Source organism: Petaurus breviceps, unplaced genomic scaffold (assembly GCF_028583685.1).
Source record: "Petaurus breviceps papuanus isolate PSGF00001 unplaced genomic scaffold, PetGlider_PUasm1.0 551, whole genome shotgun sequence".
Taxonomy (NCBI): domain Eukaryota; kingdom Metazoa; phylum Chordata; class Mammalia; order Diprotodontia; family Petauridae; genus Petaurus; species Petaurus breviceps.
The window spans coordinates 628,201-698,688 of NW_027186372.1; the positions used below are offsets into that span (position 1 = coordinate 628,201).

At 39.8% G+C, this 70,488-nt stretch overlaps 1 protein-coding gene across 1 annotated transcript; it reads right to left on the minus strand.

Moving 5' to 3' along the window:
* Positions 1–35,026: 35,026 nt before the first annotated feature.
* SPINK1 (serine peptidase inhibitor Kazal type 1) lies at positions 35,027–50,281 on the minus strand. Its single transcript, XM_069102255.1, has 4 exons — positions 50,136–50,281; positions 42,300–42,331; positions 39,641–39,744; positions 35,027–35,224 (listed from the first exon to the last, which is right to left on the minus strand). The coding sequence occupies exons 1-4, from the start codon at positions 50,188–50,190 to the stop codon at positions 35,179–35,181; spliced, it is 237 nt and encodes a 78-aa protein (XP_068958356.1). The 5' UTR covers positions 50,191–50,281; the 3' UTR covers positions 35,027–35,178.
* Between the last annotated feature and the right edge of the window lie 20,207 nt (positions 50,282–70,488).

Genomic DNA, 70,488 nt, shown 5'->3' on the forward strand with positions numbered 1-70,488 from the left:
AAGGGAAACACACTCTCTAAATCATCATTAAGCATAGTAAGAGCCAGTGTTAAAATAAATGATTGACTCTCACTGGGGAAATGACTTTGTATACCCTAGATAGTAGTATTCTGATAGAATGTCCAGTGTCCAAATGGATTGATTCATTTAATGTTTGGACAACTCCATTGCATGGTGGGTAAGGGGCCATGCCATGACTTTGGTTTTCCATGGGTTCTGGAACATGGACTCACAGCTACCAGAAGCTAGAGGCCATTTAATCTCCTTCCCAGGTAAAAAGGGTACCAATGTTGTGCCTATGCCCATCCAGGCCCCATGCTCATCTCCTCTTCTGGGGCTGGTCACAGATGGGTATCCTTTTCCTACTCTTTCTTATCTCCCAATGACATTCCTTTCCTCTACATTCCAAAGCCTCCTGTGTCTGGGGTGGTGAAGCATGGAATTACTTGAGTTCACCCTTACCTTTGTTATCTTCAAGTGAGATAATCAATAGCTTCTTTCTTTCTTTTTCTTCCATTGGTAATTTTATTCAAATTTTAAGCTTCAGTATACAATTCAAATTCCTTTTTGTTTTTTAAAGCTCTCCACATTCTGATTCCTGACTTTCTTTACAGAAAGATTACACATCACTTTCCTTCATGCCAACGCCCTACATTCCCACCCCAACTGGCTTACTTTTGATGCTTACAAATGAAATTCCATTTCCAACCTCTGTGTCTTTGAAAAGGTTGACAGTCTATGTTTGAAATGACTTCTTTTTCATCTTTGCCTCTTAGAACCCTTCTAGTCACAGCTCAAGTGTCACTCTTTAACACATTTTTTTCATGATTTTCCCAGTTTTTACATTTCCCTTGGGGAATGTGGGGTGTTAAGGGATGACTACCACCTCTGGTGTGATGGCTTGCCAAGCCCTTTTCAAGACTTCTCATCCACCTTTGGTGTCCAACTGGTCACCCAACTCTCACCTGTGTCTCCAAGAAGTTGTAGCATGTGCAGTGGTTGCACACCAATAAAAACATCTTGGCAATGGGAATAAGGTAGAGATGGAGGTTAATGGCTACAAATTTCTTTAAGGCCATTTCTCCAGTTCCCATCAATGCCATTAGTTGTCAGGACAGGAGAGATACTATTTGTTCTGGGAAGCATTGGTTGACTAGGCATATAATTTGTCATGAGGATGTTTTACAGGTAAAAGTTTTCAGAGAAAAAAGGTACTGAGAAGGGAGCCATGTGCCTTGCTTAAGGTTTTTTCTTCCATTTTACCTGTTGTATTATGGAAGGTACCACACTGCTGTAATATCCCCAATAAGTGGTCATCTAGACCTTGCTTGAAATCCTTTAGTGAAAGGGAAAACTCTACCTTCTTTTTTCCCCACTAGACAGTCAACTAACATTTATTAAACACTAAACGCATACCAGCTGACATGCTAAATGCTCGCAACACAAAGAAAGGCAAACGACAATCACTGCTCTCCAGGAGGTCACAATGTAATGAGGGAGACCACATGAAAACAAGGATGTTCCAGAAAAATATACAGGACAATGTGCACAATTTATAAAATACACACACACAAGAATTTTAAAAGCTATGAAGCACATAAGAGACAGCACAGCATAGCCTTTAAAGAGCAGACCTTTGAGTTAGTAAGACCTAGGTTTGAATCCCTCTTCTGACACATAATACTTTGTGACACTGGGCAAGTACTTAACCTTTAAGTGTCTTCTTTCACTCTTTAAAACCACAGGCACAGAGGATCTGCTTATTTGTTCCACAGTGGGGGATGGGAAACCTACAATCTCAAGGCCACATGTGTCTTTCTAGGTCCTTGGGAGTAGCCTTTTCTTTTAAACATATGATTTTGCAACTTTGAATTCCAGATTCTTTCCCTTCTTCCCTCATCACTCACCCTTACTGGGAAGATAAGCAATTCAATATGAGTTGTATATGTGTAGTTGCACAAAACATTTCCATAGAGGACATATTGTGAAAGACTGACTGTATTTCCCTCCATCCTATCCTGCCCCCCCATTTGTTCTTTTCTCTACTTTGACCCTGTCCCTTTTCAAAAGTGGATGCTTCTAACTACCCTGCCCCCCACTTGCCTTCCCCTCCATCATCCCCCCTCTCATCCCCTTCCTTCCTTCTCTGCTGTAGGGTAAGATACCCAATTTAGTGTGTATGTCATTTACTCCCTAAGCCAGATTCAATGAGAGTAAGGATGACTCATTCCCTTTTGCCTTCCTGTTCTTCCCCTCCATTGTAACAGTTATCCTTTGCCTCTTCTATAGGAGATAATTTACCTCATTCTGTCTCTCCCCATCTCCTCTCATTATATTACTCTCACCTCTCAATTTCACCTTTTAAATATCATCCCTTCCTATTCAATTGATCTTGTGCCCTCTGTCTATGTATACTTGTACACATATATAGACATACTCACATATGTATTCATATGCACATATACCCTCCTACAGACATATATATATATATATATATGTACATTTATGTTCCCTTGAACTATCCTCATACTCAGAAAAGTTTCATAAGTCGCAATTATAATTTGTCCTTTATCTTCTCATGCATTTCTTGCTTCTTTATTTGAATGTCAAATTTTCTATGCAACTTGGTTTTTTTCATCAATAATGCTTGAAAGTCCTCTATTTCATTGAATGACCATATTTTCCTCTGAAACATTATACTCAGTTTTGCTGGGTACATGACTATTGGTTTTAATCCTAGCTCCATTGACCACCAGAATATCATATTCCAAGCCCTTCAGTCCCTTAATGTAGAAGCTGCTAGATCCTGTGTTATCCTGATTGTATTTCCAGAATATTCAAATAGTTTCTTCTTGGCTGCTTGTAATATTTTTCTCCTTGGTCTGGGAACTCTGGAATTTGTCTATAATATTCTTAGGAGTTTTCTTTGGAGGATCTTTTTCAAGAGGTGATTGGTGAATTTTTTTTCAATTTCTATTTTGCCTTCTGGTTCTAAAAAATCGGGGCAGTTTTCCTTGAGAATTTCTTGAAGGGTGATTTCTAGAATCTTTTTTTTTATCATGGGTTTCAGGTAGTCCAATAATTTTTAAATGATTTCTCCTGGATCTATTTTCTAGGTCAGTGTTTTTTTCAATGAGATATTTCACATTGCCTTTTATTTTTACATTTGTTTGTATCTATTTATAGTATCTTGATTCTCACAAAGTCATTAGCTTCCATTTGCTCCAATGTAATTCTGAAGGAATTATTCTCTGCAGTGAGCTTTTGAGATTCTTTTTCCATCTGGAAAATTTGGCTTTTTAAAGCATTCTTCTCCACATTGGCTTTTTGGGCCGCTTTTGCTATTTGAGTTAATCTATTTTTTAAGGTATTATTTTCTTCAGTCAGGTTGTTGACTCTCTTTTCATTTCTCTTCTCAATTTTTCCTCCACTTCTCTTACTTGATTTCAAAAATCATTCTTGAGCTCCTCCATGGCCTGTAACCAATTCATATTTTCTTGGAAGCTTTGGTGCAGGAGTTCTGACTTTGTTGTCTTCCTGCCATTCCAAACTGTGATCCGTTTTGTCACCTAAAAAGGAATCTAAAGTTAGATTTCTGTGCTTGCTTTTCTTCCTTTGCCTGCTCATGTTCCCACCCAACTACTTGACTTTTGAGCTCTTTGCCGCAGTAGAATTCTGCTTCCAGAGGGCAGAGTTTTGTCCCAAATTGCTGGGGTTTTCACAAATGTTAGAGATATTAGGAGGGTGTTGTCTCTGCAGCCCCCACAAAATCTGACTTACTGGTTACACACCTCAGGAACACCACCCAAGACCATGATCCCGATGCAGGCAGGTTAAAGAAAGAGCAATTACCTTCTGAATGTTAACTTGGCCCCCCTACAATCTGCTGACCAGGAGCCCTGAAGCAGCCATGTGGAGGCAGCTACAGGGATGCCGGGCCTCCGCCACTTCTAGCTGTGGGGGCAGTGACCGGACCTGCTCCTCCATCCTCCCCAGTTCCAAGAGAGTTCTGCACTGACCTCTGACTTTTTCTTTGGCCTTTATGGGTTGATGATTCTGGAAATCTGCACCTCTGCTGGTTATCCACTCTCCTAAAGTCTGCTGCAGCTGCTGGTTGGGGCCACCCTTGTGCTAAAACCATGGGTTTACATGGGGCTGAACTCGTCTCCCAGTGTGCTGTGATGAACCCTTCCTGTCTGCCTTCTGGTCTGCTTACAGCAAGCTATTAGTTTCTCTCTGTCACTTTGTGGATTCTGTAGATCTAAAGTTTGTTTAGAGTCATATTTTTTACGTATTTGAGGTGGTTACGGGGGGAGCTCATGGAGTTTTCCTGCTTCTATGCTGTCATCTTGGCTCCACCCTATTTTTTAGGATGTCATTTTCTTCAGTATTTTTTGGGTCTCTTTTAGCAGGCTGTTGACTTGCTTTTCATTGTTTTCTTGCATAATTCTCATTTCTCTTCCCAATTTTTCCTCTACTTCTCTTACATGATTTTCAAAATCCTTCTTGAGCTCCTCCATGGCCTGAAACCAATTCATATTTTTTCTTGGAAGCTTTTGATGTAGTTTTGCCTTTGTTGACTTCCTCTGATTCCATGTTTTGGTCTTTTTTTCCCAAAAAATTGATTCTATGGTCTGATTGTGTTTCCTCTGCTTGCTCATCTTGACAGCCAATTACTTGCCTTTGAGCTCCTTGCCATGGTAGAACTCTGCTTCCAGAGTGGAGAGAGCTTTGTCCCAAACTGCTGGGGTATTCACAAATGTTGTCAGAGGTCTGAAGGGGGTGCCCTCTCTACAGACACCACAAGATCTGGAACACTGGTGTTTCTTACCCCAGGACCACCACTCAAGCCAGCAACCCAGATCCAAGAAGGTCAAAGCAAGAGCCATTATCCTGTGAATGGTCGCTTGGTCCCCCTATGATCTACAGGCCAGGAACTCCAGAGGCAGCCAAGTGACAGCAGCTGTGCCTCTAACACCTCTCACCATGGGGACAGGGGCTGGGCCATGCTCTTCTGTCACCTAGTTCTGATAGAGTTCCCCATTGACCTTTTGCTTTCTCTTTGGCATTTATGCTTTGAGAAGACTGGAAACTGGCATAGGTGCCAGTGATTCACTCTCCTGAAGTCTGCTCTGGCTGGTCTAGGCTACTGGTTGGGGCCACCCTGGGTCTGGGCCTGAGTGACTCACATGGGACTGTGTTCAGCTCCCAGCTTGGTGCAAGACCCTTCCTGTTGGCCTGCTGGGCTGCCTTCAGTGGGAGATTTGTTTCTCTCTGTTACTTTTGTGGGTTCTGTAGCTCTAAAATTTGTTGAGAGTCATATTTTTCAGGTATTGGAGATAGTTGGTGCAGGAGATCATATAATTTCCTGCTTCTACCCCACCATCTTGGCTCTGCCCCCTAATTAATTAAGTCTTGAGGATTGTTTCAATACCTTTTAAAGAAAAACCATGCTAGCCTACATGGGTTTGATATTGTTATGAAATATTGGCACATATACTAAGTCTAACTAGGAGTTTACTGCTTGGCCAGGAGGGTAAGTATTCAGTATTTGTGCAGTATCAGGCCAATTTGGGACTGCAAAACTCTGAGAGCTTGCAGATCCTCAGCATGAGCTATTCCTGCAATACTAAAATAATGTAATATTCAATAACCTGCTGAAAGTAGCATCGGACTGGGCCAAGGTTTCCCTCCAAAATTGCCAAAATCCAGCCTTATCATCAATTCTTAAGTGAGATAATAGGCTGGAAAATTAACCTGCAATAAAAGAATCCCATTGTAAAAAACTGTTATGATGACAGGAATAGGCCACACAGCCCAATAGAAGAGAATGATCCTAAAATATTTACAAAGTCTCAAGGAAAACACAGTTGGGCCACAAATTCAACTGTAATTCCTGGACCAAATGAAACAAAGAATTTTTTAAGTCTTTAAAACATTTTTAAATAGATGAAATAGATGCTAGAAGAAAAAAAAAAGAAAAACAATGGAGATATAGAAGGAAGAAATAGAAAGAGAATTGCAAGAGGTACAAAACCTTGCCCAAGGAAGAAGCACCTTGGAATTTAGTGTGGATCAAATACAAGCCAATGACTAGATCATATAGCAAGACATAGAGACAAAGTCAAAAGTCTGAAAAAATGGAAAAAAAAATGGAAGTTATCTCACAGCAGAAACAACTGCCCTCAAAAACAGATTGAAAGAGATAATTTAAAACATGGTGGAGTCCCTGAAAGGTATAACAACCACAACAAAAATGAGTCTAGTCATCATATTTCAAGAAATCTTAAAAGAAAGATGCTCATATCTCTTAGGAACAGAAGGCAAAGTGAAAATAGGAATTCTATTGGTCTCCTTCTGAAAGAAACCCCCAAATGAAAACTCCCAGAAATATTATAGCCAAAATCCAGAGTTTTTAGGTCACACAAAAGATGCTGAAGCTGAAAGAAAGAAAGAAAGAATTTAAGTACCAAGGAGCCATAGTCAGAATCACCTGTGACTTAGCAGCCACCACCATGAAGAAGTGGAGCTTAGAACACAATATTCTAGAATGTAAAGGATATAAGCCTATAGTCAAGAATAACTTAACCAGCAAAACTAAGTATAATTTTACAGAGGAAAAAAAATGAATCTTTAATGAAGTAGAAGAATACCAAACTTTCCCTGGTGAAAAGACCAGAACTATATAGAAGCTTTGAAGTTCCAACATATAAATTAAGAGAAATGTGAAAAAGGTAAACACAACTGAACACAAATGTGATAAAGGACTAAACAAGAATTAACTGCTTACACTCTAATACGGGAAGATGAGTCACATGTCTCATCTGAACCCTATCATCAACATGGGTCATAGAGGGCATCTACTTAGACATAAAGCTAGGGAGTAATTTTGTTATGACTTGATTATCTTAGAATAAGAATAGAAAGGGAGGGGGAAAGGAATACACTGGGTGGGGGAGGCAAAGGAAGATTTAGAGGAAATTATCTTAATCAGGTTGTGAAAGTAGAAATCTATACAAACAAGATGGGAGTGAGGGGAGCAGCTGATGCTTGAAACTCACTCTCATCTGAACTGTTCAAAGGAGAGAATACACACACAAAGAGATTTGGTTAAAAGAAATACTTTTCACAAGGACCTATATGTATAAAATATTTATTGCAGCTCTTTTCTTGTGGTAAAGAATTAGAAATTGAGGGGATGCCCATCAATTGGGGAACGGCTGAACAAATTGTGGTATGTGATTATAATGGAATACTATGGTAATATAAGAAATGATGAGCAGGATGCTCTCAGAAAAACCTGGAAAGACTTACATGAGCTGATGCAAAGTGAAATGTACTATGTACAAAATAAAAGCAATATTGTAAATGATCAGTTATGAATGACTTAGCTATGCTCAGCAATACCACTATCCAAGACAACTCTCAACGACTTATGATAAAAATTGCTATTTATTCACAGAAAAGGAACTTATGGAGTCTGAATACAGATCAATATATACTTTTTTCTAATTTTATATTTCTTGTTTTTAAATTTTTGGTCTATTCTTTCATTAAACAGTATGACTAATATAGAAATATGTTTTGTTTGACTACATGTGTACAATTTATATTGAATTTCTTGCCTTCTTAATAGGGGTGGGAGGGAGGGAAGAAGAGAGAGAATTTGGAACCCAAAGTTTTAAAAACAAATGATAAAAATTGTTTTTATGTATAACTGAGGAAAAATAAAATACTAAGTAAATTTAAATAAAATAAGTTCTTTTCACTCAATAGGGAAATAGGAGGGATAGTTGTGAGAGGGGGAAGGGGAATTAGAGGGAGGGCAGGTAAAAAGAGGGATTTGTAGTAAGTAAAAGAAAAACCAAGGATTTATGTATATGTGTGTGTATATATATATAGTTCTTTCTGAGATGGCCAGGAATGGGAATCTGAGGCGTTCCCATAAATGGAAGAACAAGTTATGGTATATGAATGTGATGGATTATTATTGGGCTACAAGAACTGATGAAGAGAATGGTTTCAGAAAAACCTTCAAGAACTTTTATGAATCAGTGTAGAATAAAGTGACCAGAATCAATAAAACGATTTATACAGTGGAAATAGTATTATAAAGATAAACAACTTTGAGTGATTTAGGACCTTTAATCAGGGTAATGACCAATCATGATTCCAGAGGACTATTGATGAACTATGCTACCCCCTTCTTGATAGACAGATGAAAGCCTCAGAGTACACAAGGAGACATATACATATATCCATATTTATATCCACAGAGACCCAAATATAGTAGAGATTTAATAAATATTTATTGAATAAAAAACAAAAACAACTTAGGGGTTGGTGTGGTTTTCTGGAAAGAGCATTGGACTATTAGTCAGGAGACTTGGTTTTGCATTCCAGATCTACTCCGTGCACATTGTTGGATACATGTCTTGATCCCTCCCAAACGTGTTTTTTTTCCATTTTGACATATAGGTCATTGCCCCATCTGTCTTCTAAAGATCCTTTCAACTTGGACAGTCTGTTGTTCTAAGATTCCTTCATGTCATTGCAATATGCAAATCTATGATGGTCACAGGTTTTTTACAATATGAAGGTGTGACTTGTCTAAGGTCACCCAGGGCCTCAGTGGCCGAACTATGGATCAAATCCAGGCTTCTTAATTCCCCACCAGAGTTTTTCTACTTGCCCCATCCTTCCATTTATTCAGTGTATTCATATGAACTTTTGTCTTTTTGTCGTGGCTGATGTAGACATCTGTTTTGCTTGATTGTATATGTTTTGTAACCGATTTGTTTTTATTTTTCAATAGGGATGGGAGGCAGATTTATGCTGATTGAAAATAAATGAAATTTAATTTTAAGAAGTAGTTATGGTGGTGGCAATAACAGTAATGGATACAGAGAACTTTATATTTTATGAGGTGCTTTTTGTATATAATCTCATAAAAAACACTATGTACTAGTTTTTTTAAAATTATGCTCTTATTACGATGGAGAAACTGAAACTAAGAGAATGATGTACCCAAGGTCTTCCTGACTCCAAGTCTATCTATCTATCTACTATGCTATCTATTCCCTACACCACAAAATTCTGTCAGAACCAAGATAAAAAACCCAAGTCTTCCTGACCCAACCACTATTCTATGCAAGATTCCTTGGGAATGGAAAGGAAGGATGGGTGCAAGAGACACTGAAAAAGCGGAACAGACAGAATTCTACTGGTTGACCAAATCCTCTCAGCTCTAACCCCAGGTTATTTTTTATTTACTGTCCTTGTCACCTTTTGCCCTGCTATTATTATTTTAAAAAACTTCTTGACTGGTCTTTCAGTCTCCATCCTCCCCTAGATTGAATAATTCCCAATCCATTGTAGTGGCAGCTAATGAAATAATCTTTCTGAGGCCCCTTAATTTCCCCTTTCAGAAACCTTCAATGGTTCCATATTTCTATGGTAAAATAGCAACTCAGGCTGATATTTAAGGTGCTCCACATTTACATTCCAAACTCTCTTTTTGGCTTTATTTCACATTCCACCCCTTTCACTCTACATTCCAGCCAAACAATACTCTCTAATCTCACTGTTCCTCAAGCTTAACATTTCCTCTCTTGCCTCTTTGCATTCAAACCAGTCATTCCACATTCTTAGAGGAAACTCCCCCTTCAACTTCTGCCTCTGAAAGTGCTATTTATTAGTACTTTCTCCTTAAAATCTCCTTATATTTATTTAAGTACATCTGCCCACCCCTTTCATTTGAGATCCTTAAAGGCAGTGGATTCCTTATTTTTGTCTTTGTGTCTAGCATGGGGCTTTGAATATAATAAGCTTCTTAATAAAAATTTGCTGAAATAAAAAAAATACAATAATATAATAGCTTGTGTTGTTTTCTGGAAATGACAGTGGATTCTGAGTTAGAAGACCTGGTTTTGCATTCCAAATCTACTAAGCGTATGTTGTTGGGCAAATTTCTTGACCCCTCCTAATTCAATTTCCTTCTTTGTGACCTGAAGAGGTTGCCACATCTTTCTTCAAAGGATCTTTTCAACTCTGAAAGTCTGTGATCAAGACCCCCTCATGCTTCAGTAATCCACAAATCGATGATGCTCACACTTTTTCTGTACTGGGGTGTTGTGACTTGTCTAAGGTCATACAGAGGGTGAGTGACTCAAATCTAGGCTTCTTAACTCCCAGACCAGGATCCTTCCACCTATCTCATCCTTCTAGTTTCATCTGGTTAAAGGAAAGAAATGCTTCCAGAACTCTAGGGACAACTTGGCATCAATAGTTTCTGGACTTCTGTGGGATCAAATTAGGATCACAGGAGGAGTAATATCCAGGGGAGATATCAAACCTTTAACACTTTTGGGTCAGCTGGGTGGTGCACTGAATAGAGCACCAACCCTGGAGTCAGGAGGACCTGAATTCAAATACAACCTTAACACTTAACTCTTACTAGCCATGTGACCTTGGGCAAGTCACTTAACCCCAATTGCCCTGCCCTCCCCCTCCAAAAAGCAAAAAACAAAACAAAACATAACTCTCTCTTCTGCTGCTGATGGCTAATGCCATAGGAGGGAGTATAAAACATGGCAAAGTTACTCCCCAGATCAATTCATACAATTTTCACCTCTCCAACATTCCAGCCTATATCTCTGCTTCACAAATGGAAGATAGAAACACTCACAGGCCCCACTGGGCACTCCTATTGACACCTGATTGCTGAGGCCTGGATGTGACTCAGGCAGTGTAATAGAGTCTTTCATCCTGAGTCTGGAAATCTGGCTTTGAATCCCTGCTCTGCTACTTACAATCTGTGTAACCAGGAGTGACCAATTAGGAGAGCAGATTTAGGGTGGAATCTTAGAGAACATTAAACTCATTTTCCTCATTTACAGATGAGAAACTGAAAATTGGAGTGGTTAAATAGAAAAATAACAAAGAAAATAGTCAAACCAGAAAGCAAACCTATTATTTGGTCCCAAATCTCTATCACCCTTTCCAATATGCCACACTGCCTCCCAACATACCGTGTGAAGCATGTTATACTGGGGATTCCTTTAATGAATGAGTTTGAGCAGATGGCTGTGAGGTACCTTCCAGTTTTTTAGTTCTGTGAGTAAGTCACATTCATTCTGGGTCTCAGTTTCCTCATCTGTAAAATGCAGGGGTTGTATTAGACCACTGATAAAGTCCTTTGTAACTCTAGGTTTATGACTTAAATACTATTATCTGTTTGACCCTAAGAGAGTCAATTGATCTCTCTGGGGCCCAATTTCCTCATCTGTAAAATGAAGGGGTATATGGATGATTTATGAAGTGTCTGCTATGATCCCCCTGAAAAGGCTGCTGAGCACCTAAGTCACTAAAAAGGACATTGACACACTCTAAGGCTCCTGTTCCCTTCAAAGAAAAATGAATCATTTTTCTAAGTACTTTAGTCTAAAATTCTTTATCTAATATGCATGAGAAATCCCTTCTTTAACTATGGATTCTGAAATAATGTCCCCGATCAACATTTTTTTTTCATTATTCTTATTGAAAAATTGATGGGAATCTAGGTGGCACTGTGGATAACACTGGACTTGGGGTCAGGAAGAGTCATCTTCTTAAGGCCTCATTTCTCATGCTTATAGAAAACTGAGCCAAATTAATAAAATGAGAACCATTCCCCAATTCATAAATGATCAGAAGATATGAAGCAGCCTCTGGGGGCTGCCCATTAATATGCTGGGCTTACACTGGAGCAGGTAATGGTTCTTTGAACTGGAGTCTCTCAATTCACCTGGCTATGCTTAGGCATGTGGGAGGTTCTGGTCTTGGCGTTTGCTTTTTTCCCACCACATTGGGCTCAGGATATCCTGCTTGTTTCCTGAGGTAGGACTTGGTGTTGGCTTGTTGGGACACTTACCATTCTGTACTGTTCTCCCTTTTCACCTTAGTGAGACAGATCTTTATTGCTGATCCTTCAAGTTGTATCATGATGGCTCTCCTGGTCTGCACTCTATCCTTTACCTGGGAGGGCCCCCCTTCCACTGTAACTAGGACCTCTGGTACTTTCTCTTTTCCTTGGACCAGTGATCAGGGCCACTGCTCCCTTATGACCAAACCTCAGTAATCCTCTCCATGCTGTAACTGTGACCACATACTTCATATGGGCAATAGAGCTGCAATCAGTACCAGCTGTATGCAGTGCCAGGAAAGGGTCTCCTGTTATCTCTTTCAGTCCAGTTTTCCTGTTGCTTTACCATCTCTGGGCTGAGACTTCTTGAAGATGCTGCTGCAGTCACTGTTGCTGCCACCAAGTATCTGGCTCCCCATAGGCTTGCACCCCACTGTCACAAACTTCTGCTGACCTCCCATGTTTCCTCAGGCCTGAAAAATGACTCACCCTGCCCTTTTGTTTCCTTTGCCACTCCCAAATCTAATTCGTGGCATTATTTTAAAGTTGTTTGGAGAGATGTTGAGAGAGTTCAGCTGGGTTGCCTCTGATTCCCCATCTTTCAGGCTGACTGCTTCTCAAATCTCTATCTTACCTTGAAACCATGTGCTGTATTTAGTGGGTGAGATAATTGAAGGTTCACAGCCAATGCTTCTTAATTTTACATGTATTGTATTCCAATTCCGCTGGTAATTTTTCTTGTTCTTGTTGGGTAATCTGCTTTGATTTGCATTTATTACCCCTCAGTAGATCATTCTGTCACCTGGAAGCTTGAGATAGTTTTTCTTCATCCCTGTAATGTTGGATTTTAGTAATGATATATTTAGGAATATTACATTTTTCATTTTTCCTGTTGGGAGTGTTTCACAAATAACACATAGGAGGCACTGGAGTTTTGGACTCTAGCCTCTAACACATTCTCTCTTGATCTAGTCGGACAGGAAGGACATGAAGATAGCTTCAGAGGGCTTCATAATCTTACTTTAGACTAGTCTATTCTTTTCAAAAGCGAGTTGCTGATAATGGGAGCTGGGAGCACTAGCTCCTCCAGCATTCCCTACCAACCCTTCTCGCAGCAGCGGACAAGAAGGGGGGGGGGCAACTACCCCTTACATCTTGATGGGCTCAATAGAGATGGGCACTGCTATCACAGTCCCATAAATCCCCTCAAGCTTCAATGGGGGCCACTTGAGGCACACACAGCATTATACTGTCCTATTCCCATATGGCTTCCTGTGGTTTCCTTTCTCACTGACTGGTGCCCACTTGCTTTATAGGGTAACAGACAAAGAAGGGGTCTTACTAACATTAAGCTTACAGGTTAACTTTAGTAATATTGTCATTCTGTGCAAGTGTAGTGATTATTACTTATGTCACCCTGATATCTCACTGTGCAATCTCAGTAGAACTGTCTATCATGATTCTAGGAAGCACTATCTAGGATCCTTGGGTCTATTATATAGTTATTATCCAACACCTGGAAACTAGACATTGCCATGGCCATGGATCCTGAGAAAGTAAATTCTAAAAAGGAAAACAAAATCCTCCTTACTTACTCTCCACCTCTCCAGGATCCTGGCCTTTACAATACAAACAGGTTACACCTTGGCCCTTACAATCTACACAGATGACTGTTTTGGGGGTCCTCAAGCCAAGAAAATAAAGCATAACAATCACAATCCATAAAAACATAACAATGTAAACTGCAACAATACACGTGCTACAATAACAACAACATGGCTACACCAATACAGACGTTGTGTTGGGCATCACTTATACAGGAATAGAATATTACCAGAACGGTCACATGGCCTCAAGCAGACACAAAAATAACTTGCCCTTTTCCCCAACAAGTATGGGCACAAGACGTAAAAGACAACATAACATTCAGCATATAACATATCACTCAGTATGTAGCATGGCACAAGGTATATAACATTGCATTCAGTGTGTGACATAGCGCAGTATATATAACATAGCAAACCCTGTCTTGTGCATTGGTCAGGGACCAAAATCTTTGGGAAGTGAGCAGCCAGCTCTTCCTCACTTCAGGAAGTGAGGAAGTCCATAGTACTGCTCATACACCAGGGGTCCTGGGCCAGGGTCTTCCCTAACACAGTACATCCCCAGGGACAGCAGAGAACATAACACACTCCACCCCTAGGTCACAGTGCATCCCTGGGCCACAATAGATTACAATTTCCTCAATCAAAGCAGAGGGTCCAAGTCCTCTTCCTGAAAGTCATCTTAGGGGTGTGTCAGTCTTTCCATGCTGCTGTTGGAGGCTCTTACCTGGCAGTCTCAGGTGCAGATATTCCCTAGTGAGCCAAAGAGTTCAAGTCCTAACACTGCTCCTGCTACATTACTTATGTAATAAAAGTTATCCTTTTTAGAGTTTAGTTTCTCAGGATCCATGGCCATGGCAATGTCTGCTATAAGGTCTGGGGGGAAGCTTGGCAACAAAGCTAACAGGGTGGGTCCCCAGGGGTTATGACACTTCCCCCATCCAATCATAAACAACTCCATACCTGGGTCCCAACCAATCCAGGGGGACATAGCAAGAAAGCATGCTCAGTGCTCCTGCATTGCCGCAAAATTTTCATCTTAACCTGTGGCTGGGTCCGGAGCAGAGCAGCTTCTCCTCCTCCTCTTACAGGTCTGGGGTAGGACAGCTCCCTGCTCTTGCCAGTGTTTCAGACAGATCCAGCTCCCTGCTCCTGCTGCATGTCTCACCTCACATGGGAAGGGGCTGCTCCATTCCAAGCTCTCCCTGCTCCTGCCTGGGTCCAGGCAAAGCAGGCTCCAGGGTGCCCTTTTGCTGTCTCTGACCTGTACCACCCCAAATCCAGGGAAGTTTGTCCTCCCCCAGCCTCATTCAGGGAAAGGCCACTCCATTCTGGTCTATAGGTACAGCACACTTTGAGGGTCTCCACTCTTCTGTCACAGTACAGAGATGGGCTACTCTCTGGGCTCTCCATAGCAGAGCCTTCCTCACAAAGCCCTGGATCTGGCCATTGCCTTGGCTGAGAGAAGTTCAAAAGAAACTTCTCCTCTGGCCCCTTCTTTATCACTGCAGGAGCTTTAACCCTTTCCTGCACTCTTGGCTTCTCCTATAGTGCAAGGAAATTCAAAAGAAACTTTTCCCATGTACCTTTCCCTTCACTACAACCCATCCAAAGTTTCCTCCAGCTCATCAGATAACTCTGCCTCTTGAATGGAGGGAATAACAAACACTTGAGCCTCTCGAACTCTTAAATTTCTCAGGCTTTCTCACCTGGCTCTTTTTCCTCCCATTCCTGGTATAAATCAATCTGAACCTCCCCTGACTGGGCTTCCACTGACCACAGCTTGTCAGTATTTTTTTTTTCACAATAATTAACTTTAGCCAAACTACAACACAAGAAATTGAATTGCCAAGGGAGGGGGGATGATAAGGAAATACAGAGGGAGGTGGTGGTCAAAAAGAAAACTATTAAGGGGGGAGGAAAGGAGAAGGGAGGAAAACATGAGCATTAACAGGGATGGGAATAGGATGGAGGAAAAGAAACAGATACCAATCATAACTGTAAATGTGAATGGAATGAACTCTCCCATAAAATGGAGATGGATAGCAGTATGGATTAGAAATCATAATCCTACAATATGCTGTTTAAAAGAAACACATCTGAAACAGAGGGATACACACCGAGTAAAGGTAAAAGGCTGGAGTAAAATATATCATGCCTCAGCTAAAGTAAAAAAAAAAAAGCAGGGGAGCAATCCTTATCTCAGATCAAGCAAAAGCAAAAATTGACCTAATTAAAAGAGATAAGGAAGGAAAGTATATCCTGTTAAAAGGCACCATCGAAAATGAAGCAATATCATTACTTAACATATATGCACCAAGTGATATAGTATCCAAATTCCTAGAGAAGGTAAAGGAATTAGAGGAAGAAATAGATAGCAAAACTATACTAGTGGGAGACCTTAATCTCCCCCTCTCTGAACTTGATAAATCTAACCTCAAAATAAACAAGAAAGAAGTTAAGGAGGTGAATAGGATTTTAGAGAGGATAGGTATGATAGATCTCTGGAGAAAACTGAATGGGGATAAAAAGGAATATACTTTCTCCTCAGCGGTTCATGGCACATACTCAAAAATTTACCACATTCTAGGGCATAAAACCTTCATAATTCTATGTAGTAAGGCAGAAATATTAAATACATTCTTTTCAAATCAAGATGTAATAAAAATTATATGCAATAAAGGGCCATGGAAAGACAGGCTAAATACTAATTGGAAATTAAGCAATTTAATCCTAAAGAATGAGTGGGTCAGGGGAGGCCAGGTAGCACAGTGACTAAGAGCACCAGCTGCAGTGTTGGGATGACCTGGGGATTGACTCTGGGCTCAGACACTTAGCACCACACCCAGAAATAACTGACCATGTAACCTTGAGCAAGTTGCTTAACCCCAATTGCTTATAAAAAAAATTAAAAAAAAAGAATTAGTGGGTCAAACAAAAAATTATAGAAACAACAAATAATTTCATTCAAGAGAATGATAATAATGAGACAACATACCAAAATTTGTGGGATGCATTAAAGGAAGTTCTTAGGGGAAGTTTTATATCCCTGAGTGCATACATGATTATATTAGAGAAAAGGGAGGTCAATGATTGGGCATGCAATTGAAAAACCTAGAAAAAGAACAAATTCAAAACCCCCAATTAAATACTAAATTAGAAATATTGAAACCAAAGAAGAGATTAATAAAATTGAAATTAAGAAAACTATTGAATTAATAAATAAAACTAAGAGCTGGTTTTATGAAAAAAAAAAACAACAAAATTTATAGACCCTTAGTCAATATGATAAAAAAAGGGAAGAAAACCAAATTATGAGTATCAAAACTGAAAAGGGCAAATCTATCTCCAATGAAGAGGAAATTAAAACAATAATTAGGAATTATTTTTCCCAATTGTATGCACATAAATTTGACAATCTTAGGGAAATGGATGACTATTTACAAAAATACAAGTTACCCAGATTAACTGAGAGGAGGTAAATTACTTAAATAACCCCATCTCAGAAAAAGAAATTGAACTAGCCATCAGTCAACTCCCTAGGAAAAAATCTCCAGGACCAGATGGATTTACTAGTGAATTCTATCAAACATTTAAAGAACAATTGATTCCAATACTCTACAAACTATTTGGGAAAATTAGAGAAGAAGGAGTCCTACCGAATTCTTTTTATGACAAATATGGTACTGACACCTAAATTAGGAAGAGATAAAATACAGAAAGAAAATTATAGACCAATCTCCCTCATGAATATAGATGCAAAAATTCTAAATAAAATACCAGCAAAAAGACTACAACAACTTATTTCTAGAATACACTTTGATAAGGTAGGATTTATTCCAGGAATGCAAGGATGGTTTAATATTAGGAAAACCATCAGTATAATTGATGATCTCAACAATAAAACTAGCAGAAAACACATGATCATCTCAATAGATGCAGAAAAGGCTTTTGACAAAATACACCATCCATTCCTCTTAAAAACATTAGAAAGTATAGGAATAAATGGAGCCTTCCTTAAATAATAGGTACCATCTATTTAAAGCCATCAGCAAGTATTATATGTAATGGGGAGAAGCTAGAAGCATTTCCCATAAGAACAAGGGTGAAAGAATGGTGTCCACTATCACCCCTCTTATTCAATCTGGTACTAGAAATGTTAGCAGTAGCAATTAGAGAAGAAAAAAGAAATCAAAGGAATCAAATTAGGCAAAGAAGAGACCAAACTATCACTCTTTGCAGATGATATGATGATGTACTGAGAGAATCCTAGAGAATCAAGTAAAAACCTACTTGAGACAATAAATAAATTTGGGAAAATTGCAGGATATAAAATAAACCCACATAAATCTTCGGCATTCCAGCATATTTCCAATCAAATTCAGAAGCAAGAGATAGAAAGGGAAATCCCATTTATAGTTACTCTAGACTTTATAAAATATTTGGGAATCTACCTGCCAAAAAAAAAAAACCAGGACCTATATGACCACAACTACAAAACACTTTTCACACAAATGAAGTCAGATCTAACTAATTGGAAAAATATCAATTGCTCATGGCTTGGTCGAGCTAATGTAATAAAAATGACAATTTTACCTAAATTAAATTATATATTTGGTGTCATACCCATTGATTTATCAAAATACTACTTTATAGAGCTAGAAAAAATAGTAACAAAATTCATTTGGAAGAGTAAATTGTCCAGAATACCAAGGAAATTAATGAAAATAAATGCTAGGGAAGGAGGACTAGCTATACCAGATTTCAATCTGTATTATAAAGCAGCAGTCACCAAAACTGGTTGGTACTGGCTGAGGAATAGAGGAGTGGATCAATGGAATAGATTAGGCACACAAGATAAAGAAGTCAATGACTACAGTAATCTATTATTTGATAAACCCCAAGACCCCAGTTTTTGGGATAAGAACTCACTATTTGACAAAACTACTGGGAAAACTGGAATATAGTATGGCAGAAACTGGGCATAGACCATTATCTAACACCATATACCAAAATCAAATCTAAATGGGTGCATTATCAAGGCATAAAGGTTGATACTGTAAGCAGTCTCAGAAAACAAGGAATAGTTTACCTGTCAGATTTGTGGAGAGGGAAAAACTTTATGACTAAACAAGAATTAGAGAACATTATCAAATGTAAAATGGATAATTATGACTACATGAAATTGAAAATCTTCTGTACAAACAAAGCCAATGTAACTGAGATTAAGAGTGAGGTGAGAAATTGGGAAAGAATCTTTACAACCTATGTCTCTGATAAAGGACTCATTTATAAAATATACAGAGAATTGAGTCAAATTTCTAAGAATGCAAGTCATTCCCCAATTGATAAAAGGGCAAAGTATATGAACAAGCAATTTTCAGAGGAAGAAATTAAAGATATCTCTAAGCACATGAAGAAATGCTCTAAATCACTACTGATTAGAGAAATGAAAATCAAAACAACTCTGAGGTACCACATCTCACCAGTCAGATTGGCTAAGATGACAAAACAGGAAAATGACAAATGCTGGAGAGGATGTGGGCAAATTGGAACACTAATGCATTGCTGGTGGAGTTGTGAACTGATCCAGCCTTTCTGGAGAGCAAACTGGAATTATGCCCAACGGGCTATAAATAATTTCATATCCTTTGACCCAGCAATACCACTCCTAGGGTTGTATTCCAAAGAGATCCTAGAAGTAGGAGGAAGACCCATATGTAAAAAAAAAAATGTTTATAGTAGCTCTTTTTGTGGTGGCAAAGATTGGAATTTAAGGGGGTGCCTGTCAATTGGGGAATGACTGAATAAGTTGTGGTATATGAATGTTATGGAATACTATTGTGCTATAAGAAACGAGGAGCAGATGGTCTTCATATTTACCTGGAGAGGCTTATACAAACTTATGCTGAGTGAGAAGAGTAGAACCAGGAAGAATTTGTATACAACTACAGACCCATTGTATGTGTGATGACCAACTTTGATAGACTGGATTCTTCTCAGAAATGAAGTGATATAAGTCAATCCCAAAAGACTCATGATGGAGAGAAATGTGTGCATCCAGAGAAAGAACTTGAAAGAACTGAGTTTATATCCAGATGGAAGCAAAATACCTGATCTTTTTCCTTTTCTTTTTTGGTTTTATGTCCTCTTTACCATTTTTCATTCCATCTGATACAATCTATCTTTTTAACCTGACTAATGTATAATATGAAAGTATTTACAGATCCTGTACTTGACTATATGCCGCCATGGGGAGAACAAAATGTGAAACTCAAGGAATTGTGGAATTGAATACCGTAAACTAAAAGCAAACAAATTAAATTAAAAAATTAAAAAAAAAAGAAATTGAATTTCCTGCTCTATACACCCACTCCCCAAGGTCATCTTTTTCTCCCTTGCTGCTGCTCTGGCCCGGTGGAATAGGGAGGGGGAAAGAGGGCTTATCTCTGCAGGGCCCTGCTCTGGGCATCAGGGAAATCACTCCCATTGCTGCTTGGGCTGCTGGTCCTCAGTTTATGGCTGCCTGCTCCATCATTACTGCTTCTGCCACTGGGTCAAGATGTCTCTGGGCTGGTCTGGGATAATGCTGTGTCTACCAATGAACACTCCTACATCTCTGGGGCTAAGTCTATCTGGGTCTCCCACAGAATTTCTACATCTCCTGCAACTTTCCTATCTCCCTTCTCAAGGATACCTACAATTTTCAGTGAAACTTTCTCAAAGGCTCTAGGTATAGGGGGCCCATCCTCCCACTCCTGGGAAGGGATCAATACTCCATCCATCCTGGGGAGGGCTCCATAGAACCATAGCTATGTAATGTAATGCCAAAAGAAGGCAACTTCCCAGGTTCAAAATACCAGCATAGGTGCTCTCTATTTTATTTAGTGACAAACCAAGAACAGAGAAGATCAAAACATGACATCATTCCAAATACAGCATTTACTAAGTGTGATTAAATAATCTCCAAGTACTACCCCACCCCAGGATCTTCCAATCATTCAATCAATTACAAAGTCTCTGTTCTAAATACTTCTCCACCCCTAGGCTATACCTTAATTAAGTCCACTACAAAGCCCCTCTTCTCAAATGGAGATTAGTTTCCAAACATAAGGTCAAAAGTTCCCCACCCCTGGATCACAATTGAATCTACCCCAGAGTTACATCAAGTTTAAACACAGCACTTAATACCCAAATGGCGGTCTTTTCTTCATCTTGACGCCAGGCAAGTTCTCAGCAATCTTAGTTCCTGGGGAGACAAGGCTTAGCAAGGCCATAAGATACATTGCCAGTCCCTTCATGAATTCATCCTCTGTCTGTAGAACAGTCCTAGAACCCCTGAACACATTAGCAAAGCCCTCTCCCAGGATTTCTGTAAACATCCAACAAGAAAATCCTTCTTCAGGGCTTCCGAACCAACAGAAAGGTTCCCAGACCCCTGCAACAACAGTACTGTCCCTCACCAGTGGACAGTATTCACTCTCTGTCTGCAGGACAGTCGCAGGCCTTCTTAGCGAACAGCCAGGTTCCAGGACTTCTTCAACAAAAGGACAGTCTTTCACCAGTGGACAAATCTGGCAAAATAACATCAAAACAGACAGACAAAGTACCAGCAAAACAGCCATGTCTCCTCAGTCCTTGGCAGCTCAGGGGGCAGGTCTCAAAAGTCCAGGGCAATTCAAAGCGGCCACCAGCAATTCTCTTAGTCTCTCTCTCTCCACGAGGTGCTGCTTCCAAAAAAATCTTCCGCCTCTCTCTAGTGTCTCTCCAAATCTACATCACCAGCTCCTCCCAATTCAGGACTTTCTTTTCACATCAACAAGCCCATCCCACAGGTGGGATTAACAAACTCTGGGTTTTAACACAATCAATTTGAAAACCAAGCCAATACAGGGGAATCTTTAATTGCCATTACTATCACAAGCTACCATAACTACTAAAAATAACACAATAATCCAAGTCCCACTAAACCCCATCCTTTCCTTGCCTTTAGTCTGTGCAAATTCCATCCTTATTGCCAATTGTTTCACAAATAACACATGGGAGACACTGGAGATTTTGGATTCCAGCCTCTAATAGGTTCACTCTTGATCTGGGCAGAAAGGAAGGACATGAAGACAGCTTTGGAGGGGTTAATAATCTTACTTAGTCAATTCTTCTCCCAAGGGTGTTGCTGATAATGGAAGCACTAACTCCTACAGCATTGCCTAACAACCCTTCTCACAAGAGCCAATAAGAAGGGGGGGGCGGGTCAACTACTCCTTACATTTCAATGGGGTCAACTGAGACAGGCACAGCTTGTACACCCCCTAAATCCCTCAAGCTTCAATTGGGGCCAGTTGAGGTACACACAGCATTACATTTTCATATTCCCTTAGGGATTATCCTATGCATTCCCATGGTTTCCCCACTCAATGACCATGGCCAATTGCTTTATAGGGCAACAGACCAAGAAGGCATCTTGCCAACATTAAGCTCACAGGTTAACTTTAGCAATATTGTCATTATGTGCAAGTGTAGTAAATATTACTTATGTCACCCTGATATCTCACTGTGCAGTCTCAGTAGGACTGTCTATCACTATGATTCTAGGAATTACTATCTAGGATTCTTGGGTCTATTCTGGGAGTTATTATCTAATACCTGGAAACTATACATTGCCATGGCCATGGATCCTGAGAAACTAAACTCCAAAAAGGATAAAAAAATCATCGTTACTTATATAGGGTCATGTGGAATCTTTTTCCTTGTATATCATAGCTTCTTTTTGCTAGGCCAAGGATGTTTTCTTGGATAATTTCAATTATTTAATTTTTCTAAAATTTCTGAGGGGTCAGAAATTCTGAGAGTGCTTCATTAAGACCCATCACTTATTTCTCTGTTTTCTACTTCTTGGGATAATTCTGTGACTTTTAGCACTTGTATCTTTTTCTAGTAAATCTGTTCTTACTAGAATTTTATTCACTTCTGTAGCAAGATTATTATTGGTTAGTTCTATAGTCTCAGGTTTTTCTATTCTTGTCTCTATTTTCTTCTTGATTTCTTCCCTATCTTTTCATTTTAGCTTGATTTCCTCCTGTGATTTTTTTTGGCTTTCCTCAGTCTCATTTCGTTTTTAAATTTCTCTTGCTTGTATTAATTCTTACTTAATTTCCTTGAAGAATTGGTTATATATTCGAGGACATCTCTTGGTAGTTTTTGTATGTTTTTCCATCTGTGTTTTTTTTTCCTCTGGTATTCTACCTGGCTTAGGCATGCAATTTTAAAATATAATATTGAAGGGGGATTCTGATAGTGACATGAAACAGTATAGAAGAGAGCCCTGCTCTGCAAATATAGGGTCAAATGGTCATAGATCTAGGAATGGAAGGAACCTTAGAGACCATGTGGTTCAAATCCTCCTGTTTCACAGATGAGAAAGCTGAGACCTATGAACATTAAATGACATCATCAGGTCAAACAGGTAGAGTCAAAGATGGTATACAGTTGAAAGATCAGTGGGGAAGGGTGTAGTACAATGTTGGCAGAGAGAAGTACAGTTAGAAAACTGTTGGAGGTATGATTATTTTTTCTTCAAAATATCATCACTTTAATTCCATTTATGCCTTCAAATTTCTCAACATTCATCAAAAAACCCCACTGAAATGGTTTGAATGAGTCAAGCAGCCAATACATTTAGCTTAACCCACTTTAGTACTACCTATGGAAGTTAGATAATCTACATGGATAAAGATGACAGGGTATTCTCTCTCCAAACTTCTTCTACACCTATGACATACATATTGTCTCCAGGTATTTTCAAATTATCTCCATAGCATATAGTTTAGAAAAATGTTTTTCATTTTTTTTCTTTGATGAATGAGAGATGCAGAGTTCTGCAACACTGATTGCATCAGTGTTGGGAACTACCTAGCTGATTTGCACTGGGATAGAAATTCCTTTCTTGATGCAGATTGACAAGTATCAATAATTATGAGTCTGTGAGAATTAGAAGCATTTGTATATAAAATAAAGCATTGTATTGGGAGATACTTATTCATTTTTTTCTCTCTAATTCTTTGTTTATTTCCATAAACGTTATTTTTAGTTGTATTAATATAATTCTCAAGTATGCCTCACATGATGGAATCTCAAATATTTTATGCATTCTGTATAAATTTTTTCTTTTTTTCTTCATTTTTTATTTTTTTAGTTTACATCATTCATTTCCACAAGATTCTGAGTTATGAATTTTCTCCCCATTTTTCCCGTATCCACCATCCAAAACAGGGATCCGATTGAATATCACCTCCCCCAATCTGCCCTCTCCCATATCTTTCCCCATACTCCCTCCAACTTTCCAGTAGGGCAAGGTAGGTCTCTATACCCCAGCGCCTGTATATCTTATTTCCCAGTTATATGTAAAATAACAATGATAATAATATATATTTTAAATATTTGATTTGAAAACTTTGAGTTCCAGATTCTTTCCCTTCCTCCCTCATCATCCACCCTTACTGGGAAAATAAGCAATTCAATATAGGTTGTACATGTGTAGCTATGCAAAATATTCCCATAGTGGATGTATTGTGACTATATTTCCCTCCCTCCTATACCACCTCCCACTTGTTCTATTCTCCAGTTTGATGCTGTCCCTTTTCAAAAGTGGGTGCTTCCACTTCCCTCTCCCCCAGCCTGCCCTCCCTTCCATCAACCCCCTCTCCTCCCCTGCCCCCCCTACTCTCCTGTAGGGTGAGATACCCTATTTAGTGTGTATTTCATTCCCTCCCTGAGCCAAATTCAATGAGAATAAGGTTGACCCATTCCCTTTGGCCTTCTTATTCTTCCTCTCCATTGTAACCATTTTCCCTTGCCTCTTCTATATGAAATGATATGCCCCATTCTGTCTCTCCCCATCTCCTCTCCTTATATTCCTCTCACCTCTTAATTTCACCTTTTAAACATCATCCCTTATTGTTAAATTGGTCATGTGACCTATATCTATGTATACTTGTAAACATATATACACAGATTCACATATGTATTCATACACATGTATACCCTCTGATATAGACATATATATATATATACACATTCCCTTAAACTCTTTTCATACTGAGAAAAGTTTCATCAGTTACAATTATCATTTTTCCATTTAGGAATGTTAATAGTTCAACTTTGATGAGGTCCTTATGATTTCTTTTCCCTGTTTACCTTCTCATGCTTCTTGTATCTGAATGTCAAATTTTCTATTCAACTCTGCTTGAAAGTCCTCTATTCCATGAAATGACCATATTGTCCTCTGAAACATGATCCTTTGTTTTACTGGGTAGGTGATTTTTGGTTTTAATCCCAGCTCCTTTGATCTCTGGAATATCATATTCCAAGCCCTTCCATCCCTCAGTGTAGAAGCTGCCAGATCCTAAATTAGCGTGATTGTGTTTCCACAATATTCAAATAGTTACTTCCTGTCTGATTGTAATATTCTATCCTTGATCTGGGAATTCTGGAAGGTGGATATAATATTCCTAGGAGTTTTTGGGGGGATATTTTTCAGGAGGTGATATGTACATTCTTTCAACCACTATCGTGCCAACTGGTTCTAAAACATGAGGGAAGTTTTCCTTCACAATTTCTTGCAGGATGATTTCTAGGTTCTTTTTTTGATCATGGCTTTCAGGTAGTCCAATAATTTTTAAATTATCTCTCCTGTATCTATTTTCCAGGTCAGTGACTTTTCCAATGAGATATTTCACATTGCCTTCTATTCTTTATTTGTTTAGATCTCTTTAACAGCATCTTGATTTCTCATAAAGTCATTAGCTTCCATTTGCTCCAATCTAATTCTGAAGCAATGATTCTCCTCATTGAGCTTTTGAGATTCTTTTTCCATTTGGCAAATTTGACTTTTTAAGGCATTCTTCTCCTCATTGCCTTTTTGAGCCTCTTTTGCCATTTGAATTTGTCTATTTTTAAGGTGTATTTTCCTCAGTCAGGCTGTTAACTCTCATTTTGTAATTTTCTTGTATCATTCTCATTTCTCCTCCCAATTTTTCCTCCACTTCTCATATCTGCTTCTTAAGGTCCTCTATGGCCTGTAACCTGCTTGTATTTTCCTTTGAAGATTTTGGCACAGGTGTTCTGACTTCACTGTCTTCCTCCTGTTCCATGCTTTGATCCTTTTTGTCCCCATAATAGGAGTCTTATGTTGCATTCTTCTGTTTGCTTTGTTTCCTTTGCCTGGTCATGTTGCCACTCAATTCCTTGACCTTTGGGCTTTTTGCCACAGTAGAACTCTGCTGCCAGAAAGGGGAGCTTTGTACCAAACATGGGGGTTTTCTCAGGTGCCGGAGGTATTAGTTCAGTGCTCTGTGTGAAGCCTCCACATGCTCTGGCAAGCTGGTCACATACACCAGAACCTCCACCCTAGACTACAATCCAGATCCAAGCAGGTTAAAGCAAGAGCGCTTAGCCCTCAGAGTGTTTTCTTGGTCCCCCTACACTCTGCAGGACAACTGCTGAAGGTGACAAGTGGTAGAAGCTGTTCCCCAGCCCTCAGTGGCTTTTTGCCCTGGGGGCAAAAAGCCAATGCTTTCCCAACTACTGGCCCCAAAGTCCACATTGCACTGATCTCTTGCTTTGTTCTTAGCATCTATGTGTTGATAATTCTGAACCGCCACAGCTGCTGGTGATTTGAAGTCCGTCCAGCCTGTGGTTGGTGAGGCCTCTCCTGGGGCTAAAACCTGTCATTTATATGGGGTTGGACTAGGCTCCCAGAATGCTGTGCTGGACGATTCCTGCTAGCCTGAAGGGTTGTCTCAATGGGAGGTTAGCTTCTCTGCGTCATTTTTTTCATTCTGTAGCTCCAAAGTTTATTCAGAGTCCCCTTTTATATGGATTGGAGGTGGTGAGAGGCAGAGCCACACGGAGTTCCTGTTTCTACTCCACCATCTTGACTCTGCCCACCCCTTTCCTCTTCTATATGAGATAATTTGCCCCTTCTGTCTCTCCCCATCTCCTCTCATTATATACCTCTTCATCTGTTAATTTCACCTTTTAAGTTTCATCCCTTCCTATTCAATCCTGTGCCCTCTGTCTATGTATACCTGTACACATATATACACATACTAAAATATGTATTCATAAGCCCATATACCCTCCTATATATATATATACATATATATATATAAATATATATCATCTATCTATCTCTGTCTCTCTATTGATTGATCTATAAATCTGTCTATCTACCTATCTATCTAGCTACATTTCTATTCTCTTCAACTATTCTCATACTGAAAAAAGTTTCACAAGTTACAATTATCATTTTTCCATGTAGAAATGTAAATAGTTCAACTTTGATAAGTTCCTTATGGTTTCTTTTCCCTGTTTACCTTCTCATCCTTCTCTTGCTTCTTGTATATGAATGTCAAATTTTCTATTCAACTCTGGTTTTCTCATCAAGAATGCTTGAAAGTCCTCTATTTCATTGAATTACCACATTTTCCCCTGAAACATGATACTCAGTTTTTGTTCGATAGATGATTCTTGCTTTTAATCCCAGCTCCTTTGACCTCTGGAATATCATATTCCTAGCCCTGCAATCCCTCAGTGTAGAAGCTGCCAGATCCTGAGTTACCCTAACTATGCTTCCACAGTATTCAAATTGTTTCTTCCTGGCTGCTTGTAACATTTTCTCCTTAATCTAGAGACTCTGGAACCTGGCTATAATATTCCTAGGAGTTTTCTTTTTGGCATCTTTTTAAGGGGGTGATATGTCGATTCTTTCAACCTCCATTTTGCCCCCTGGTTCTATAACATCAGGGCAATTTTCCTTGAGAATTTCTTGAAGGACAATTTCTAGGTTCTTTTTTTGATCATGGCTTTCCGGTAGTCCAGTAATTTTTAAATGATCTCTCCTGGATCTCTTTTCCAGGTCAGTTGTTTTTCCAATGAAATATTTCACATTGCCTTCTCTTTTTCATTTGTTTGGATCTGTTTAATAGTATCTTGATTTCTCATAAAGTCATTAGCTTCTGTTTACTCCAATCTAATTCTGAAGGAATGATTCTCTTCAGTGAGCTTTTGTGATTCTTTTCTATTATGCAAATTCATCTTTTTAAGGAATTCTTTATTCATTTTTTAGGATTAATTAAATGCCTCAATTTGAAGGTATGACGGTATGACACAGTGGCAGTTATAATGGGGTCATTCTAGGAACAAATACTTCCAGCTGAACTAATACCTTGCATTATCCCACCCAGAGACAGCATTCTTTTCTATGGTGATATATTTCCTTATATCGTCTTCATGTTAGCAGCATCTAGCCTACCCAGAAACCTTTGCTTAAACTAAGCAGTTCTAGGGTTCTGCTTTCATAGGGCACACTACAAATTGTAACTTCAAAGGTGAACACTGATCCTTTTACTTTAATCTTTTCTGATTGGATGTGAATGGCACTCCCACTAGCTTCTATTCCAAATGGTCTCCTCATGCCCCCTACATGAGTCCCTTCTGTCTCTGTATCAGGAAATGATCTTGCATCATTTTTCACTGAATCAGTTGAGATCCTTTGCAAATAACTTCCTTATTCTCTTTCCCAGTTCCACATTTCAAATAACCTCAACATCCTGGTTTAATCTTTTTTTCTTTTACTGCAGTCTTAGAGGATACAGTGTGCTTCTGCTTGCTAATGCCAATTCTTTTTGGCAACTCATCTACCTGAGTTTAAATCCAGCCTTAGATACTTACCAACTGTGTAATGCTGGGAAAGTCACCTATCCTATGTTTGTCTTAATCCTCTATAGAAGGAAATGGCAAACTACTCAAGTATCTTTGCCAAGAAAACCCCTTGGATAATATTGGTGGCTATGGTCCATGGAGTCATGAAGAGTTTCACATGACTTAATGACTGAACAACAGCAAATGCTCCAGGCACTGCTCTAAGCTCTAGACATGCAGAGAGAAGCAAAAATTGTGCTTCCCTCAAGAAGTTTATATTCTAATGAAGTTTGTAAAATAACTGGTTCTATGCAAGATACATACAGAGTAGATGGAAGGTAATACAAGGGAAGGCATGAATTGCCAGAGGGAGGGGAATGACCTGGAAAGGCTTCCTGAAAAGCTAGGACTCAATTTGAGTTGTAAAGGGAGCTAGAGATATCAAGAGTCAATAGTGGGGAGATAGAATATCCTGGTCATGGGATGGCACAGTATAAATTTGGGAGAGAGAGTGTCATGTTTGAGGAGGGGTAAGTGTAGCTGGATTGTAGAACATATTACAGGGAGTAAGACATAAGAAGACTAAAAGGTAGGAAGGGGCCCTGTTTTTACTGTTCAGTCATTTTCAGTTGTCATCCCTTTGGGGTTTTCTTGGCAAAAATACTGTAGTGCTTTGCTATTTTCTTCTTCATTTCATTTTACAAATGAGGAAACAGAGGCAAAAATGGTGAAATGAGTTGCCCAGGGCCACACAGCTCATAAGTGTCTAAGGCCCAATTTAAACTCAGGAAGATGTCTTTCTAACTCCAGGCCATGTGCTCTATCCACTGCATCACCTAGCTGCCCCTAGGAATGACCTGGGTAGGAAGAGTTTTAAATATGAATAAGAAGAATTTAAATTTGATCTTGAGGATAGATAGGAAAGTATCAAAACTCACTTAGCTCTGTTTGTGCTCTTGAGCCCATCCCCTCCTTTCTTTTCTAAGAGTTTAATATTTTCCTCATTCTTTTTCTCTCCCTAATTTTCAGCCACTATCCACTAACTTCCCTCTTTCTTACAGATATGTTCAGATCTTCTCTATCCTTAAAAAACAAAACAAAAACAAACAAACAAAAAAAAAAAAACCTCCTTCACTTAACCTTACCAACCCATTCTCTAACTTTCTTCCTTTCCATAGTTAAATTCCTAAGGTGGGGGTAGGAAACATGGACTATTTATACTCATTACTTCCATTTTCTTATGATCCATTCACTTTTTAATCTCTTGCTATCTGGCTTCTATCTCTATCACTTAACTGAAGTTGCTCTCTCCAAGGTGATCCATGGTCTCTTTCTTGCTGATTCTCATATCATTTTATCAATTTAATGAACATTTATTACAACCTATTATATGCTAGGTATTGAGCTGGGGGGAAAAAGATAAAAAGATACTCCCTGCCCTCTCTATGTATCTTATGTTTATGGACACATCTTCCCATTAGAAAGGAAGTTCCTTGTGGGCAGGGACTGTTTTTTTTTTCCTTTTCCTCCTATCCCTGGCCCTTACGATATTGCCTAACACAGAGTAAGTACTTAATAATTGCTTTTTGATTTATTTATATGCATAAGTAGTAGTCATTTGCATAGAGATGATAATCAAACTCATGAGAATTAATGTGAAAGCCATAACCAAAAAAAGAACCTGGATGTCATTGTTCATGAAATTATTAAGGAAAACTGCCCTTATATTCTAGAACCAGAGGGTAAAATAGAAATTGAAGGAATCCATAGGGTCATCTCCTGAAAAAGATTTCAAAAGGGTAACTCTCAGGAATATTGTAGTCAAATTTCAGAGTTCCCAGGTCAAGGAGAAAATATTGCAAGCATCCAGAAGAAACAATTCAAGTATTGTGGAAACACAATGAGGATAGCACAAGATTAAAAAGCTTCCACATTAACAGACCAGAGGTCTTGTAATATGGTATTCTGGAAGACAAAGAAGCTAGAATTAAAACCAAGAATCACCTATCCAGCAAAACTGAGTATAATCCTTCAGGGGAAAAAATGTCTATTCAATGAAATAGAGGACTTTCAAATATTATCAATGAAAACACCAGAGCTGAATAGAACATATAACTTTCAAATACAAGACTAAAGAGAAGCATGAAAAAAGTAAACAGGAAAGAGAAATCCTAAAGGACTTATCAACATTGAACTGTTTACATTCCTCCATGGAAATATCATATTTTAAACTCATGAGACCTTTCTCAGTATTAGAGTAGTTGGAGGAAATCAGACATATATACATACACACATACATATACATATATACAATATACACATGCATACACACAGAACATATATACATACACACATATGTGTGTATATATGGACAGAGGGCACAGGGCGAGTTGAATACGAAAGGATGATACTGAAAAAATAAAATTCAGGGGTGACAGAGCAATGTACTGGAAAAAGGAGAAAGGAAGAGGTAGAATAGAGTAAATTATCCCACATAAATGAGGCAAGAAAAACATTTTAAATGGAGGAGAAGAGGGGGGAGGTGATAATAAATTGAGTGAACCTTACTCTCATCAAATTTGACTCAAGGAGGGAATAACATACAAACTCAATTGTGTATGAAAATCTAAGCCTACAAGAGAGTAGCGGAGAAGGGGATAAGAGGGGATAATGATAGAAGGGAGTGTAAATGGGAGGAGGGGTTATCAGAAGCAAACATTTTTGAGGAGGGACAAGGTCAAAGGAGAGAACAGAACAAATGTGGGCTGGGATGGAATGAAGGGAAATATAGCAAGACTTTTTACAATTTTATTTATTTGTTTTTGGTTTCCAACATTCATTTCCACAAGACTTTGAGTTCCACATTTTCTCCCCATGTCTCCTCTCCACACCCTTCTATCATAGCCTTCCCCTTATTCCCTTACCCCTTATTTTTGGGTATGGCAAGATAGATTTCTCTGTCCCATTGCCTGTATATGTTATTTCCCAGTTGCATGTAAAAAGAATTTTTACCATTTTTTTTAAAACATTGAGTAACAAATTCTCTACCTTCTTCCCTCCCCACCCACCCTGATTGAGAAGGCAAACAATAAAGAGGTTATACATGTGTAGTTATGCAAAACACTTCCATGAAAGTCATGTTGTGAAAGACTAACAATATATCCCTCCATCCTATCCTGCCCCTCACTTACTCTATTTTCTCCTTTGACCTTGTCCCTTTTCAAAAGCCTTTTTCTCTGATTGCCCCCTCCCACAATCTTCCCTCCCTTATATCATCCCACCTCCCTTATCTCCTTCTCCCTTTACTTTCCTGTAGGGTAAGAAACCTAACTGAGTGTGTATGGTATTCTCTCCTTAAACCAATTCTGAGGAGAGGAAGGTTCACTCATTCCCTCTCACCTCTTCCCTCTTCCCCTCCATTATGAAACCTTTTTCTTGCCTATTTTATGCAAGATAATTTACCCCATTCTATCTCTTCCTTTCTCCTTCTTCCAATATATTCCTCTCTCACCCCTTAATTTTATTTTTAAGATATCATCCCTTCATCCTGTGCCATCTAGCTATCAACTTATGTTGATCTATTTCCTCCAACTACCCTAATACTGAGAAAGGTCTCATGAGTTAGAAATGTCATTTTTCCATGTAGAAATGTGGAGAGTTCAACTTTAATAAGTTCCTTATGATTTCTCTTTCCTGTTTACCTTTTCATGATTCTTTTGAGTCTTGTATTTGAAAGTAAAATTTTATATTCAGCTCTGGTCTTTTCATCAAGAATGCTTGAAAGTTGGGGTGGCTAGATGGCACAGTGAATAGAGAGCACAGGCCCTGGATTCAGTAGAACCTCAGTTCAAATCCGGCCTCAGACACTTAACACTTACTATCCGTGTGACCTTGGGCAAGTGGTTTAACCCCAATTGCCCTGCCCTCCCCCCTCCCAAAAGCAAACAAACAAACAGAATGCTTGAAAGTGCTCTATTTTATTCAATATCCATTTTTACCCTGAAGTATCATACTCAATTTTGCTTGGTAGCTGAATCTTGGATTTATCCTATCTCCCCTGTCTTCCAGAATATCATATTCCAAACCCTTTGATCCCTTACTGTAAAAATGGCTAGATCTTGTTTTATCCTGATTGTGTTTCCACAGTACTCAAATTGTTTCTGAAACTCTGGAGCTTGGTTACAATATTCCTAGGAATTTTCCTTTTGGGATCTCTTTGAAGAGGTGATTGGTGGATTCTTACAATTTCTGTCGTACCCTCTGGTTCTAGAATATCAGGTCAGTTTTTCTTGCTAATTTCTTGAAAGATAATGTCCAGGCTCCTTTTTAGATCATGGCTTTTAGGTAGCCCAATAATTTTTAAATTGTCTCTCCTGGATCTATTTTCCAGGTCAGTGGTTATTCCAATAAGATATTTCACGTTGTCTTCTATTTTTTCATTCTTTTGGTTCTGTTTTAAAATTTCTTGATTTCTCATAAAGTCATTAGCTTCCATTTGCTCCATTCTAATTTTGAAGGAATTATTTTCTACAGTGAGCTTTTGAGCCTCCTTTTCCACTTGGCTAATTTTGCTTTTTAAGGCATTCTTTTCCTCAGTGGTTTTTTGGGCCTTTTTTGCCTTTGGGTTAGTTTATTTTTTAAGGTGTTATTTTCTTCAGTATTTTTTGGGTCTCTTTTAGCAAGCTGTTGAATTGTTTTTCATGATTTTCTTGCATCACCCTCATTTCTCTTATCAATTTTTCCTCTCCTTCTCATACTTGCTTTTCAAAATCCTTTTTGAGCTGTTCCATTATCTGTAACCAATTCATATTTTTCTTGGAGGCTTTCGGTGTAACAAGCTTTGACTTTGTTGTCTTCTGGTTGTATGTTTTGATCTTCTTTGTCATCATAGTAAGATTCTATAGTCTCACTTTTTTATGCTGTTTACTCATCTTCCCAGCCAAATACATGACTTCCTAACTCCCTGTCCAGGCAGGACTCTGCTGCTTCCAGGGGGTTTGGGGTGGATGCGGCTGTGGGAGTACTGTCCCAGGCTTCTGGGGTTTCATATCAGCTGCTGGATTTGGCACAGTGTGTGGGGCCAGAGCCCTCGAAGCAGTCTCTGTCCATCTTCAACCACCTCCCTAGCCTCTTCCCCCTCCAGCAGCTGGGATAATACCATGTGCTCCTTGTTCACACAGGTCCCACAGAGTTCCCCCACTGACCTTTCACACTGTTCTCCACGTTTTTGGCTTGAGAAATCTGGAAATTGCCCTAGTTGCCAGCAATTCAGACCCTGAAGCCTGCTCTGGCCAGGTTTACATCTGACACAGCGCACACAGGACTATGCTCTACTCTCAACCTGGCGCTATATATCCTTCCTGCAGGGACTGTCTTGGGCTGAAGATAGTTTTCTGTCTGTCATTTTGTGGGTTCTACAGCTCTAGAATTTGTTTAGAATCATTTTTACACGTATTTGGCTGGGTTTGGGGGTGAGCTAAAGCAAGTCCCTGCTTTTACTCTACCATCTTGGTTCCAACCCCCCACTTCCACCCCCCATAACATGAATGTTATGGAAGTGTTTTCCATGACTACACATGTATAACCTATATCAAATTGCTTGTCTTCTCAATGAGGTCAGTGGGGAGAAAGGAAGGGAGAGAATGTGGTGCTCAAAGTTTTAAAAATGAGTGTTAATAATTGTTTTTACGGGGCAGCTAGGTGGCACAGTGAGTAAGGAGGAAGCCCCAGAGTCAGGAAGACCCCAGTTCAGTTCTGACCTCAGACACTTAACACACACACACACACACACACACACACACATACACACACACACACACACACACACAGAAAACTAGCCATGTAACCTTGGGAAAGTTATTTAACCCCAATTGCCCTCCAAAAGGAAAAAAAAAACTGTTTTTACATGCAACTGGAAAATAAGATATACAGGGAGTATGGTATAAAAATCTGTCTTTCACTACAGGAAAATAGAAGGGAAGGGGATAATAGAAGGGGATGGTAATAGAATGGAGGGCACAGTGGGGGAAGAAATAATCAGAATGCATGCCATTTGGGGGCTGGGGGAGGGGAGAGATAGGGAGAAAATTTGGAACTCAAAATCTTGTTGAAGTGAATATTGAAAACTAAAAGTAAATTAATTAATAATGAGAAGAAAAATTTTGCAAAATTTCACATACTAAAAAAAAAGAAAATCACATAATAACATTAAAAAAAGAAATGATCAAACGAATTTTAATTTATGAATATAATGGAAAACTATTGTACTTTAAGAATTAATGAAAGGCGAATACACAGTTATTATCTATATCAAATAACTTACGTTCTCAAAGAATAGAGGAGAGAGATGGAGGAAAAGAATATGTAATTCAATATTTATCTTTTTTTAAAAAACAAATGTTAAAATGTTCATATTTAATGGAGAAACAATTATGTAAAAATCTGTATCTTATTATCTCTCCTCTATATTTTGTGTTCCTGGAACTCCTTTCACCTAAGACAATCCATGCTTATGGTGTTTTCAGCTGATATAACTCTCTTCTCTGACCTGAGTTCCTCTGAACTCTGGCATACTATATTCTATGCTTAAAGATATGACATTAAATCAGAGCTATGATTTTTTTCATTATATGGAACTTCTGGTGAATAGCCCTTTTTACCAATGCAAGTAGGCATTCTCTCTGTGCATTTTATAATCTTGGATAGTTGCCTGGGTGACTGAGAGGTGATGTGTCAGGTAGTAGGAATCAGGGGCAGGGCTTGAACCCAAACAGGCAATAGGGGGTCAGGGGTCAGATTTGAACTAACCCAGAAGCCAGTATTCTATCCACAATGCCACACTTTCTTTCTCCAACGTATTTTTATTTATGAGAAATCACAGAAATCGCAGGAAGCAATCTTAAGCATTTATTAAAGAATCAGACTGGTGAGTTGTGATACTGTCCCACTGGGACCCAGGATTTTTTTCGTTCCTCAGCATGCCCCTTTTTTTTTGATCTGGAGTGGAACCTTTCTCTTCCTGTAGGGGAAATTAAAATATAGAGCACTGTGAGTCACCACTATTACAAAAATTTGGAACTTTGAAGTGGGGAAGAAAATTCTGTCCAGAAAGTCATTATTAGAACAAGGACAGGATAGAATGTCAGAGTAGGAAGGAACCTTAAACCACAAAATGTAAAAATGTTAGAAGGAACCTTAGAAGAAAGAACATCAGAATGTCATCTATTTCATGGATGTCTAGATTTTTTTTCACCAGAAACTTCTTGTTTTGAACCAAAATCAACCTTTCTTTTTGGTCTTTTTGGAGGGGAGAAGACAGGGTAATTGGGGTTCAGTGACTTGCCCAAGATCACACAGCTAGTAAGTGTTAAGTGCTTGAGGCTGGATTTGAACTGCAGGGTTGGTGCTCTATTCACTTTGCCACATAGCTGCCCCCGAAATCAGCCTGTTGGAAATTTCTGCTCATTGTTTCTTGATTCTGCCTTTTGGGGTTAAGTAGAACAAAGTGCATTGTTCCTACCTCAGCAATCTTTTCCATATTGACAGGCAGTGATTACTGTCCACTCCCCTATGCTTTTCTCCCTGCCCCATTTTGTTTTTTTATTCTCTGGGTTAAACATATCCAGAGCATTCAAACTTCATCTTATTGGTTGACCTCTTTCCTCTGTGCTAGGCAGCACAGTAGATAGAGGTGGGGAGCCTCGGGTTTGGAAGACCTGAGTGTGAATCCAACCTCAGACACTCGCTAGCTAGGTTACCTTACACAAGTCACTTGATCTCTGTTTGCCTCAGTTTCCTCCTCTTCGAAGTGAGTAAAAAAAAGCACTTTACACCCAAGGTTGTTGTGAGGATCAAATGAGAATAATTTTAAAGTACTTAGCATATTTCATTGCACAATGTAGGTGCTATATAAATGTTAACCATTAATATTTTTAAGTGCCTCAGAGACCCTCCATTCTTTGTGCCCTCTCTTTCCCCAGGACTCCTAGTTCCCAAATGAATTAAATCCACTGCTATGCTAGGACTCTGGTCCACTTCAGTTTAATTACCTTAATTATTGATTTTGCCTGATGTATTATCTACTCTTAAAAAAATGTTACATTTAAAATTTGCTTAGGGATTTTACAACGAAATTTACTTAGGGACTATCAGTTACTTACTATCGATGTGTAACATATCATAACATTATCATCAACCTGCATTTGGACAATCAGTCTATTTAGGAAAAGTCTAGCTAAGGGTTCTTTATTTGGGGGCTGGGAAATTTTTTTCCTAATATTTTATTCACTATTTTGATTTCCTTTGTAATCCTATGTCTTTTGTTTTATGCCTTTAAAAACATGATTTTGGGGGCAGCTAGGAGGTACAGTGAATAGAGCACTGGGCCTGGAGTCAGGAGGACCTGAGTCCAAGTTTGGTTTCAGACACTTAACACCTACTAGCCATATGATATTGGGCAAGTCACTTAACCACAATTGCCCTGCCTTCCCCCCCTCCAAATAGGAAAAAAAAAAAAAAAAAAAACCTCGTGATTTTGAGAAGGGTTCTAGCAGACTGCAAAAGGAATTCAAGACAGAAAAAGAAATGAAGAATCTTTGATTCACACCTTTACACAGAATTCCCCTAAAGTTTCTAGTCAATAGGAAAATATATTTTTAAGGTATAGGTACATTTTAAGGTTTGTGTTCTAAGGTCATTTCCAGCGCTGACATTCTGTGTTCTATGAGATTATGATTTTACCTTGGAACCTGGTGATTTTCTCAAAATCAAGGATACTTTATTTTGGTTTATCCTGCCTAATGCTGATAAAAATGTAAGTTCATGTCAACAACTTAGCCAGACCATGGGAAAATTACCAAGTGTTTCCAAGTTCAGTTTAGCAATATGGTCAAAACCATCAGTCACTGGGAATGTCTCAAGATACCAAGTCAGGTACAGGAAAGGGGGATTCTTCATAATCCCAACTTGTACTGAGAGATACAAGTTCACAACCAACATAGTTTATCAGGCTCAGGTAGATCCCCACTGTCTCAGTCACCAGTAAGGAGGAGGCCTCTGATGGGGAACAAAGTTAGGGTAAAATCACAGGATAGTTTGGAAATGTGTGCTATGCAGAGAAGAAATTTAGATGTTCATCTTCAATTTCAGCCTTAGAGCTCAGATTCCACAGTCTCACTAGGCACAGCCCTCCCTTGGCTCTGTTATCTAGTTGTTCCTTTGGTATGGAAGGTCCTCTCCTTTCCTTAAGTTGGTCCAAATTATATTGATCCTTCCATTCTCGCCTTCTCACCTCCCTCCTCCACAACTCACTGATATCTTCCTCCTTTGAACTCCTTTGTTGCTGTTATTGTCCTGCAATCATTTCAGTCATGTCCTACTCTTCCTGACCCCGTTTGGAGTTTTCTTGACAAAGATACAGATCCTCTTCGATAACAAAGGACAAACAAGAACTGGAGTGATTTTCCATTTCCTACTCCAGCTCATTTTACAGATGATAAAACTGAGGCAAACATGGTTAAATGACTTGCCCAGAGTCACACAGCTAGTAAAGTGTCAGAGTCCAGATTTAGTAGCCCTTAGGAAAGAGCTGTGACCTGTAAATTGTGGATCAGATTTGCATTATATTTTGCTGATGACCTGTGTGATCTTGGGCAAGTAAATTATCTTCCCTGGAATTCAGTTTCCTTTTCTTTAAAATATAGAACTGTTCTGCATAGTCTATAAGGTCCCTTCCAGATCTGGTGTTCTAGATTTTGAGGAGTCTTTCAAATCGATTTAATTCAGTTTAGCAAGTATTTATTAAGTCCCTGCTGTGTGCTGGACACTAAAGGGAAAAAGCAGACCCAGAAATAAAACAATCCTTTCTCTCAAGGAGTTTCATCTATTTGAGTGAAATACAAAATATATTCTCAGTAAGCACAAAGTAATTCCTGGGAGGAATGGGAAGAATGATTCAACAACTTGAAGTATTGGGACAAATCACTTATTTCTTGTAGTAAGTGGTAATTGAAAAAGAGCTTTGATGGAGTTAGGGAGTCCAGGGGGCAGAGCTGGGGAGGGATGGCATTCCAGGCATGGGACACATCCTATGCAAAGGCACAAAGGGAGGAGGTGGAATTTCTTGAATAGGGCACAGCAAGTAAGTCAGTTTGGCTGAGATTAAGAGTGCATGAAGGACATTAACTAATGTTCAACCTGTGAACATACACCATGTTATTTAGCCATCCTGATTGTTTTATTATTTCAAGTATATGTGTCTGATTTCCCTGCCCAGAGTGTTGAGAACCCTTGAAAAAAAGGATTATACCAAATGTTGGCCAGAGAATACAGTGGCAGAGGGGAATCAGAGTTTAGATGCATGAGCTTTGATTTGGAGGCCGTGCCCTAACCCTTAGACCCTTAACCTGTGCAAAAGCATCTCCTCTGGGTAACACACATGGAGCTACTGATAAGAAGATTATAGAGCACAATCCTCTGGCTCTAGATAGGAGTTCAGGGAAGGGCACTTAAAGACCATGTGCTTCAAATCCTCCATTTGACAGAAGAGGAAACCTAAACTTACAGGGGTGAAGTGACCTGCCCAAGATCACGAAGCAAGCTGGAAGCTAAGTTAGGCCTAGACCCCAAGTGTCCTGGCTCCAAGACCAGGATCGTTCCCCTTGTCCTTCCACCTTGTAAAATGTCCTCAACAGAACTCTTTATGAGAGACGCCTCACTGTCACTGTCCACTGTACTCTTCCCTCATGTAATTGTAGCAGGGATCCAATGTACATCAACTCCACTCCTCTCTCAGTGTCCATTTGACCCAGCTAACTATGTGAACCTTGTTCACATCTAGACAGACACAACTAATTATAGACATAATTGTATAGTAGAAAGAACACTGAATTAGGTGCTAGCAGACCTAGGGTTGATTCCCATTTCTGTAACTTCTAATCTGGGAGTTCTTGGGCAAGTGAGCACCCCCTCACTCATGGTCTCTGTCAAACGAAGGTTTTGGACTAAATCAGGGTTTTGTTTCATCTTGTTTTTTAAAATGTTAGAGTGAGGTTTAGAGTGTGGTGTGTGTGTGTGTGTGTGTGTGTGTGTGAAAGAGAGAGAGAGAGAGAGAGAGAGAGAGAGAGACAGAGAGACAGAGAGACAGAGACAGAGACAGAGACAGAGGGAGAGGGAGAGAGAGTTTGTTGCCTGCTTTCATAATTGAAGGGAAATGTTTGAGGTTATTGAAAATAAAGATGGAATTCTTCCCCTATCCAAGTTCAGGGACCCCATGAAGTTTTTCCACTGATCTATTGGCAGGGGGCCTACGCTGGAGACCCTCAGTTAAGAACGAGACCAGATGACTAGCTGACCTCTAAGGTCCTCTCAAGTTCTAGGAAGTGGGTACATTGAGCTTTAAAATGTAATCTCTAAAAAAAGTCATAGTGATACTTACTTGTTTTCCTGACACAACAGGCATTCATTGCCATACGTCTTTCCATCAGTGCCACAGACAGGGCTATATTCTTTCGTGCATCCCATGGTAGTAAGACAGGTAGCCTAGAGGAATAATAAAGTCGATTGATTCTGCCACTATATCACAGACAGAGCAGAGTAGGACTATCAGTTCTCTTATTCTGCACATGATGTAATTTACAATCACATTAGTAGAACCTCCCTGAGATTTAGATCCCCACTCATAAATGAAAGGGCTGCACCAAGTGGACTCATATTCTTTCCCACTATTATTCAAAAACTCTCCCTGTTTGGGCCTCAGCTTCCTTTTCTGTAAAATGGGAGATATAAATATTACCTTCACTCTCTTGAAAGACTTTTGTGAGATTCCAATGAGAGAATATATGCCAATCACCTTGTAAAGTGCAAAACACTACAGGAATGGGGACTTTGAGAAGAAGCTATCCCATGATCATTCCCGCCCCCCTGTAATGGAAATGTAAATTTTAAAGATCTTCCCTGCCCCTAGGCTAAAGTGCACCAGAAGCCTGGGGAGGGAGGCTTGTTTTTCAGTAGATACTTTTTGATTGGCCAGTGGGTCAATAAGGTTGTTACATTCTCTGAGCCAGGAGAAGGCTATATAAGCCCTGATGTGTAGCTTTGTTTTGGGACTCACTTTGAGAAGTGTTCTGTGATTTGATCTGAATTCTGGGAAGCCGTTGTTGAGAGTCCCCCGGCTTTGAAAAACCCAGAATGTGGAAACCCAGATGTTGACTGGGTATGGATGTAATGTTTGGACAGTTTGGAAATCTGTCTACTTGATGTTTCTGTCTTGATAATTATGCCTGTATACTTTGAGGTTCAGGGTGCTGACCTTTTCTCCTGAACAAGGTAAACGATATATGTCTGACTGATTAAAGTAAGCTTGTTAACCCATTTTGAGTTGCTTTCCTTTAACAAAGCAGGCACAAGACCCTGTGGAAGGGGCAATTCCTGAGGACGCTAGGCCTGCTCCTTCCCCCCCCCCCCCCCCCCACAATACACATAGTGTATCATATCCTTACCTGCTGGTGATCATGGGATAGCTTCCACTCAAAGTCCCTATTTCTGTACTATTTTCCATTTTGCAAGGTGACTGGAACATATTCTCTTATCTGAACCTCACAAAAGTCTTCCAAGGGAGTGGAAATAAAGTTTATTTCCCCTATTATAAGAGAAAAGGAAACTGAGGCCCACAGAATAGGTCAGTGGAGAGAAGTCTGGTGTTCATTACTTACAGGTGATACAGAGAAATGCTCCCAGGAAAGGCTCTAGGTCCTATAAAAAGATGGTCTCTATCTCTTTCAGAGAATCTTTCCTGTCTATTTGTTTATTTTTTAATCAACAAACAGATTTTCACAATCACAAAAGACACTGAAATAATCATTGTTAAGAGAAAGAAAACAATCACTGAAGTTTGCTTCATTACATAGAATGTCATTGAGTCTTACAAAAGGAGAGCTTAGAGAGATCTCAGAACAAATAGTGTAGAACTCTGAGAGCTGCCCGGGACTTCAGCATAAAGAACACAGAATGTTAGAGATAGAGCCTGCTTAGAACATAGAAGACAGAATGTCAGAGCATAGAGCACAGAGGATCAGAGCTGAAAGGGAGAATATAGAACATGGAACATCATGCACAGATCACAAAATGTCAGATTTGGAAGGGACTTCAGGACATACAGAATGTTAGAGCTAGAAGCCTGCTTAGAACATAGAACACAGAATGTCAGAGCATGTTAGAATGAGAAGGGACCTCAGAACACAGAGCATAGAATGTTAGAACACAACAGATAGAGCTGGAAGGGAGCCTGGAACATAGGAGACAAAATGTCAGAGCACAGTACATAAAATACCAGAGCTGGAAAGTGTCTCAGAACATACAGAATGTAAGAACTAGAAGAGACCTCAGGAGAAAGCGCACAGCATGTCAGAACATATAACACAGTAGATAGAACTGGAAGGGAGCCTAGAACATAGGACATGGAATGTCAAGCATAGAACACAAAATGTTAGAGCTGGAAGGGACCTCAAAACATACAGAAGGACAGAACTACAAGGAACCTAAGAACACAGAACATAGAACACAGAAGGTCAGGAGATAGAACACAGCATATAGAGCTAGAAGGGACCTCAGAGACAGAACAGAGAACACAGAATGTAAGAATATAGAACACAGTAGATAGAACTGGAAGGGAACTCAGAACAAAGGATGTGGGATGTCAGAGAACAGAACAGAGAATGACAGAGGTGAAAGGGACCTGAGAATACAGAACACAGAAGATAGAATGTCATTACACAGAACACAGCAGAAGGGCTGGAAAGGAGCCCAGAATATTGGACATGGATTGTCAGAGCACAGACCACAAAATGTCAGAGCTGGAAGGGACCTCAGAATACAGCACATATAGAATGTCAGAGATCACTTTGTCCCATCTCTTCATTTAACTATGAAGGAAGCTGAGGTCCAGAAAGAGGAAGAAACTTTTGATCTTAGACAAAAGCATGGAGCCCTTCTGGTGCTGAAGGCCATTGGGTGCTGAACACTGCATGGACTGCAGGAATCCATGGTCTCTTCACCATGGCATGGGAAAGGTGCTAAAATGATAAAGTAGAACTTACATTTCGGACTTGGTCTTCAGATTGTGCAGTATCTAGGAAACAAATTTTTAAAAGTTTAGATTTGTCTTTTCTGTAAAACAGATACTTTGGGGATGGGGGAGGGAGAAGAAGGGAGCAAGGAGAGTCTATAATCTCAGAAGATGTATTGGAAGTCTGAGTTATCTGCCTAGCTAATTGTGGAAATGCTTATCACCAGAAAGATGGTTCCTAGAGGTTGTATTTTTTTACCCATAGTAATTCATGAAAAAGTCTCATATGGTGTTGGTTGGTTGGAGGGGAGAAGGGGTATGGCAGTAAATTTTCTCTGTAGGAGGGAGGATCTATATGAAGGAAATCTAAAATCTCTGGAAATCTTAAAATAATTATCACCTGAGGTCTGCTGACCTTTGTTTTCCTTTGTTAGAGAATCACCTTTCCATCTGCTTTTTGTGTTTTTTCTTGGGGGTTTGAAAAGGATTCCCAGAAAAGGTAGTTTAGTTGGGACAAAAATAACACTAATTCCTGGAGAAATAAGGAGTAATCCAAAGCCCTTGTCACTACCTATCCACCAGAAGTAGGATTTAAATGCTTTCAAGGCAAAATATTTAGTGGAAGAATACCCAGGTGTCAGTCATGGCTCTGTCCTTAGCTGCATGATCTGTGATCAGCTACTGCTCTGTTCTGGACTTGAACTTGCCTATTTGAAAAGTGGATATAACAACCTTTGTTCTGTTTATTTCAAAGGGGCTGAGAAGGGGTGTAGAGAATTTTCTGGGCTTCCCCGGGCCCGCTAAAGGAATGTTCTCCTCCCCTATACAATTGTCTGCTAAGTTACAGGGCAGATAAGCAGGAGTGTGTGTAATCTTTTTTGTTTATGCCTCCAAATATGGTCCGATGATATTGCCCTAATAAATAACTAACCTTAAGCAAGGGTAAATAGTAAACAAGACCAAGGGAGGGTCCTTGTACATGGGTGTCTGCCTTCTTTTGGGTCACTTAGACCTTCTGCTGGGGGGCATACAAATTCTGTGAGCCCCTTGTATCTTTCACTCTGTATGAAATGGTCCTGTAATAAACAGACTATTGATTACACCCCCATGTCATTATTCTCACTGCTCGCTAGCCCACCAACTGTGCTGGCTGCAGTAAAGGGGCTCTGATTGGATAGTAAGTCCAAAAGGGCTTGAGAAAGTATAAGGTACTCAATGAATACAAAGTTTCTTTAAATCCAAATCCAAAGTATCATTTAACAATCACCTATTTTGCTCTGTTTAAGTGTGTATCCTTTGGAAGGCAGGTTGGCCTAGCTAAAAACACTGTAACTAAAATTAGAGACCTAGGGTTGAAGTTTGGCTCTGAAACTGAAGTTGTGTGGCTTTGAGTGGGTCACTTTTCTTTCTCCTAAAGTTCAGCTTACTCTTTTGTAAAATGGGGAAAATAAGAGTCTGACAGGGTGGTTCAAATAATCAATAAATATTTATTAATTACCTATTATATGTGTAGAATTATTTGAAATACTGCAGATACAAAGACAAGCTGTCTCTGCTCTCAAAGAACTTATGTTCAAATGGGGGACACAATTTATGCATACAGAGGTAGATAAAGAACATATAAATCAGGGGCAGGGTAACCTTGCCTGGGAAGGCACTGATTGCAGGGGAGATCAGAACAGACTACAGCAGAAGGTGACTGAGTCCTTAAGGAAACCAGGGGTCCCAGAGATAGAAGTGAGAGAGAGAGCATTCTAGACATAGTGACCAGCCAGTGCAAAGGGATGGGAAAGCGGGGTGTGCTGTGTCTGGTGTGAGAAGAGGCAAATAGTACAACATGATTGGATTGTAGAGCAGGTGGAGGGGAGTGATGTGGAGACTGGAGAAGCAAGGAGGAGCAGACTAGTGAAGAGCTGGAAATGGCAGGCAAAGAATCTAATATTTGACTCCAGAGACAACAGAAAGCCACTGGAGCTTTGAAGACTACTTGAGTAGGGGAGAGACATGGTTAGGCCTGGGCCTTAGGGAAATCATTTCAGTAGCTGGGTTGGGGAAGGGCTGGAGAGATGAGAGATTGGAGACACACAGGAGGATCAAATGAGGGTGGTGACCATGTAAGCGCAGAGCAGGGTGTGGGGTCCTGACTGGGGAAAAGCCATAATGCACAGTAAGGAGAGAAATGGCATTGACTTAAAGTATGTGAAAGGTGGAAGCCCAGACATGGTGACCTGTTAAAAATCAGAACTTAGATACTGAATCATCATTTAGACAATGAGTCCTAACTTAGATGTTTTGACTGATGAAAACCATAACAGCGACACAGTGGCCAGTTCATGTCCAGTACACATCAACATTGGTTTAATACCCAAGCTTGGAAATGAGCTCATTACTAAGTGGAAATGCACAATAGCCACCAATCTGTAATGATGTACTCTATGACTCCACCTCCCTTTTACTTCTATAATTACCATTGGGATTTCCTGGGGTTTTTGCAGGGATCCCACCTGTGGTCTGGTCCAGACTGTAGGCTGTTAACTCTTGGTCTGGATCCATCATACTGTCCCTAATGTAAGTATCCCAATTGATTAAAGTGCTACCTCGAATCAATCTGGAGCTCCTTGGCCACTTCCTTTGGTATCTAACTTGCCCCACTCTTTGGGTGGCAGAAACAGGGGAGATGCAGGATTGCCTAGGTGGGGAGATTCTGGATCTTGCCCAGGGGATGTTAAGGAAGTAGAAAGGACAAAATTTAGTACTGGATAAAGGAGGTTAGCGAGATCAAAAAACTGAATACCATACCAAGCTTGGGAATTTAGGTAAACAAATCTTTTACCTGAATGGTTTAGGATGGTGATGTTTTTTTGATAGTAGTAGGGGTATTTGGAAGGTTGATGTGTTTTGGGGGATAGTTACTTCCTTTGGGAGTTCTTGAATTTCTGGGATGTCAATTTGGAAAAACCAATAGGTAGGTAGTTGGTGACACCTAACTGCAGCTCAAGAGATAGCGTCAGGGCTAGACAGGGAGATCTACCGGTCATCTGCTTAGAGTTGATCATTGAACCTACAGGGCCTGAAAAGGTGACCCCGTGAGAGAGTAGACAGAGAAAAGAGAAGAGGGCTAATGCCAGGGACTTGGGGTTAAGCCCAGAGCTGGTGGGTATGATATTGATGGTGATCTAACAAAGGAGACTAAGCAACAGTCAGATGGGTAGGAGGAGAAGAGAGAGCAGTGTCAGAGAAATCCAGAGAGAAATGGGTGGTTAACACTTTTGTTTGCTACACAGTTTAAGAAGGATGAGGATTAAGGAAAAGCTAATAGATATATTGAGCCAGATACCAAAGTTAACTTTAGAGAAAATAGTTTCACTTGAGTGATTATATCGGAAGCCAGATTCTAGAGGATTTGTGTGTGTGTGTGGGGGGGGGGGAGATAGAAAAGAAAGTGGAGCTAACCACTGGATGTGGCTTTTTCAAGGAGTTTGGCTGAGAGTGAGAAGAAAAAAGAGGATGACAATAAGTGGAAGTGATACAGAGAGGGTCTTTTCTTCTAAAGGCAGTTTTGTAGGCAGAGAATCACAGAAGTTGAGAACTGAAAGGGACCTCAGCAGACATCCCGTCCAACCCCCATATCAGAAAGAATGCCTATATTAACATATATGACAAATGGTTGTTCAGTTACTGCTTGAAGGCCTCCAAGGAGGGAAACCCAACATGTTTGGAGACAGGCCATTCCACTATTGGACGGCTCTCATTTTGAGGAATCTTTTCCTTTTTTCATGCCTAAATTCTCCTCTTTTTAATTTTCAATTATTGTTCCTGGTTGTGCCACCAGGTCGGGAGGCAGACAGGGACCAAAATAGCCAAGACCAACCTGTTTTTCAGGCAGCAACTATGAAAAAGCAACATTCAAGCGCACAATTTCCTACAATCAGAGCATTGTTGAATTCTCAAATCAGGGAACCTTAGAGTTGAAATCACTGGTTCTTAGAATCAAGATCCTAAAAATTTGCACTGTTGAATATTAGAATATTAAAATTGGGCTTCTATTCAATCCTCAAATTATGGGAACAGACCTGGAAACCAGGTCATATGAGGATTTAAAGAAAATGACAATGTTTAGCCTGTCATTTTAGTGACAGAATCAAAAGGTGTTTAACTTGGATGAGACCTCAGGTACTATCTGGTCTAATTAGCACCTGTAGAAGAATAGCTCCCAGAAAACAACTAACAACTAGTCTTCTGACTTTATTTGAATATCTTTAGTGGGTGGGGGCAGGGGTGTGGGAGAAGTTAATAATTGTTAGGGAATGAGTGGAGAAAGAATATCAATGGACTCAAGGAGCTACTTCCAAGAGCAGCCTGATTCATTGTTAGGTTACTAAATTTTAGAGAATTTCCAGCATTTTGCCTCTTTGTGACTTCTATCCATTGTTCCTAATTCTAACCTCTTGGACGAGCAGAATTCTAATCCTCATGACTTTTCAAATATGAAGATGGCTATCGAGTCCTTCCTAAATCTTCTCTTCTCCAAGCTAACCACCCCCAGTTAAATTCAAGAATCCTCATATAACATGACACGAAAGCTCTTCACTATGTTGGTCTATCTGTGTACTTTCCCCAACTTATCAATGTTCCTCTTGAAACATGACATCTGGTACTGCAGATCTGCACAACTTGGCAGTACACAGAGGCCAAAATTAAAAAAAAAAGCTAAACTTCTTCTGGCTACAGTTAAGTTTTTAGCAGCTCACTTTTCAAGTAAAGGTATAATGATAGTTGGTTGCTGCAGGTCATGTGACACACAGGAAAGAGTGAGCTATGAGGACCCACTCAGTTACATGATAGGCACAATAGTGACTAGTGGAATGTAGTTAAAGTGGGGCATGGACAAAATGCTCATTACAACTTTACTTTCTTTCATATTCTCTACATTTTTCATGGGCTCCCCAAAATCCTTTGGGGGTCATATATGGCCTGCAGGTTTACTGTCTATGTTGTATGAACAGGGCAGCATATAATGGCATTATAACCTCCCTAGATTGAACACATTCTTCTGTGAATGAAGTCTAAAAAGGTTTAACTTGTTGTGGGCTACTGTGTTACAGAATTAATCCACAGTAAGTTAGTTCACTAACACTCTTACGTCTTTTAAAGATGAATTGTAGTAAGCTAGTCATACTCTCATCTTGCCTTGTGTGACTGGCTTTTTGAACTCAAGTGTAAAATTTTACTCATATTTTTCTTAAAAATTTTTTTCTAACTAGATTTGACTTAATATTGTAGCCTGTCAATATCTTTTTGAATCCTGTCAATAAGAGTGTTCTTGTTCTCCCTCCTGACTTTGTCATCATCTGAAAATCTGACAAGGATGCCGTCTTTGCCTCTATCAAAGTCACTGATGAATTATCAACCAGGGAAGATAAAGCACAGTACCCTAGATCCCATCCCTTTCCACTCCCCCCCTCCCCACTAAGGACCTCTTTTCAAGTGAGTTGATATTACAGCATGAATGATTGGTGTGTCTTGATGCAATGGGAAGTATGATGGATTTGGAGTCAAGGGAACTGTCTTCAAATTGTGGCTCTGTTATTTGTCATTTTTGTGATGGGCTACAGGTCATTAGACTCTCTAGCCATGTGCCCTTCCCTTCCTCCTCTTTGAAATGAAGGGATTGGATGAATGACCTCCAAGATCTCTTCCAGTTTTAAATCCATGATCCTGTGACTTACATTGGGCTCTTAACACAGCTCTGAAGCCACTTCCTTCTCCTCTTGTGTGCTTGTCACTCCTTGTCTGGTCCACAAGAATAGTGTGATATACTTTGTCAAATATTTTCCTAGAAACTAGTTTACTGACATTGAAAAACAGGACAGGTTGGGGCAGCCAGGTAGCACAGTGAGTAAGAGCACCGTCTCCAGTGTCAGAACGACCTGGAGATATAATCCCGGGCTCAGACACTTAGCACCCACCTAGAAACACCTGGCCATGTAACCTTGAGCAAGTTACTTAACCCCAATTGCTTAGGGGTGGCCAGGTAGCTCAGCGAGGAAGGGCAGTGGCTCCAGTGTCGGGATGACCTGGATCAAATCCGGGCTCAGATACTCAGCACCACACACGGAAATAACTGGTTGTGTAACCTTGAGCAAGTTACTTAACCCCGATTGCTTAAAAAAAAAAAAAAAAGAATAGGACAGGTGTTAGGCATGTCCTGTTCTTCATGGAGCTCTCCTAGTTCTTTGTGATCAAATACTGCCATGTCAATAAGGAATTCAATTTCATTGGTTTGGCCCCAGAGAGCAGAATGGGGTATGGGCATAGGGCAACTGTTTGGGCTGAATATAAGAGCTGTCTAATAAGGAAATCTCTCCCAAAATTGGAATGGACAACATTGGGAAGCAATGAGCTTCTTGTCATTGGGATTTTTCAAGTAGAGGTTGGGTAATTACTTCCTGAGATATCTGCAAAAGGGACTCTTGCCCTAGGAGTGAGGATGGACTCCATATCCTGTAAATTTCTTCTGTGGGGTGGAGTTTAGACTTGTGATTTCATGTGTGGAGGGAGCTCTCACTAAGTATACTCCCTCAACCCATACAGGACCTTTACAATCCATACAGTCCATACAGCTAAGAAGATCTGGATTCAAATCGCACCTGAGACACTTAGTACCTGGGCAAATAGTATAACCTCCTTGTGCCTCATTTTTCTCATCTATAAACATGAGGAAGGTAGGATTTGATTTATAAACCTGTGGTTCTCTAACATTGTATGTTACCATTCTGTTAGCATCCTTCTTATAATCTAGCAATCGAGATGGTATTTTCTGACATCAGTCTCATAAGTATTATTTCTAAGTTTCCAATCAGGAAAGTGAGGCTTGGAAGGATGAATTAAGTTTCTCATGGTATCAGAGCCTAGATTCCAAGTCAGGCATCCAGAGCTTAGGTGGAGAGCTCTTTTCACTACATCTCAGCTGATTCTTGAATCTGTCCTCAAACAACACATGAAAGGCTGTGGATGTGAGGATATTGTTTGGGGGATCAGGAGATCTGGGTCCACATCCTGACCCAGTCACCAGCTCTATGACTCTGAGCAATTCACTTAACTCCACTTTCCCCTGTGTAAAATAAATGCAACAATTGCTAAAATCTTATAGGGTTTTTGGGATCAAATGAAATCATAAAAACATTAATAATAACACATAGTAGGTAGCATTTGCGTCATACTTGAAAGTTTTCAAAGCTTTTTACATGTTTATCTCATTATATCTCCATGACATCTTTGTCAGTTAGGTGTTATTGTTATCCTCAGTTTAGTGTCTAAGACAGAATTTGAACTCAGATCTTCCTGAATCCAAAAGTGCCACCTAGTTATCTGGCTGGCTGTCTCTGAGGGTCCATATGTCTTCCTATCTGCCTTCGTCTCTGCCTGTCTCTCGGTCTCATTTCTTTTTCAATAAACTTAAGTCAAAATTTTCACCCAACTACCTGTCTAGTATAGTAATCCTGTCTATGATTTTCCTATCAATGTCTTTTCTCTATACGTCAGACCCAGGTCCTCAGAGGTGCAGCTGTATTCTGGGTCCTTTAACCAGGAGAGACCTAAGTTTAGAGGGGTCTCCCACCTACTAGCTGTGTTCCCAGTTCACCTATCTGGTGTTGTTTTCTCCTTTGGGAAACAGGGCTAATAAACCTCTTCTTCCTTCCCACCCAGCATGGTTGTGGAGAAAGCTTCTAGCCTCAGGAGCTCTTTTAATGCAACAAAAACTCTCATGAGGGTGCAGCTCAGGGTCAAATTGGGCCCTGAATGAAGGGCTATCTGAGGGTTACTGGCCCCAGTATGAATGTGGTGTATGCAGGGAGAAACTTACCCAAGAAAGAGCACAGAGCCAGTGAGAGCAGCAGGAATATGCAAAGAGGCCTCATGATCAGACTTCTTTACCTCCAGCTGAAGCTGCAACTGAATGATTTCAAAGGAAGGTAGGTGCCCTGAGTCCACAAGAGCTGGGAGGCTGCCTTATGTAGGGGCCATGAGCTCCACCTGCTGAATTACATAATACACTCAGGTGACCTACTGCCACATGCAAGCCCTAAACACACCTCCTCCCTCTTGCCTCTCTCCTAGAGATGGACACTGTCCTTGGCCAGCAAATTCCACCTGCCCTGTTCCCACCCAATCCCCAACTTCTGTTCTGTTTGCATGTACCTATGACTGTGGGTGACTTACCTCTTCCTTTCTCACCCTCTTCTCTAGTGAGTAAATATGTTTATGTTCTCAACCTCAGCACCAACTGTTCCCTTCTTCAGTCTTGTGTATTCCCTTCTTTTTGTCTCTCTCTTGTGTTTGTGCTCCTGGTCTCTACATTTGCTTTGTGGGCCTCTATTCAGTCTTCGTCTTATATACATTTGTGTGTGTTCTAAGATTCTCACCTGGGTTGTTTGTGTCCCATAGGTTTCTTAATTTTTGTCACCATAAAATAGGCTACCCCCTTTGTGTGTATGTTTGTTAATGTGTGTATGTGTGTATATATTTGTGTAAAATCTAGTTGGTGAAGTAGATAGAGAACTGGTTCTGGAGTCAAGAATGCCTGAATTAGAATCTGGCGCCCTTTATTACTAGCTATGTGACTGTAATGGGAGTGTAAATTTTAAAGATCTTCCCTGCCCCTAGGCTAAAGTGCACCTGGAGCCTGGGGTGGGAGGCTTGTTTTGCAGTAGATACTTTTTGATTGAACATGGGTCAATAAGGTTGTTACATTCTCTGAGTCAGGAGAAGGCTATATAAGCCCTGATGTCTAGCTTTGTTTTGGGGCTCACTTTGAGAAATATTCTGTGATTTGATATGGATTCTGGGAAGCTGTTGTCCAGAGGCCCCCGGCTTTGAAAAACTCAGATGTTGAAACCCAGATGTTGTTTGGTATGGATGTAATGGTTGGACAGTTTGCAAATCTAAATACTTGATCTGTTTCTGTCTTGATAATTCTGTCTGCATACTCTGAAGTTCGGGGTGCTAACCTCTTTCCCCTGAACTAGGTAAATATTTGACTGATTAAAGTAAGCTTGTTAACCCATTTTGAGTTGCTTTCCTTTATCAAAGCAGATCCAAGAACCTGTGTTGGCAGCAAACCCTGGGGATGCTTGGGGTGCATGCTGCTACAGTGACCTTGGGTAAGCCACTTACCCTCTCTCTGCCTCAGTTTCCTCAATTGTAACATAAGAATAATAATAGCACCTACCTCCCCAGTTTGTTGTAAGGATCATGCAATAATATTTGTAAAGCTCTTGGCCCTGGGCCTGGGACATAGCAGAAATTCAATAAATGGGGAGGCGGAGTCAAGATGGTGGTGTAGAAATAGGACTTCCTGGAGGCTCCAGCTTCCACCTTCCCCAATTCATGTAAAGGGGACTCTGAACAAACTTTGGAGCTACAGAACCCACAAAATGAAGCAGAGAAGCTAATCTTCTGCTGAGGACAGCCTGGCAGGCCAGCAGGAATCAGCCAGCACAGTGCTCTGGGAGCCACGCCCTGGCCTGCATGAGCCAGAGGTTTTAGCCCTAGGGTGGGCCTGACCAAACACCGGCTGGAGGGACTCCAGATCACCAGCAGCTGTGGCAGTTTCCAGATTTATCAACACATAGATGCGAAGGACAAAGTGAGATGTCACTGCAGTGTGGACTTTGGGACCAGCAGGTGGGGGAGCATTGGCTTTTGCCCCAGGGTGAGAAGCCGCTGAGATACTGCAGTGCACCCAGTGCCACATTGCAGCTTCAGCTCCTGGCCTGCAGACTGTAGGGGGACCAAGCAACCAGTCTAAGGGTTAATCGCTCTTGCTTTAGCCTGCTTGGATCTGGATTGTGGTCTTGGGTGGAGGTCCTGGGGTAAGAGACCAGCTTGCCAGAGCATGTGGAGGCTTCAGAGAGGGCACACAACTAATATCTCTGGGAGCTGAGAAAACCCCAACATTTGCGATGGAAGCTTCCCTGTCTGATGGCAGAGTCCTATTGTGGCAAAGAGCCCAGGGGTCAAGTAATTGAGTGGTAACATGAGCTGGCAAAGGAAGCAAAACAAACAGAAAAATCCAACATTAGACTCCTATTTTGGGGACAAAAAGGATCAAAGCATGGAACAGAAGGAAGACAGTGAAGTCAGAACTCCTGCACCAAAAGCTTCCAAGAAAAATACAAACTGGTTATAGGCCATAGAAGACCTTAAGAAGCAGATAGAAGTGGAGGAAAATTGGGAAGAGAAATGAGATTGATGAAAGAAAATTATGAAATGTGAGTCAACAGCCTGACTGAGGAAAATAATGCCTTAAAAAAATAGACTAAATCAAATGCCAAAAGAGGCCCAAAAAGGCAATGAGGAGAGGAATGCCTTAAAAAGCCAAATTTGCCAGATGGAAAAAGAATCTCAAAAGCTCACTGAGGAGAATCATTCCTTCAGCTTTAGAATGAAGCAAAGGGAAGCTAGTGATTTGGGGGAAATCATGATGCTGTTAAACAGATCCAAAAAAATGAAAGAATAGAAGGCAATGTGAAATATCTCATGGGAAAAACCACTGACCTGGAAAATAGATCCAGGAGAGATAATTTACAAAGTATTGGACTACCTGAAAGCCATGATCAAAGAAAGGACCTAGAAAACATGCTCTGTTACAACATTGTGAATGCTGTACTTTGATTTCTGTGAATGTTTTGCTTTAATTTACTGCTGAATAAATAGAGAGTTCACTATACTATGTAATCAGAACCTTGAAACTGTTCACAGAAGCAATCCTCTGGAAAGCTGCTTGTGCTTGGCTTTACACAAGCTAAGACCCAGGGAGCTAAAGTTAATTCCCCAAGGTCAAGAAGTGAGTTAGTGTCTGAGTCAAAGCTAAAAATCATGGCCTCTTGACTCAATCCAGTAAGCCATCATTTTAGGAATTGGGCAGGGAAGAGAGAAGCAAATCAGAGGCAAGAATATCTTTCCTTCAACTGCCTTCCTTATACATTCCAGGTCAAATGGATGATGTGAAATCATAAGAGAAACATTTGAAACCCAAATAAAATACTATGATTATTTCCACTCAAGGGGGTGACCATGAAAACTAACTCTCAGACCCTGAGCATTTGGAAGCTTGTAAGTTCTTTATTGTGGCAGATTCATACCTGTTCAATAGGAATGCCTTCTCAGAATGAATAGGGGGTTACAAAGAGTCGGGCATGGCTGAAAGGACACAATAGCAACAGTCTTGTTTTATACTCAGTTTATAGATGACATCACCAAAGCAAAAAGGCGGAAGTTATCCAATCCTCATATTGTTAAAGCTCAGACGTGAAGAGAATTTCAGAGGCCTCTAATCTGACCTTGACCTGAGAAGGAGTCCTTTCTACAGCATCCCTGAAAGGTGGACAGAGGATTCTTTAGTTCAAGAATTCTATTTATGGGGCGGCTGGTTGGCGCAGTGAGTAAAGCATCAGGCCCAGAGTCAGGAGGACCTGGGTTTGGTTCCAGCCTCAGACACTTAACACCCCCCCCCCACACACACACACACAATAAAACAAAACTAGCCATGTAACCTTGGGCAAGTTACTTAACCCCAATTGCCCTCCAAAAGGCAAAAAAAACAAAAAAAAAAAAGAATTCTATTTACCTCCTGATGTGGCCCACCCCAATTTTGGATGACTCTTTTTGCTAAGAAATTTCTCCTTTAAAGGAACTGAAATCTGCCTCTCTGAAATTGCTACTCAGTTTTCTTACTTCTCTGATTCTGTTTGGGACCAAACAGAATAAATCACCCTCACTCAGTCACTTCTAATAGCCTTTCAGAAGTATGTAAACAGTGACCATGTTCCACCTGGGGTTTCTCTTCTATAGGCTCAGGGGTGAGAACCCACAGGCTTAAGGCCACTTGGGGCCTTCTAGGTCCTCAAGAGTGACTTTTTGACTGAATCCAAGTAATAGACCAGAGATGACATAATCTAATAGCTGAAAATTCCATTCAGCCACCAAAGTTATCTTCCTAAAACTGAGGTCTGACTATGTCATTCTCCTTCTCAATAAACTCCAGGAGCTACCTATCACCTCCAGGATCAATTATAAAATTCTGTTTGGCAATCAAAGCCCTTTATAACAAAGCCACCCTCTTACCTTTCCAATCTTCTTATACCCCACTTTTAATTTTGGTCTCCTCGTTGTTCCACAAACAAGCCACTCATCTCTTGGTTCTGAGCATTTTCTCTGACTGTCCCTCATGTCCAGATCACTCTCTTCCTACTCTCATTCACCTGGCTTCCTTAGCTTCCTTCAAATCCCAACTAAAATTTTATCTTCTATAGAAGACTTTCCCAACACCTCTTAATTCTAGTGACTTCATTCTTTAATTATTCCTTATTTATAATATCTCCAGCTTATTTATACATATTTCTCTGCTTATTGTGTCCCCCATTCCATTGTAAGCTCCTTGTCTTTTCCCTCTTTTTGTGTCCCCAATGTTTAGCACAATATCTGTCACCTGATAGGAGCTTAATAAATGATTATAGATTGACCATAAGTGACTTTGGAATATGGAACCTCTAATGTCAGAGCTGGAAGGGACAACGTAGAATCCAAGACTGTAAAACCAGATGCAACCTTTAGAACATCAAGTCTAAACAGCTATTACCCAAGAGGAAATTATGACTCTGAAAAGCTAAGGGAGGAAGCATAAAGTGGAAAAAGTGTGTTTTTGAGTTGAGAGACCTGGATGGTTGTCCTGGTTAGTAAGAGCTAGCTGGGCAGCCAGCTCTTGGACAAATTGTTTCTTTCTGGGCCTCTGTTTTTCCACCTGTAGAACAAGAGTGTGAGCAACATTCCCATTGAATCTGACTATAGAAACTCCCACCAAAATAGGTGTCATGTCAGGAACTGGGGGTAAAAGCCTCTTGGATGCATTGTCCTTTTGGTAGCTATTTCCAGGCTATGTTAAGAGTACTGACCCAAACTTCCTTTGTCTTTACTCCTCTCTAAGGCAAGCCTTTAGAGCAGGACTTCAGGGCTGATGGAGGGAGATGTGGGTCTGCTTATCCTTACTGAAATAATTTTGAGTAGCTATGACATCAGTCTAGCTTTTTTCTAACTGTGTGAAGAGCCTGTGTTTGCTTCCTCCATGAGAACATTGGAATTTTCCATGACCTTACAGTTGGAATGAGGGAAAGACTCTTTCCCAGCTTCAGCAAACCTTTGGGAGATCTTTATATTTCCATGTTTCCTGCCATTTTATATCTGCTACTGAAAGAAGACAAAGTGTGGAACCAGTAAGCCCTGATGCACTGGTACAGGAGGTTTAAACAGTTTAGGCATTCACACCTGCAAAGGGACTTACTTAGTATTCATCGAAACCAGAAACATCTTTTAAAACATTCATGGCATAGTGGCAGGTTCCACTCTGTATAAGTCTGAAGTTGTGCTGGCTTTCTTGGTTCTGTGCCACATCTTCTTACATTCCCAGGATTGAAATTCACTTTGCCCAATTCTCTCCTCCTTTTACTTGTCTATGGGGGAAAGTAGGGAGGGCTATTTGTCTCTTAACATAACACCCTATTATATTGATGGTCATTTAAACCTCAGGGGAAATATGATGCCCCACCCCACCCCACCCCCAGGCCACTTGGTTTCCTTCTCTTTCACTTTCAGGAGTTTATTTTGGACAAAAAGATTTTAGTTATGTTTCAAGCTCCTGTTGGAGAAAAAATATTTCATAATTAGACATGCATTGACTTCTCAGCCAACTTATATTTATGTCTTATAATTATCCCTTTAGGTAGTTAGGTGGTAAAGTGAAGGGAGCACCAGAACTGGAGTCAGGAAGACTTAAGTTAAAATCCAGCCCCACATACTAGCTGTGTTACCCTAGGCAAGTCATTTAACCCTATTTGCCTCAGTTTCCTTAGCTGTAAAATGAAGTGAAGAAGGCAATGGCAAACCAATTTAGTATCTTTGACAAGAAAATGTTCCCTGAGTCACAAAGCATCATCTGACTAAACAACAAGTTTACCCCTAGCTCTTTGTGGTTGAAGCAAAATTCAATTTACTGGAAACATTTGGGGAATAAATATGGGATTATATTGGAGTGTTTGTGGATAAAGAAGCATTAGGAAGAGAAGTTATTACAGAAAGAGCTGACTTTGTCTCACCTGGGATCTTCTTTGTGAAGCCCAAAGAGTCAGGGATTTTTCTTGGACCTCCTTTCTCTGCCACAGTTTAGTCCTCCTCTTGTTTTATGTTTGTTCTTAAATTTAGCCCCCCAGAATCTCTTCTTCCCCATTCTTTTAATTTTTTTTAGTTTTTTGCTTTAAATAGTATTTTATTCCCCCCATCCATTATATGTCAAGGCAATTTTTACCTTTCATTTTTACAAGATTTTTAGTTTCAAAATTTTCTCCTCTCTCTTTTTCCCTACCCTCTTCTGAAAATGGTAGGCAATCTGATATAGTTTATAAATATACCATCATGAAAAACATCTCCATATTCATCACCGCTGTGTAAGAAGAAGCAGATAAAAAAGAAAGAAAGAAAGAAAGAAAGAAAGAAAGAAAGAAAGAAAGAAAGAAAGAAAGAAAGAAAGAAAGAAAGGAAGGAAGGAAGGAAGGAAGAAAGAAAGAAAGAAAGAAAGAAAGAAAGAAAGAAAGAAAGAAAGAAAGAAAGAAAGAAAGAAAGAAAGAAAGAAAGAAAGAAAGAATCAACTAAGTGAAAAATATGGTTTGATCGCATGTAGAGCCTATCAGTTCTTTATATGGATATGAATAACATTTTCTTTCATTGTGTGACTGAGAAAAGCTGATACATTCATAAATTGATTTTCACATTATGTTGCTGATACTGAATACTGTGTTTTCCTGATTCTGCTCATTTTACTTTGTATCAATTTGTATTGATATTGAGGTTTTCCTTTACCCTCTGTGTGTGTCTCTGGTTTAAGTGTGTCTTTTGCAAGCAACACATTGTAGGATACAGATTTTTGATCTACTGTGTTATCTGCTTCTGTTTTATGGGAGAGTTCATCCCCTTCACATTCACCATTATACTTACTACCTGTGGATCTCCCCCCATTCTATTCTTCCTCCTGTTTTTCTTCTCTTTTCTTTCACTATTTCTCACATCACTAAAGCTTGCCTTCTATCTACTGCCTCCTCTGATCGGACCTCCTTTCTGTCAGTCCTCTCTGCCTTATTTAATCTTCTCTCCTACTTCCTTGTCAGGAAAGATAGATTTCTATATTTATCGGATTGAGTATATCATTTCCTGTTTGAGCCAATACTGATGAGAGTAAGGTTCAAGTGATAGCCATCACTCTGCTTCCATCTTCCCTTGCACTGTAATAGGTCTTCCTTTCTGCTCCATGCGAGGTAATTCAGTCCATTCTACGTCTCCCTTCTCCGCCCATTTCACTCATCTTTGTTTCCCTTATTTTTGAAATGTCATTCCCTCAAACACATCTTAGACCCGCACCCTCTGTCTATATTTCTTTCTTCTGTCTATACTATTGGTGATACGGTTTTTAAGAGTTATGAGTATCATCTTCCCATGTAGGGATATGAACAATTAAGCTCTGTTGAATCCCTTCTGTTTTCTTTTCCGTTTTCACCTGTTTATGCTTCTCTTGGGTCTTGATATCGGAGGTCAAATTTGTAGTTTGGTTCTGGTCTTCTCCTTATAAAGGCTTGAAATCCTTCCATTTTGTTGAATTATTATTTTTTTCCCTTGGTGCATTATGATTAATTTTTCCAGATAGGGGATTCTTGGTTGTAGTCCCAGCTTCTTTTTCTTCCAGAATCATGTTTCATGACCTTCAATACCTTAATGTTGTGGCTGCCAAGTCCTGTGTGATACTGATTGTGATCCCCTGGTATTTGAAGTATTTCTTTCAAGGCACATGCAGTACTTTTTCCTTGACCTGATAGTTCTGAAATTTAGCTCTAATATACTTTGAGGTTTTAATTGTGATCAGCAGATTCTTGCAATACCTATTCTGTCCTCTAGTTCTAAGAAGGGAAGTTTTCCTTGATAATTTTTTGAAAGATGCTGTCCAGTAATTTAGAACTATGACCAAAAGACTATAAAAATGGGCATGCCCTTTGACCCAGAGATGATACTTCTAGGGCTGTATCTTAAAGAGATCATAAAAATGGGGAAAAGATTCACATACACACAAATATTTATAGCAGATATTTTTGTGGTATCCAAGAATTGGAAATCAATGTGATACCTATTAATTGGGGAATGGCTAGACAAGTTGTGGCATGTGATTTTTTAAAAATAGTGTATGTAAATATATTTTAAACATTTTATTTTAAAACTTGGAATTCCAGATTTATTCCCTTCCTCCCTTGTCACCCACCCTTACTGGGAAGATAAGCAGTTCAGTATAGGTTGTATATGTGAAACTAATGCAAAACATTAACATAGTAGATATATTGTAAATGACTGACTATATTTCCCTCCCTCTTATCCCACCTCCCACTTGTTCTATTCTCTACTTTGGTCCTGTCCCTTTACAAAAGTGGGTGCTTCCAACTACACTCCCCCCCCAGCCTGCCCTCTCTTCCATCACCCCCCTCTCATCGCCTTCCCCCTTACTCTCCTGTAGGGTGAGATACCCTATTTAGTTTGTATTTCATTCCCTCCCAAAGCCAAATTCAATGACAATAAGGTTGACCCATTACCTTTTGCCTTCCTATTCTTCCCCTCCATTGTAATCATTTTGCCTTGCCTCTTCTATATGAGATAGTTTACCCCATTTTGTCTCTCCCCATCTCCTCTCATTATATTCCTCTCTCACCTCTTAATTTCACCTTTTAAGTATCATCCCTTCCTATTAAATTGGTCCTGTGCCCTCTATGTATACCTGTAAGCATATATAAACACATTCACATATGTATTCATATGCCCATATACCCTCACACACACACATATATTTCTATTCCATTCAACTATTTTCATACTGACAAAAGTTTTATCAGTTACAATTATTGTTTTTCCATGTAAGAATGTTAATAGTTCAAATTGATAAGTTCCTTTTGATTTCTTTTCCCTGTTTACCTTCTCAGGCTTCTCTTCCTTCTTGTATCTGAATGTCAAATTTTCTATTCAACTCTGGTTTTTTCATCAAGAATGCTTGAAAGTCCTGTATCCCACTGAATGACCATATTTTTCCTTGAAACATGATACACAGTTTTTCTGGGTAGGTGATTCTTGGTTTTAATCCCAGCTCCTTTGACCTCTGGAACATCACATTTCAAGCCCTTTGATCCCTCAGTGTAGAAGCTGCCAGATCCTGGGTCATCCTGATTGTTTCCACAATATTCAATTTTTTTCTTCCTGGCTGCTCGTAATATTCTCTCCTTGATCTGGGAATGTATGATTGTAATGGTATACTAATCATGCTATAAAAATGATGAAAAGGCAGACTTTGGAGAAACCCAGAAAGATTTACATGAATTGATGCTGAGTAAGGGGAGCAGAACCAGGAGAACATTGTACACTGCAAAAGCCACAGTGCATAAGGACTGATTTGGATAGACTTAGCCCTTCTCAGCAATGCAAGGACCTAAATAATTCTGAAGGACACAAGATGGAAAATTTCAGTCACAAACAGAGAAAGAACGGTGGATTTGGGATGCAGAGCAAAGCATACTATTTTCCTTTTTGTTTTGTTTTGTTTCATTCTCATGGTTTCCCCATTCATTACAATTCTTCTGTGCAACACGAGTAATGTAAAAATGAGTTAAATAGGAATGTATGTGTAGGGTCAACATCAGATTGCAAGCTTTCTTGGAGATGAGGGAGGGGGAGAAAATTCAAAACTTATGGAAGTAAATGGTGAAAAGTAAATATAAATAATTTAATAAATTTGGGGAAATAAAGAAGATGTTGTCCAGGTCCTCCTTTTGATTATGGCTTTCAGGTAGTACAATGCTTCTGATATCGTCTCTCTTGGATCTGTTTTCCAGGTCAGTTGTTTTTCCTATGAGGTCTTCTGCATTTTCTCCCATTTTTCATTCTTTTGAATTTGTTTGATAGCTTCATGATGTCTCATAGAGGCATTAGATTGCACTAGCACAATTCTAACTTATAAGGTGTTGTTTTCCTCAATTAGCTTTTGTACTTTCTTTTTCTGTTTGACCAGTTGTACTCTTTAAAGAGTTGTTTTCATCAGTGGATTTTTGTATCTCCTTTTCTATCTGTTAACTTCTACTTTTTAAGCAGTTTTCCAAACTATTGAGTCTTTCTTTACAATTCTCTTGCATCATTCTCACCTCTTTTCTTCATTTTTCTTCTACTTCTTAAATGATTTTTAAACTTGTTTTTGAGCTCTTCCATGAGTTCTTTCTGATTCTGATACAACTTCTCATTTTTCTTTGGGTTTTTTTCCCATAGGGGTTTTGACATTGTTGTCCTTTTCTGAGTTTGTGTCTCGGTGTTTGCTGTCTGAGTAATAACTTTCTATGGTCAGATGCTTTTTCTTGTTTTCTGTTCACCTACATCTTTATTTTTGCCCCTTTACTATTTTTTATAGTTGAACTTTGCCCTGGGGGTGAAGGGGCACTGTGTCAGGCTTTTTGTGTCAGTGGCTGCAGGCCCTGGCTATTTACCTTGTACTGCACTAATATTGCCCTGAGGACCATGGGGGACTTTCCACATGTGGAGCTGGTCTGAGGGGGTGTGGTTGTGAGTTGTTGGGGCTTCTGGAGGCTAAAGAGGCCTGGCAGCTTGCTTGGTAATTACTTGGGGTCCTAGCAGTGGTGTCTAGCATGTGCTGAGGGCCCAGTGGGGTGTTTTTATGTTTACTTGGGGCTACACTGAAGCACATACCAGTCTGTCATAGGGTTGACACCTACCTGTTTTCCTGGTGCTGCGCTGAACCATGTGGAAGTCTGTCCATGCCTGCCGTCACACTAAAGAATGTGGAAGATCTTGGAGCTGAAGTCTGCCAGTTCTTGGCAGATTCTTCTCTTTGTTTGCTCAGGGCTACACTAGAGGATGCCTGTTTGCCCTGGGCTGCTCTGAAGCACAGGAAGGCCTGCCACTTGAGGACCTCTGCCTGCCCAGAAAGAACCATGCTGAAGCATGTGGAGATCCAGATGCTAAAGGACACCTGCCTGCCTAAGGATACTCCATAGCACATGGTGATTCTCAGAGCTGGATTGTGCTGGATCCCATGGCTATGCTAAAGCACACCAGGATCCTGGTCTTGTTGTTTGCCTGTTCCACACACTGGGACTCAGGATCTCCCACTGGTTTGCTGAGGGGGCTTACTGCTCTCTTGCTGCAATTCTTCCTGTCCTGGAATGCACTCGCCTTTTACCAGTGTGAGATGGACCTTTCTTATTGATACTTCAAGTCTCTATCAAGCTAAAAGGCCACTCCACCCCATCTTTCTTCTGGCTCCTCTGTTCCAGAATTTGAACTGGAGTGTTCTGGTTTCTTCTTGGCTGCTTGTAATATTTTCTCTTTTACCCGGGAATTCCGGAAGTTGGCTATGATATTCCAAGAATTTTCTTTTAGTTATCTTTTTCAGGAGGTGATCAGTGGATTCTTTCAACCTCTATTTTACCCTCTGGTTCTAAAACATTAGGGCAATTTTCCTTGAGAATTTCTTGAAGCATGATTTCTAGGTTCTTTTTTTGATCATGGCTTTCAGGTAGTCCAATAATTTTTCAATGATCTCTCCTGGATCTATTTTCCAGGTCAGTGGTTTTTCCAATGAGATATTTCACATTGCCTTCTATTTTTTTCATTTCTGTGATTTCTCATAAAGTCTCTAGCATCCATTTGTTCCAATCTAATTCTGAAGGAATGATTCCCTTCAGTGAGCTTTTGAGATTCTTTTTCCATCTGGCAAATTCTGCTTTTTAAGGCATTCTTCTCCTCATTGGTTTTTCCAGCCTCTTTTGCCATTTGAGTTAGTCTATTTTTTAAGATGTTATTTTCTTCAGTCAGGCTGTTGACTCTCATTTCATAATTTTCTTGCATCGTTCTCATTTCTCCTTCCACTTTTCCCATCACTTCTCTTATTTGGTTTTCAGAATACTTTTTTTTTATGCTCCTCTATGGCCTGTAACTAGCTTACATTTTTCTTGGAAGCTTTTGGTGCAGGAGTTCTGACTTCACTGTCTTCCTTCTGTTCCATGCCTTGCTCCTTCTTGTCCCCAAAATAGTAATGTAAATTTGGATTACTCTGCTTGGTTTGCTTCCTGTGCCTGCTCATATTGCCACTCAATTACTTGACTTTTGAGGTTTTCGCCACAGTAGTACTCTGCTAACGGAGTGGGGAGTTTTGTCCCGATCTCTGGGGTTTTCTCAGCTGCCAAATATATTAGTTGGATGCCATCTCTGAAGCCTCCACATGCTGTGGCATGCTGGTTGCATATGTCAGGATCTGCACCCTAGACAGTGATCTGTATCCAAGCAGGTCAAAGCAAGACTGATTACCTCTCAGACTGGACACTTGATCCCCCTACAATCTGCAGGCCTGTATCTGAAGCTGCCACATGGTAGTGCCTGCATGGATGTGTTGCCTCACTGGCTTCTCCCTCCAGTAGATAAAGGCTGATCACAGTCCCAAACTACCTTATCCCAAAGTCCACACTGCACTGACCTCTCACTGTGTCCTTAGTATCTATGTGTTGATAATTCTGGAAACCACCATGGCTGGTCACTCCTGCCTGGGGGCTAAAACCTCCAGTTTGAGTGGGGCTGGGGTCAGCTCCCAGACCACTGCTCTGGCCCCTTCCTGATGACCTGCTGGTCTTTCCTCAGTGGGAGGTTAGCTTCTCTGTGTCATTTTGTTGTTTCTGTAGCTCCAAAGTTTGTTCAGAGTCAACTTTTGCATGAATTGAAGGGTGTGGCTGTTGGAGTCATGTGCAAGTCCTGTTTCTATCTAATTATTTCTTTTTGGCTGCTTGCAATATTTCCTCTTTGACCAGGGAACTCTGGAATTTGGCTATAATATTCCTAGCAATTTTCTTTTTGGGTTATTTTTTTAACTATGTGATTTGTGCATTCTTTCATTTCTATTTTACCCTCTGGTTCTAGAATATCAGGGTAGTTTTCCTTAACAATTTCTTGTAAGATGGTGTCTAGGCTCTTTTTTGTTATCATGGCTCTGAGTCCAATGATTCTATTTTCCAGGTCAGTAGTTTTTCCAATGAGATATCTCACATTGCCTTCTATTTTTTTTTTTCATTCTTTTGGATCTGTTTTATAATATCTTGATTTCTTATAAGGTCATTAGTAAAGGAATCCTAATAAATCTGCCCCCAGCCCCAATATTCTAACTTCATTATGGGCCCAGCCCCACTGAACAGCAACCCACTGTATCTACCTAGCCACACTGACAATGTCCTAACATCTACATAAATGCCTCACTGCTCACCGGAACAACAGGTGTGTCCCTGAACTCTTAGTTCCCATAGAAACAACAGGTGTCTCCATGTAATGGGAACCTAGTTACTGCTGCTACCTGGTCACTCCCCCCATACCCATTCCTAAAGAAACAGGTGTGATCTTATATTCAATAACATGTAGCCCAAGACAGCACCAAAATACCTATCTGTCTTAACCAGAAAGGACCACAATAAGTAGCCCGTTGGAGGGCAGAATGACCAAACTGGTTAATCACCAAACCATAGATAGGACCCCTCCTCCATTACCTAATCCCTTAACAAACTCCTCCTGCTTTTAAAATATTAATGATACTCCCCTATTGTATGTAAATTTATGTTATGTAATTGCATCTTTACCCTATAAAAATCCATCTTGCTTTCTCAAAAGTTGCTGTTTCCTCTTGGAACTTAGCCTGCTTTATTAGAGGCAATCTCAATAAATAAAATAAATAATCTCAATAAATGCCTATACTCGGATTAGAGGTGATCTGATTCTAAATTCTTTGAGACCGTTCCACCACAATACATTGTTGAACCCAAACAGTTTCTGTGTGGGTAGAGCCTCCACCTCAACAGTTTTTGGCATCCCTGGGCTTAAACCACAACAATTAACTTCCATTTTCTCCAATCTAATTTTGCTGGAATTATTTTCTTCAGTGAGCTTTTCAACTTCCTTTCCCATCTGGCCATTTCTGCTTTTTAAAGGCATTCTTCTCCTCATTGGCTTTTTGGCCCTCTTTTGACATTTGTGTTTTTCTATTTTTTTAAGGTATTATTTTCTTCAACATTTTTTGGATCTCCTTCAGCAAGCTAACTCATTTTTCATTATTTTCTTGAACCACTCTCATTTATCTTCCCAGTTTGATTTTCTACTTATCTTACTTGACTTTCAAAATCTTTCTTGTGCTCCTCCATGGCCTGTGACCAATTCATATTTTTCTTGGAGGCTTTTGATGCAGGAGTTTTGACTTTGTTGTCTTTTTCTGGTTCTATATTTTGATCTCCTTTGCCACCCAAGAACAATTTTATAGTTGGATTTCTCTTTCTGTTTGCTCATTTTTCCAACCAGTTACTTGACTTTTGAGCTCTTTGCAACAGTAGAACTCTGTTTCCAGAGTGGAAAATTCTGTGTCTCAAATTTCTGGGGTTTTAAACAGCTCTTCTTAGAGCTTCTTCTAGCCTTCTGCCTCAGAACTGAGAGAAGAACTGCCTCTCCACAACCTCAACAAGCTCTGCCATGCCACCTTTCATTACCCCAGGACCACCACCCAAGCCTGTGACTCATATCCAAGCAGGGCAAAGCAAGAGAATCCTGCCTTGATACCAGCAAAGAGATTTCTGCAATTGTCTTCTGGTCAGTCACTCAGTCACCCCACTACCTGTGGGCCTGGAGCCCCAGAATCAGCTGCTGCCATTGTTGCCATTGCTACTGCTTCCATGATCACCACATCTACTGCTTGGGGGCAGGTGCTGTAATGAGCTCTTCTCTCACCCAGGTCTAACAGAGTTTTGCCACTGAAATTTTACTTTCTTTTTGGCATTTATGAGTTGATAAGTCTGGAAATTGCCAGAGGTGCCAGTGATTCAGTCCCCTAAGGTATGTTCCAGCCTGGCCTGTGCCACTGGTCTGTGACAGCAAGGCCCACATAAGACTGCACATTCCTCCCACCCTGGTGAATTTCTTTAATGAAATAGAAGACTATCAAACATTACTTTTTTTTTAATTTTTTTTTACAGCAATCGGGGTTAAGTAACTTGCTCAAGGTTACATGGCCAGTTATTTCTGGGTGTGGTGCTGAGTATCTGAGCCAGTATTTGATCCAGGTCATCCTGACACTGGAGCCGGTGCTCTTACTCTTTGAGCCACCTGGCCGCCCCTAAGCAATTGGGGTTAAGTAACTTCCTCATGGTTACACGGCCAGGTGTTTCTGGGTGGGTGCTAAGTGTCTGAGCCTGGGATTCGATCTCCATGTCTTCTCAACACTGGAGCCAATTCTCTTACTCTCTGTGCTACCTGGCCACCCCTATCAAACATTACTTGGTGAAAAGACCAGAATTATATAGAAGCTTTGAACTTCCAACATCGAAGTTAAGAGAAATGTAAGAAAGGTAAACAAAACTGAGCATAAATATGATAAAGGACTGAACAAATGGAACCTGCTTATACTCTTATAGGGAAAGATGAGTCATATCCCTCCTCTGAACCCCATCATCAACATGGGTCTGGGGCAGCGAGGTGAGGCATTGAATAGAACACTGGCCCTGAATTCAGGGGGACCTGAGTTCAGATCTGGCCTCAGACACAACACAAAATTAGCCATGTGACCTTGGACAAGTCACTTATCACCAATTGCCCTGCTTTCTGCTCTCCATAAAAAGCAAAAAAAGAAAAAAAGGTCATAGAGGGAATTTAATTAGGCAGAAGGCTTGGGAGTTGTTTTGTTATGACTTGCTTATCTTAGAATAAGAAACAAAAGGGGAGGCAGATTGAAGATGGTGGAGTAGAAACAGGGCATCTATGTTGCTCCTGCTTCCAACTCCTTCACTTCATGTAAAAAATTACTCTAAACAAACTTTGGAGCTACAGAACCCACAACATAACAGAGAGAAGCTAACTTTCCATTGAAGAAAGTCCAGCAGGCCAGCAGGAAGGGCCAACTCAGTGCTCTGGGAACACAGCCCTGTGGAAGCCAGAGGTTTTAGCCTCAGGGAGACTACAACCAGCTGCAGGCTGGAGGGACTACAGATCACCAGAAGCTGTGGCAGTTTCCAGAATTATTAACCCATGGATGCCAAAGACAAAGTGAGAGGTCAACGTAAGCTTTGCAGGAACAGGGACTTCCAGAGTGCATTACAGCTCTTGCCCCCAGGGCAAGAAGCAGCTGAGGCTTAGCGGCCCTACAGCTGCCACCACATGGCTGCTTCAGAGCTCCTGGCCTGCAGATTACAGGGGGACCAAGCAACCAGTATGAGGGGTAATTGCTTTTTGTTTAGCCTGCTTGGATTTGGATCACTGTCTAGGGTGGAGATCCTGGAGTGCATGACCAGTTTGCCAGAGCGTATAGAGGATTAAGAGAGGGAACCCAACTAATACCTTTGGCATCTGAGGAAACCCCATCAGTTGCGATGAAGCTCCGCTGTGTGGTGGCAGAGACCTCCTGTGGCAAAAGGCTCAAAAATCAAGTAATTGAGTGGCAACATGAGCAAGCAAAGGAAGCGAAGCAAGCAGAGTGATCCAATTTTACACTCCTATTTTGGAGACAAAAAGGATCAATGCATGGAACAGGAGGAAGACGGTGAAGTCAGAACTCCTGCACCAAAAGCTTACAAGAAAAATATGAGTTAGTTACAGGCCATAGTGGAGCTTAAGAAGGATTTTGAAAACCAAATAAAAAAAGTGGAGGAAAAATTGGGAAGAGAAATGAAAATGATGTCAGAAAATTATTAAATGAGAGTCAACAAACTGACTGAAGAAATAACATCTTAAAAATGACTAACTCAAATGGAAAAAGAGGCGCAAAAAAGCCAGTGAGGAGAAGAATGCCTTAAAAATCAGAATTTGCCAGACAGAAAAAGAATCTCAAAAGCTCACTAAAGAGAATCATTCCTTCATAATTAGATTGGAGCAAATGGAAGCTAGTGACTTTATGAGAAATCAAGATACTATTAAACAAATCCACACAAATGAAAAAAATAGAAGACAATGTGAAATATCTTGTCGGGGAAACCACTGACCTGGAAAATTGATCCAGGAGAGATCATTTAAAAATGATTGGACTACATGAAAGCCATGATCAAAAAAAGAACCTAGAAACCAGGCTTCAAGAAATTCTCAAATAAAATTGCCCTGATGTTTTAGAACCAGAGGGCAAAATAGAGGTTGAAAGAATCCACCGATCACCTCCTGAAAAAGATCCCCAAAAGAAAACTCCTAGGAATATTATAGCCAGGTTCTGGAATTCCCATATCAAGGAGAAAATGTTACAAGCAGCCAAGAAGAAAGAATTTGCATACTGTGGAAACACAATCAGGATAACACAGGATCTGGCAGCTTCTACCCTGAGGGATTAAAGGACTGGGAATTATAATATTCTAGAGGTCAAAGGACCTGGGATTAAAACCAAGAATCACCTATCCAGCAAAACTAAGTATCCTATTTCAGGGGAAAATGTGGTCATTCAATGAAAAAGAGGACTTTCAAGCATTCTTGATGAAAAAATCAGAGTTGAATAGAAAATTTGACTTTCAGATACAAGAAGCAAGAGAAGCATGAGAAGGTAAACAGGGAAAAGAAATCATAAAGAACTTATCAAAGTTGAACTATTTACATTCCTCCATGAAAAAATGATAATTGTAACTTATGAAACTTTTCTCAGTATGATAATAGTTGAAGGGAACAAAAATGTGTGTGTATGTATATACATATATACATACATATATATGTCTATATAGGAGGGTATATGGGCATATCAATACATACGTGAGTGTGTCTACAGGTATACATGGAGGGCACAGCACCAATTGAATAGGAAGGGATGATACTTGAAAGGTGAAATTAAGTGGTGAGAGAGTAATATAATGAGAGGAGATGGGGGGAGACAGAATGGAGTAAACTCTCTCATATAGAAGAGGCAAGGGAAAATGGTTACAATGGAGGGTAAGAATAGGAAGGCAAAGGGAATGAGCCAACCTTATTCTCATTGAATTTGTCTTAGGGCAGTATTGACATACACACTAAATAGTGTATCTCACCCTAAATGAGAGTAGGGAGGAAGGGGATGAGAGGTGGGATGATGGAAAGGAGGGCAAGCTTGTGGGGAGGGAAATTGGAAGAACCCACTTTTGAAAAGGGACAGGACCAAAGTAGAGAATAGATCAACTGGGAGGTGGGATAGGATGGAGAAAAATATAGTCAGTCTTTCCCAATATATCCACTATGGAAATGTTTTGCATAGCTACACATGTACAACCTATATTGAATTGCTTATCTTCCCAGTAAGGGTGGGTGATGAGGTTGGAAGATAAAGAATCTGCAATTCAAAATTTTATAAACAAATGTTTACTATTTACATACATACACACACACACAAACACACACATATATAATTTTATGTGTAAGTTGGATTGCTGTTTTGCAGTGGTGGGTAGGAAAAAGTGGGGAGAAAATTTGCAACTCAAAATATTGTGAAATGAATGATGTCAACTAAAAAATAAAAAGGAGAGAGAAAAAAATAAAAAAATTAAAAAAGAATCAAAGAGAGGGGGGAAAGAATACACTGGGTGGGGAAGGAAAAGAAAAATTTAGGAAAAATTATCTTAATCAGGTCATAAAAGTAGAATGCTATATAAATAAGGTGGGGGTGGGGGTGAACAGCAGATACTTGAAACTATTATCTGTAGTCAAAGGAGAGAATTATACACACAGAGATGTGCTTAAAAGAAATACTTTTCACAAAGTCCTATATGTATACAAATATTTATTTCAGTCTTTTCTGGTGGCAAAGAACTAGAAATTGAGGGGATGTCCATCAATTGAGGAATGGCTGAACAAATTGTGGTATGTGGTTATGATGAAATGTTATTGTAGTATAAGAAATGATGAGCAGGATTCTCTCAGAAAAAAAAACAGGAAAGACCTATATGAGCTTATGCAAAGTGAAATGTACTGTTAGCAGTACAAGATGATCAGCTATGAATGACTTAGCTATTCTTAGCAATACAATGAATCAAGACAACTCTGAAGGACTTATGATGAAAAATGTTATCCATGCCCAGAGAAAGAACTTATGGAGTCTGAATACAGATTAAGGAATACTTTTCTAATTTTATATTTCTTGGGTTTTTAAATTTTGCTCTACACTTTCTTTACAACTGACTAATATGGAAATATGTTTTGCTTGACCTACATGGGTGTAATCTATACTGATTTTTTTGCCTTTTCAGTGGGAATGGGGGGGGGAGAGGAAGAGAGACAATTTGAATCCCAAAATTTTAAAAATAAAAGTCAAAAATTGTTTTCACATGTAACTGGGGAAAAATAAGATACCAAGTAAATTTAAATAAAGGAAATCCTTTTCATTCAATAGGGAAATAGGAAGGAAAGTTGTGAGAGGGGGAAGGGGAAATAGAGAGAGGACAGATAAAGAGAAGAATTAGTCCTAAATAAAACAAACTCTAAGGATGTAAATAAATATCTATAGCTCTTTCTTCAGAGGATCAAGAATGGAAATCTGAGGGGTGCCCATAAATAGAAGAACAAATTATCGTATGTTAATGTGATGGAATATTATTTAATCATTAGAACTGATGAAGGGAGGTGATAGTTCCAGAAAAACTTTCAAATACTTTTATGAATCAATGCAGAATAAAGGGACCAGAACCAATAGAATAATCTATACAATGGCAACAGTATTGTAAAGACAAACAACTTTGTGAGACTTAGGAAATTTGATTCCAGAGGACTAATAATGAACTATGCTACCCATATCACGATAGACCGGTGAAAGCTTCAGAGTACACAAGGAGTCATATACTTATATCCAGAGGGCCTTGAATATAGTAAGAACTTATATCTGTATTGAATAAAAAACCAAAACAACTTAGGTATTTGCGTGGTTTTTTGGAAAGTGTTGAACTATGAGTCAGAAGACTTGGTATTGCATTCCAAGTCTAATAGGTGTATGTTAAGCAAATCTCTTGATGCCTCCAAAATTCAGTTTCTTCCTTTGTCACATGTAGGGTATTGCCACATCTGACTTCTAAAGATCCTTTCAACTTGGACAGTCTGTTGTTCTAATACCCTATCGTGTTGTAGCA

Bases quoted from the DNA above. Each gene is read 5' to 3' on its own strand.
- SPINK1 (XM_069102255.1), bottom strand. From the start codon at position 50,190: ATGAGGCCTCTTTGCATATTCCTGCTGCTCTCACTGGCTCTGTGCTCT. The intron at 39,745-42,299 runs GTAAGTTCTACT...TTATTCCTCTAG, and splicing joins CTGAAGACCAAGTCCGAAAT to GCTACCTGTCTTACTACCAT. The intron at 35,225-39,640 runs GTAAGTATCACT...TTTCCCCTACAG, and splicing joins CTGTTGTGTCAGGAAAACAA to GAAGAGAAAGGTTCCACTCC.